Consider the following 60,948-nt stretch of genomic DNA (forward strand, 5'->3'; position numbering starts at 1 on the left):
CATCGTATCAATAAAAGAAAAGATAAAAGACCATGTGATCATATAAATAGATGCAGAGATAGCATTTGACAAGATCCAGCACCTGTTTATGATGAAAACTCTAAGCAAAATGGGAATTGAAGGAACTTTCCTCAATACAGTCAAAGCCATCTACCACAAGCCTATGGCAAGCGTTATCCTCAATGGGGAAAAACCACAACACCAGAGAATCCTTCGGGCCCCATACCGAGCCGATATCTCCGGGACGCCCCAGATGGAGCAGGTGCTGTCTCCTCACCTTCTCCAGATGGGATCCTGGCAACCATGGGCTTCTACAAGCATGGCTCTGGTATGTGACTATCAGGACTATTCCTCGGAAGCATGAGTGGCCGCGTGACCTTTCCTGATATACAAAGTGAGCAATGGAAAATAAATGATCTAGCTAGCATCTGCCCCTGCCCAAATCTAGAGAGAGAAGTGACATGTGGGGTCTCACGGAGGAGAGAGGGGAGTTGCTGCCCATGAACGGCTTCTGGCTCTGGAACGGCCATGATCCCAGAGGCACACAGACCAATCTTGGAACCCAGCAGTTTTGGGCAGAAATGCTTCTACACTGAACATTACACTACAGCGCCTTGCCACCCTGAGTGGGGAAAGGTGTTTGTCCCTTCCACATTTTCTCCCTGGCAGCGCAGTGGCCGCCACCTTTTAAGAGCCTATTGGACAGCCAGGTATGAGACTGCAGTGATGTGACACATGGGCCCTCACGGGATGGGGGATGGATCCGGTCCCTCTCCCCGTCCCGATGAGGCCCTGAATTGCCACCCACAAAGGACTCCTGGCTCCTGAATGGCTGTGATCCCAGAGGCACACAAACCAATTTTAGAACCCAGAAGCTTTTGACAGAAATCCCTCCAGACCTATTACTAAAATATCAGAAATCCAAAATCGCACGGCCACCTTGCAGCCACATGACATCATATGCTTTTTTTCATAAGCATTAGAAAACAAATTATCTAATGATGCCTTTTTGGCAAGTCTGATTGTTGGGGGATATTCCAAATAATAATGGTGGGTCTTTCATTGAAATATTGAATGTGATCAAAGTGGAGGGAGAATAGAGTGGAAGAGAATAGAGTGGAAATCATCTGCCACACAGGCAGTAGAGGGGTGGGATGGGAGGAGTATACTGGGGTTCTTAGTGGTGAAAAATGTGCACTAGTGAAGGGATGGGGTTTGATCATTGTATGACTGAGACTTAAACTGGAAAGCTTTGTAACTGTTCTCATGGTGATTCAAAATCTTTTTTAAAAATGTAAAAAAAAATTAATACCCAAAAGCCCATGGCTTTCCTATACACAAATAACATGAGAGAAGAAAGTGATATGAAAAAGCAATCCCATTCACTATCATCCCTCAGAAAATTAAGCACCTCGGAATCAGCTTAACTAAGGATGTAAAGGACTCGTACAAAGAAAACTAACAAAATGCTATTTCAAGAAATAAAAGAGGACACAAGGAAATGGAAATACATCCCCTGCTCATGGATCAGGAGAATTAACATTGTCAAAATGACAATACTCCCCAAAGCGTTATACAGACTCAATGTGATCCCTATAAGGGTACCTGTAAAAAACTACCTGGCAGGGGGCACGCCGGGGGAGAGCCCTGGCTGCTCTCCTCGTTGGCCACCCCCCGGATTCAGTGGGTCTGTTCCCGGCCGCTCGCCCAGCCAAGGTGGCCCGGGCTATGGGCCAGATGGAGGAGGAAACGAGGGCCAACCCGGTTGATTGATCAGCTGCCGTTTATTCCATTCTATCTACATGCCTGTTCCAGTCTCTCTGAGCCCCCCATTTTTCCTCTCTCCTCTCTCTCCCCCAACACTCTTCCTTCCTAGCTTCTCACTCCTCCATCCTGCTCTCTCAATCCTCTTCTCACTCAGGATTCTCTTCCTCTGTATTCTGCTGCTGGATTCTCCCCTTCACTCATCTCTCCCCCTACTTGTCTCTCCACCTTGCCCTCTAGGCTACACACAGTCAGATCACAATCACAATCATGATCACGAAATCCCGTTGATCGTCAATTTCTCGAGCGGGCTCAGTAACCTCTCCATTCGTCCTATCCCTGAGATCTTAGAAGCCTCTCTCCACTCGGCCTTCCCAACGATGCTGCATTGGAAGCTCTTTCAGGGTCAGGGGAATGAAATCCAGCTTGTTACTGGCTTCGGCATATGGATACACCATGGGAAGCTTGCGAGGCTGTCCCATGCAGGCAGGAAACTCTCAGTAGCTTGCTAGTTTCTCCCAGAGGGAGAAGTAGGTATAAGACATCGTGTGGCGGCAAAGCGGTCTAAGTGTCTGGATGTTGGCTGTTGATGGGATTATACACACCTGGGTTCCTCTGCCGGTACCTTCATGTGTGAGGCTTCTCCGAATGTGTGGAGAGGGGCCTTGAGCATGGCTGTAGCTAGGTTCCGGTGGTCTTTGGCCTCCGGGAGCTCTGCTTGGGGCAGGGAGAGAAGCTGGAGCCCATCCCCTCCAAGGGACCCCGGGGAAGACAGCCAGGTGTGCGGGCAAGAGACTCTACAGGTACCCATGACATTCTTCAAAGAAATTCATCAAACAATCCTGAAATTCATATGAAACAACAAGTCTCCACGAATATCTAAAGCAATTCTTAGGGAAAAAAAGATGGGAGGCTATAGGATAACATAGCCTCAGGTAGCTTAGGTTTATTGGGTTATTCCCATCACAGTGCTCCCATTCCTCTATCTTTATTTGTAACTTCTTTCTTGTGTTCTGTTGACTTGTAAATATTGTTTTTTCTCTTTTCCTTGAGTCCTTTACATAGTTTATTCAGAGCCATGTCCTTTTGTATGGGTACAGGAAGACTGTAGCAAATGCTATGCTTTTGTAACCTGGGAGTCATTTGACTCTACTTGTTATTTTCCTCCTGGGTGTCTGTTCTCTTGACCTAAGCCTCAGCTGCCCTTATTTCCTAGCACCCCCAAAAGCAGGGTCCCAGGATGGGACAGACCCAGGGCAAGTGGTGAGCTATGTGCTACCCTGGCATCGAGATGGGCCTGGCCAAAGTGCCTAATGTTTAACTATAAGTTAAGAGCTTGGTCATGGACAAATGCTGTCATGATCCAAACAGTGATAACTAGATTCGGACCCTGCTAGGGTTAGGAATGATTAATCTGGCCTGAGTGCTGCAGTCTGAGTCTGTGGCAAGATGTTGCCAGGAGAGCTGCCCTACAAGCTTCAATGTATTCCTCAATGTGTCCATACAAAAATAACTAGTATTAAGATGTTACTAAGTGTTTGGACTAAGGAAAGGAGAAAACCTTAAGAGGTATTTTGCCTGTTGGAAGTCAGGAAGGGCTTTGGAATGCCAGCCCTCAGGAAGGGCTTTCTTATGTTGATTGTGCTACCTCACTGTGTGTAGCCTAGAGGGCAAGGTGGAGAGAGACAAGTAGGGGGAGAGACTGAAGAAGGGGATTCCAGAGTGAGAAGAGATCTAGAACCTGGAGAGAAGCAGAGAGAGAGAGAGAGAGAGAGAGTCAGGAGTGAATGGAATAAATGGCAACTGATTCATCAACAGGCTTGGCCCTCGTTTTCACTCCTCTGCCCCATGGCCTGGGCCACTGGGGCTGGGTGAGTGGCCCGAGACTGACCCCCCTGAGAACCAGGGTTCGGCCGATGTTGGCTCTCCCCCATCGCCCCTGCCAGATGTTTTTTACAGGAGGCATCACCTTCCCCAACCTCAAACTGTAATACAAAGCGGTAGTAATTAAAACAGCATGGTATTGTGACAAAAGCAGATCCACAGACCAGAGGAATAGGGTTGAACATCTTTACACACACCCTTAAATATATGATCATCTAATCTTTGATGAGGGAGCAAGAAATATAAAGTGGAGCAAGGAAAATCTCTAACAAATGGTGCTTGCAAAACTGGACAGCTACGTGCAAAAAACTGAGCTCAGACCATGCACAAAAGTCAGATCAAAGTGGATCAAAGACCTCAACATCATAAGATACATTGAAAAGGTCAGAAAAACACTCTATGACATTGAAGCTAAAGCTATTGTCAAGGATGAAACGCCACTTACTAAGCAAGTGGAAACAGAGATAAATGAATGGGTCTACCTTAAACTAAGAAGTTTCTGCATCTCAAAAGAAACAGTGACCAGAATACAAAGACAGTCTACAGAATGGGAAAGTATATTCACCCAATGCCCCTCTGATAAGGAGTTATATCAAGGAAATACAAGGCACTGGTAAAACTACAAGAAAAAAAATCCAATCCCATCAGAAAATGAAACAATGAAATGAACAGAAACTTTCTCAAAGAAGAAATCTGAATGGCCAAAAGGCACATGAAAAAAATGCTCCTCATTACTTAGCACCTATATTGCAAACCATAACACCCAGAGGAGAGAGAGAGTAAGAGGGAATGTGCCTGCCACAGAGGCAAGTGGGGGAATAGTGTGGGGCTGGTGGGAAGGATACTGGAAATATTGGTGATGGAAAATGGGCACGGTTGGATGGATGGGTACTCAAATACTGTATGACCGAACTGTAATCATGCAAGTTTGTAAGTCTGTAACTGTGTCTCACGATGATTCACTAAAATTAAAAAAAAAATTTATGGGGATTCAATAAATAAAAAATAAAAATATAAAAAAATGGTTAGTTGACACTTAACATTATAATTAGTAGTGTGCTATTCAAATAATCCAGCAGTGAGTATTGAATCTATCCACGACCTCTGCTCTTTCTTTAACTTAACCTTGAGTCATAAACCTCAGGTTGGGCCATTTCCATGACCAGATGTCCTGGTGTCCTGGGGGGATAGTTATACATATTTAGATGTTGCTTAATTTAATCGTCTCCTTTTCCATAGTGAAATCCTGAGGAACATTTGAGCACGTTACCCTGCATTTTCTATTTACACTGGGTCCTGAAAACAATGCAGACTATCCTAGAAACAGATTATCAGATTAAAATTTCGTGGTATTTAAGGTCCCCATTGATATATGGGAAGTAAGGAGGGGAAAGCCCACAGCATGGGGAGAGCCCCACTGCACTGCAGGTTTTGGGTTTTTTTTTAAAACTACACCTTCGGGGGCTAGAGCGATAGCACAGTGGGGAGAGTGTTGACCTGGCACATGACCTGGCATATGTAGATCCCTGAGCACCGCCAAGAGTAATTCCTGAGTACAGAGCCAGGAGTATCCCTGAACATCACCGGGTGTGGCCCAAAAAACAGAAATAATTAAAAAATTAAAAATAAAGCTACACTGTCTGGACTGATAGCACAGCGGGTAGGGCATTTGCCTTGCACACAGCCGACCTGAGTTCGATTCCTCTGTCCCTCTTGGAGAGCCCGGCAAGCTACCAAGAGTATCTCACCCGCAGGGCAGAGCCTGGCCAGCTACCCGTGGCATATTCTATATGCAAAAAAACCAGTAAAAAGTCTCCCAATGGAGACGTTCCTGATGCCCGCTGGAGCAAAGCGATGAACAATGGGACAATTATTGTCCTACTCGCTGTGCGATCATTCCAGTCCCAATAAAAGCATTACTCAAAAAAACTAGAAATTGAGCATTTGTATGACCCAACAATACCATGTCTGGCAATACACTCTGGGGATCCAAAAACAGACACATTGTACAGTGCTACAATGCTCATATTATTTTTCAAGAAGAAGATAACAGTTTTGAGTAGAGGTTGAAGAAAACAAAGGGCAACAATAAGTTGTTAATGGGCCTCCAGATCTAACTGGAAGGTGTTGGAGTCTCAGCAGCTAGCCCGAGACTTTGACCAAATCCCCTGCCAGAGGGGAAGCAAGAGCCAGCCCTGTTTACAAAGACCCAGGGGCCCGCTCCAGCACTCCTCACATGTAGGCACTGTGGTTGAGGGTGAGGGATGTGACTGTGACCACCTACCCATACTGATAACCCGGCCCTAAGCAGGATATGCAAATCATTAGCTGATATCTGTACGAGCCGGACGGGATGAATGTGCCCTTCGTGCCTTGCGTGAGAATCCCACCTTGAATATGTGTATGAAAACCCTTGGGTAAAGACCAATAAACGGAGAACTGCTTGACCACCAGACTCCCCTCTCCCCCTGCCGCGTTCTTTCTTGATCCCATGGTGAGCAGAAGGCCAGGGCAGAGGTTTCTTCCCTATGCACGCCCACCCCTTTAGAGATTAAGTCCGGTGACTTCGTGGGGGTGTTCGTACTCCAGTTTGCTGGGGTCGACTGGCCAGGACCCCGACAGGGAGGGAGGAAAACACTTCATTTAGATAAGATAGTCATTCATTGCACTGAACTGGGTAGGAAATTTTAGACTAGACTAGACTTTTTCTTATCTTTGTATGAGACAATGAAAGCTGTGTGCATAATATTATGCCGGAAAGTTCAAGGTGCTGAGAAGTCTACAGAGAGAAAATAAATAAGGCAGCAAGAAAAAGAATATGCTTTATTTCCACTTGCACCTAATCAGATTCAATTTATTTAATAAACAAACAGAATTATGGTTCAACTATGAATTGTAATTATGCTCCGGAGACATAATCCAAACACTGTTATTTCAGCTCTCGTTTGTTTCTGTTTCTATAAAAAAAAAGTTTTTTTTGTTTTTTTTTTAAACATCTGTATGTGGAGACAGAGATATGAACCCAGATTCTGGGCAGAATACTTGAATATCTAGTACATGATAACTCTTGTCTTAACTGCCACAGGTGCTATGGGAGACTACTGTTTTGGCTTTGGAAACAGAAACGACAAGCTATTCCTCAACATGAAGTTGACTGTCTCTGCAGCTACTAGCTGGTGGGTCAAACTTAGAGAAAAAAAAAAAGTACTAGGAAGAAGAGGGTATAAAAGAAGACTTGAAGTCCATGAGGGCTTTACTAACATGAGGATAATTAAAGGACTTTGAGAGGCAAAGAATCATTTCAGAAAAAAGATCAAATGCTGTAAAAGATAATTTGATGAGAGTTCTATGAGGTACTCAGTTGGATAATGTGGTTTCTTACATTCACAATGTTTCTGCAGACATCCAAGCTACCAGATTCATGCTCTATGCAGTAGTTTATAGAGTAGGTCGTAATAAAGCACCCATGGTTGTGAAAGTTTAGTGAAAAGGTTAGTGAAAAGATTACAGTTTAGGGAATACGTAAGACTCAAGGCCTAAGAGTGAATTTATTTGTTTGGATCTAACATCTGCTAAGATTGACTGATGTAGTACATACACTACAAATGGTGTCGCATTTATATTTGCAATGCAGAACATGATGGGCATGGGTCTTGGGAGAAGGAAGGATTGGAGTTCTGGAAAGCTGCATTGAGAATATGTAGGCATGTGTCACCACCCCATGGCAACAATGCCCCCTGATGTGTTCAGGACTGATAGATTGTCCCTTGGCCAGTGGACAGAAGAACGGGTTACAAGCTAATGCTTTTATTGAAATCAGATGGGGCTTTTATAGAAAAAGAGAAATTATTCCCCGTAAAGGTGGGTGAGGGGGTGGGGGGACAATAAACCTGGGTTTGGTTGAACATAAGTATAAACAGATGTAAAGTGCTTCCTTCAGAGCAAAGTCTTCTAGGAGATCCGCCCAGGGGCGGCACTCCATCTCAGAAGCTCAGCATTCTAGAGTCTAGTCCCCAACAGACACGGAAAATTATATCTACTGTTCTCATCTTTTGTTTTGTCTGACATAGGAGCAAATCGATGAGCAACGGGATGACAGTGCTACAGTGCTACTGGACAAAGATTGTTTGACTTAGGAGATTGCATCCCATGTAGCAAAAACATCATTTCTTAGTTTCTGGTATCATTTGCTTGCCCCTGTTTACTTGTAGTATCCCTCTACTGTTCACACAGGTCCTTCCAGCATTACTGCCAATTGGTATTTGTGGTGGTCCAATACCTGTAAGTCCAACTAACATTGGACTCTGTGGAAGAAAAGTGCGTGGTACTTGGGATCCACCAGTATAGTGATAGCATCTGTTGGAATAAATATTAAAGAGGATCTAAATATCTCTCTTAGAAAGATGTGTCTTCAGGCAACACCAAACCAGAACCCAGTGGTTGGAATCTTGAGACTTCCTGGCAAATATTCCTCCACTAAGAGGTAAACTCCCTTTGGTTGAGATACTTACCTGTTCCTTTCCCTGGTATGTTCTTTAATGAATTGAATTTTGTGTTGTTTGCATTTTCACTTCTCTCCTTTTGTAACTAGAAGATAGTAAAAAGAACAGAACATCCTGACCCAGCACCAGGCTGTCTTCACTGGGGCACCTCGGAGCGGGGAGGGTTGAGTTTCTCTTCCCAACCCAGAACAACCCCAATAGCCAAAATCCTCCAGAACCCAAAAACACAGCCATGCTCAAAGTCCCTCTCCACAGACTCGGATGAGCCTTACCTTTGGGGGAACCTGAAGAAAAACCCAGGTATGCAGGACCCGTGACTGAGATCTCCAAACTCGCTTGGAAGGGAACTGGGCCTCCTCCCCTAAGCTCTCCAGTTTTCCAGTAGCTTGGAAGTCACACCCACAAATTGTCTCCAACACCACACAATCTCATCAATGGCCAAGATCCAGAGACTGTGAAATAAAGTTCTCCAAAGAGAGTGACAGAGAACGTTCTGAAGCGTGAGGTCTCTTATACTCTAGCCCATTGATGTTCCAAAAGTAGCATACATTTGTCTGGTTTAACATGTTTGTAATCTCTTATATAAGGGCTTTATTGACTCCAGGATGAAATACAGCAATCTTCTCACACTTTCCTCTTATGTTGGTGGGAAGATGCACGGTGGTGAGATTGGTGTTTGAATATTATCTTTAATGAACTACTATGAACAACTTTATAAAAATAAAATTAAATAAAAAATAAAAGATAGTTAAAGGACCATAAAAGCAGAAATTCTTGTTCATCTAAAGATTGCTGCTAGGTAAATGATATATGAATGCTTTCATATGGTTTGGGAGAAATCTAAATTATAGAAAAACAGTTTAACAATGTAAATCAGTTTAACAATAACTCATAGCACAGTGGGTAGGGCATTTGCCTTGCATGCCACTGACCCGGGTTCGATTCCTTCGTCCCTGGAAGAGCCTAGCAAGCTACCGAGAGTATCCCGTCCACACAGCAGAGCTTGGCAAGCTCCCTGTGGCGTATTCAATATGCCAAAAACAGTAACAACAAATCTCACAATGGAGATGTTACTGGTGCCTGCTCGAGCAAATCGATGGACAACGGGATGACAGTGATAGAAAAACAGAATATTTAGGTGGAAATTTTTGGACTTTGTTAAAGGATGAGGAACAAAAGCTGCAGAAACAGAAAGAGAACTGTTGAAACCACAAATAAATATTGTGGCGGAATAAAAGGTCAAGGCTAAATTACCTGACTTTTACTCAGTTCTCTTTACATATTAAGGGGGCCCACAAACTTATATCACAGAGTAAAGAATTCAGGAATTGAAAGCTTGAAACAGAGTTTTAGTCCCAGTTTTACTAACTTACATGGAAATGAGAGTAACCTACTTGTCAAATGGTTTTTAATATTCTAATCAGGGTAATATTTTCTCTTCTGTGCTTTTCTTACCATTATTCTGCTCCCCACTCTGGTGCTTCTTCTAAAGAGAAAATCATATGGATCTTTGGTATCTTTGGATCTGCAGTATCTTCGGTGCTGTTTCCATTTACCCTGTGGCTTTGGTTCTGTCACAAAGGAAGTTCCAGAAACAGAGGACTTGTAAGTTAAATTTAAGTAGTTCCAAGACTAGGAAGAATAGTACTTATTCCCATCTCTCACCCTCAAAACTGCATTGGCGGAGATTTGGACCTTTAGAGGTAGAAGTGCTAAATTCCAGTATAAACCACTAGCTATTTTTAACCTTCATTTGTTTATCAATAAAACAGGAAAATAAAATGCATACTTATTTTTTTCAGTGGCATCTGAGAATCTATGGAGTGCTCTTCAAAGGATTCCAGAACGTGTTAACATTAATATATAAATCCCATGACAACCTCAGCATCAGCCACAAGGAGATTTGTAGGAACCAAACTTCATTTGCACCCATTTACATGGCAAGGCTGAAAGCCTGTTAGAGCAAGGTCCCCGGATTTATAGACTCCTAGAGTTAGTATCCAATTGTGTGTAGGTCCGGAAAAGAGGAAGTGAGATTTTCTAAAAAGTTAACATTATCAGACCCGATCACTGATTATCTAAGTGTCTAATAAGAAGTCTTTTGTATTAAGAATTTCTTGAAGGTTTATTATGAGTATGAATCATTATCAGGTTATCAGATTAAGTAGCAAGTACCCTCACAGCCCTTTGTGTTTGTGCAGCTCAGAAAACAGAAAGGGAATCAGAAGTTCCATTAAGTCAGATAACACATTTCTTGGATCTTAGCCTTCAAGAAGATCAGCTGCCCCGTGTGTTAAGAAAGATGCTCCTGGATGACTCTTCCCCTATTCATGCCAGCCTGATTACCTAAGACAGAGATGCTGACTCTGTGAACTGTAAGAACAATCTTTTCAGTAACCATGACTGAGAACCAGGACTAAGCAGCATGACCCCAGTCTCTTCTCACTCTTCCTTCATCTATAGGGAGGAGCCTAAAGAAATCATACTCTATCTGGGAAAGCAAATATGACCATAGCTGGCCCAAAAAGATCAAGCTTTTTTTTTGGGGGGGGGGGTCACACCCAGAGATGCACAAGGGCATAGGGGTTACTCCTGGCTCTGCACTTAGGAATTACTCCTGGCAGTGCTTGGGGGATCATATGGAATTCTGAGAATCGAACTCGGGTCTGCCAAGTGCAAGGCAAATGCCCTACCCACTGTGCTAGGTAGGTTCAAGCCCAAAGATAAAGCATTTTCTGTAGCCAAAGTTAATGTTTCAGCTCAATGAAAGTTTATGAAGGTATTTATTAAATACAGGTATGGTAAAAGTTAACTACAAAGACTAAGGGAATTTTTATTCCTAATGGTTCTGAAATATTAGAGGCTTCTAATTAATGTCAAAAATTTTTTTAAAAATTAGCCACAACTTAAGTCCTGGCTTAGAACATCCTTTATGACATTCTGTTCACATTTCTGTGAACACTGAATGTTCACTCAGCATTCTGCACACATTTCATTGTATTTTTTGTACATTGGTCTTACCTTCTGAAGTAGATTTGATTCTCCCTTGTAGCAGTAATTTTGTTTTTCCAATTTCACTCTATCCTCAATGAACTTTCAACTCAATATGAACCTCAATAAATATTTGCGACTGAATTAATGACTTGTATAGCATGGAATATTCACAGTGTCTGGGTATCCTGATAAACAAAATTATCTGAATATCCCTTCATTTCATTTTGTGGTTTCCTAGAACCTCGGGAAGATGTTTTCTGTATAGATACAAAAAGGAGCAGCACCCATTTCTCTTCCCATTCCTTCTTATTTGACCCCATAGTTAGAATGCTGTAAACCTTTTGACTTAGTCAAGATTTTCTGGAATTTTCCTAAATTCAGAGAGGAGGAGTTCATTTTTCTAGTAAATTCTCACCTTTATAAAGCTTCACTTGTTCAGCTGCCTTAATTTATGTAAAGGGCAGTTTATAAAACTGAAAGATAGCTAAGAGGAAAAAGAGATGGCCAAGTGGAATTTTTTGTGAATTCTGCTCTATCACCTCTTTATCACATATGTCTTGGGGTAGTTTTACATCATACTTAGTCCCAACGTCTTTTCAAGCTGCTCTTTCATTTTGCCAGATCTGTGAAATAGTTGCCTGAATTCTATGTTTAGGCAGAAAATAACTTTTAAAAACGCTCAAGAAGGGAAGGAAATTCACATTATTCCCCTTGGCCCTGGACTTGTTAAGTTTATATCCCCCCATAAGCTGTCAACATCAATAGAGACCCTCCTCTTAGCTAATACTGAGCTAAGACACTGTCCCAAGAAAATTAAGAACATGAAGTTTTCATATTTTGAAAGAGACTATTATTTTGGACAAGCAGGAAAGTTGTATGCATTTAATCAAGTGGACTCAGAGAATTTTGGAGTTAGTAGATCCTTAAAAATAATCTATATCTAAGACCAAGAGGAAAAAAGAAGAAACTTCCAGTTAACTCAGTAAGTAATAATAAGGACTGTAAAAGGAACTCAACGTCGGTATGCCTTCTTCTTGTTACCTTTTTGTCTCAAGATTTTAAGACAAAACTAATTAAATTTTAATAACGTCATGCTCTTAGCTCCAAACTATATTTATGCACACTATCTCAATGAACTGCCGAAATACCAATAAGAGAACTTTAGGCTACATAACCAACGAGGAAGCAGAGTCTGAGGACTTAACTCTGGAATTTCACCCAGAGTGAGAAGTTCACTAGGATGGGTGGGCCAAGAACTCAGGCTATACAGATTATTCCATCTGACTAATGTTTGTCAGAAAATGCTCCAAAGAATATTAACAGGTTTTCTAAGGGTATAGGATTTCAGAGAGGCACAGAATTTCTTTTTAAAATTTTTTAATTTCTTAGTTGTGAGTTCAAAGTGTAGGTGTGTTCAGTGGCCAAGAACCAAACAGCAACAGACAAATGAGGGATGAGAAATGAAAGAATGGGGCCACAGGCTGGTTGCTAATCAGTGGCCATTTATTTTTTTCACAACATTCACTTGTATCACTTGTCATCTGTTATTCATTGATTTGCTCGAGCGGGCGCCAGTAATGTCTCCATTCATCCCTTTCACACTCTAGTACAGCCCAATGGCATCTGCTCGCTCCAGAAAAACGAAGAGCCTCAAACCATTTATTCAGGGTCTTGGTGAAGAAGTCTGACCATCTTGTAGGTGGGTGGCCACGTGGTCTTTTGACATCCTGTGGAATCCCGTTGGTAACAGCTCTAGTCCAGGGGTCGTCTCTGAAACTCATTATGTGTCCAGCCCATCTGATTTTCAACACCTTGGCAAATGAGTCAGCGTCCCTGATACTTGATCATCGATGGAGGTAGGAACTCCGAATTCCTTCTCTCACATGAGTGGAACGTGATACTCCAAGCATAGCTCTTTCAATTCCTCTTTGGGATACCTGAATAATGTTCTCGTCCTGTGTTCGTAGGTCCCGGGTCTCATTCATTCACAGTATTAGCAAATAGAAGTTGTGAAGGGTGGGGGTACACATAGGTGTGGTTGAACATTACAATAAACAGATGTAAAGCCCCTCCTTCAGGGGAAGTTCTTCTAGGAGATTAACTCAAGGACAAAATCTCATCTGGAGGTTCATTCAACACTAGATTATAGGATATCTGTTCAAAGGCGGAATTCCATCTAAGGGTGTATTGCTTTTCTCTTTTCCTTAGCTAGTAATCCATTTAAACAATCATATTAAATTTACTTATTATCAATATTTTTAGTCATTTTGTATGAACACAGTAAGAGATATATTAAGCTTAAAGAGTGACTCTTCCTGGGGACATCCCGCTATATATCCCAGACTACAGTTCTCAGACCCGGTTAATTTTTCCTAACCTCAGTAGGATCCTTACTCAGTTACTTCTTTTGGGGTCATATCAGAGTTTGTTCTATGACCATGTTCTTAACTTATTATACTTCTTATGGAGCATAGCCTGTCCCTTTTTTTTTTTTTTGGGTCACACCAGGCGATGCACAGGGGTTACTCTTGGCTCTGCACTCAGGAATTACTCCTGGAGGTGCTCAGGGGACCATATGGGATGCTGGGAATCGAACCCAGGTCGGCCATGTGCAAGGGAAATGTCCTACCCGCTGTCCTATTGATCCAGCCCCTAGCCTGCCCCTTTTTGATGCCAGAGTAGTTTACAGCTTGCCCTGGTTCCATCCAAGCCCCTCCTTTTGAGGGTGTTAGGAAGTAACAGCAATTGAGGTTTAAGTCAAGTAGATGTAATGGATGCCCAGGATTAAATATTATTCAGAGTCAATTAACTCCCATGTTACAAAAGCGTAGCATTAACTGCCTTCCTGTGTCTATGCAAAATAGACATTGCTAAACTATACAAAGGACATAGAGGAAAGAAAAAAGCAAGATAGGGTTGAGAGTGCCTGATGGAATTGAGTGTGGCTTAGGAGCACTGTGATGGGAGTAACCCAATAAACATAAGTTCCCTGAGATGATGTTATTCAACACATAGTAATATGGGGCCCAAGAGAAACTTGCACCAAATCTTAGTGTTGGAGGTACCTGGTAGTTTTGGTGTTCAGGTCCATTGATGCTCAGATTCAGGGAGCCACCAGGGTCATATCAAGTAGGGACACCAGAACTATCTCCAGTAATGTTGAAGGCCCATTTGTTGCCAGAGATTAAATGTGGGGTCTTGTACATACCATGCATATTCTTCAGGCCTTTAAACTCTTCCAAGCTCTATTTTTAATTCCCAGGAGTGAAAGCACAGAGGATAAGGCATTTCCCTTGCACGAGGCCAACCTGGGTTTGGTTCCTCCACCCCTTTCGGAGAGCCCAGAAAGCTACTGAGAGTATCTCTCCTGCATAACCTGGCAAGCTACCCATGGTGTATTTGATATGCCAAAAACAGTAACAACAAAGTTTCACAATGGAGACGTTACTGGTGCCCACTCGAGCAAATCGATGAACAACGGGATGACAGTGACTAGGTATAGATCCCAGACCTTACAAACTCAAGGCAGACACTCTACCACTAAACCACATCTCTCTCCCCACACAGGATTCCTAGAGCCTTTGATACACTAAGTACAATGTAAATAGCATTGGGGGTGAAGAACTTAAGCACATCTGCTGTGTTTTTGACTAATATATTTTGATAGGGCAATTTTACCAACTGGAGTTTGACAGAACACCAGGGATACTTTATGCACTAAATCATCAGGTAGCCAACCTTTTTTGTTTGTTGGTTAATCATTTGATATTTTGTTTGGGGGCTATGGTTGGTTGTGCTCAGGGAATCACTCCTGGTGGTGCTCAGGAGCCCATATGAAGTCCTGGGGTCAAACCTGGGTTGGCTTGATACAGAGCAAATGCCCTATGCTCTGTAATACCTCTCTGGCCCCGAGCAGGTAGCAAAACTTTTCCAAAAGGGCCAATGAGAATTTTTAGACTTTGCAGGCCATGTTAGTCTCAGTTGCAACTACTTTACTTTTGCATGGAAATATAAAAGTGATCAAGGTCAATACCTAAACAAATGACTAATGTGGCTGAGTAGAAACCTTATATACGGTCAGCAAGCTGGATCTGGTCATCCACCCTAATTTATCAGTCATTGCACTAAATCATAAAATCACACATAGCTTTCCTGTTCCCATTCTTAGGTGAAGATTCAGAATTTCCACTCTTAAAAACTTCTCTGGTTACTCCTCACCAGAACCTTTTCTCTCTCTTAACTCCTTTCACACTCTCTGGGATTCAACACTTCAGATGTTCTGCCTAATCAACCAATCTTGAGAAAAGGAGGATTAAGTCTGGCTAGTGGCAAGGTTATTGGTCATGTGACTGGAGTTATGGGAAGTTTCCAAAGTAAGAAAGTAAGAAAGTCTGCCAGTTCAGGGTTTTAAGGAAACCTGATGTCTACCAGCAGCAGGAACCAGTATAAGTTCAAAGGGTTGGAGTAATGCTGAGATCAGAGATCCAGGGTTCAGTTTGTATTTGGGTATAGATAAGATCTGAATGAAATCTTTGCCAAGAAGGAAGAGGGGAAGACCCAGTATTTATAGCTCTCCATTATAGGTGAATTGACGCCTAGAGGAGAGGTAGGGGCTCTTGACTTAAAGGGCCAGAAGTAAAAAAAAGAGCAGGACAAATTTTCCTGTTGATACCATCCATGATTTTCTTAATCATATGTGTCAAACTTGCAGGATACTCACATCACTGGGAAAAGGTCAAGAAAACATCCATGAGGTTAGTTACAGATACATGTCCATGTGGAGTTCAAATACAGAAAATCTAGATCCTATGACCAAGTAGATTCTTCTGGGTACAGCACAACTTTTCAGTTATCAACTCTGGTCATTAATGCTTCTTGCTAGGTATCTTTACACGGTAGTCACTTCCCTAGGTGATTTCATGTTCTATGTTCTAGGTTGCATATGTTGCAACTTTTCTACAAGGTAGGAAGAATCATTTCCATTTATGCACAAGAAACACATAAGTATTTCATACGTAAGAAAAGGACAAGATTGGAATTTTAAGCAAAGCAATTTCTTACTAGCTGCAATTCCTGATTAATAAGGTACAAGACCCTCTTCCATGCTTGAATTTATGACCTGTAAATCTGATGAGGCCCTTTTTTCTTTGCACACCTAAAGACTTCCTTGTTTTTCTGTTTTAGGCCCACATAAAGAAGTTTCGTAATCATGTCCAGTAATTTGTTTTCTTAAGCCACTTAGCTAGCTAAATATTATACTGGCTAAATGAAGTGTAAAAGTTCAGGAACTTGGAACGGACAGCTAAAGCTTCAGGAGCTGATTCTGAGGTGCTTCCTACATTTGTATAAATACAGCTCAGCTCTTCATTCCCTGTAGGAGTATCTCTCGGGCAACTCCACACACTTGCTAGACCCCAGCCAACTTCTCATTGTTCTCTATTGAGACTTTGGGAATTTCTTCCTCTAATAATTAAACCAGTCTGGAAATTAGAGTGTTTAATAACTCTTCAAACACAAAAGGAAGATATTTTCCAAGGAAAGAACAAGTACATATAAGTTATGTAATTATTTTCTTTTAAGAGATTTTTTTGTTTAATCACCATGAATTGCAGAGTTCCAAAGTTACTCATGCTTGAGTTTCAGGTATATATCATTCCAGCACCCTTCCCTTCAGAAGTGACCCCTTCCCTCCACCAATGTCTCCAGTTTCCCTCTTGACCCGCAGCCTGCCTCTTAGCAGACACTATTTTTTTTCCCGTTTTTCCTTTTTCCTTGTTTCCCTTATAGGCAATGTGGTTTACCACACTGTTACTGATATGTGCTTATTTTCTATTGGTGAATATAATATATATATGGTTAAGACTTTGACAAACATTGAATAAAGAATTCTACACAGAAAACACATTTGCTGTGGGTGATCTCACATGCAAGGAAGAAAAGTACCAAGTTTTCCATTTTGGTTTCTGTTTTATTGTTGTTGTTGTTCTATGTTACACACAGTGTTTTTCAGGGCCTACTCTCGGTTCTGTGCTAGGGATCACTCCCAGAAATACTCACGGGTACATGTAATGCTGAGGAGAAAGCCTGGGCCCTATCCCCGAGAGCATATTTTTATTCCTTTGTAACCATAAACTATATTTTAAAGATATTTAAATTTGGTAGCAGCATTATGATAGCAGTATTATAGAATTTCAGAGATTTAGAAATAGATATATATGTTTATTTATATGTACTCACCACTCCATTGCCAAAGTTCCACCATCATAAGGACCCTTCTATTCATTGCATCCACTCACTTTCCCCGTGGTATCCCTTCAGAGTTTTTTCCCAGTAGAGTATAGGTGAATATACAGTATCCCGCCCACACGGCAGAGCCTGGCAAGCTACCCATGGCGTATTCGATATGCCAAAAACAGTAACGATAAGTCTCATTCTCCTGACCCTGAAAGAGCCTCCAATCGTTGGGAAAGATGAGTAAGGAGAGTCTGCTAAAATCTCAGGGCTGAGTGTAATAGAGATGTTACTGGTGCCCACTTGAGTAAATCAATGAACAACTGGATGACAGTGATACAGTGATAGAGTATAGGTGAATTTTTTTGTTTGCTTTTACCAGTTATTTTGCTTCAGTTTCATTTTTTTCATTAAGTAAAATAGACTGAGATACAGGCACTGGGGCTTCCAGATAAACTTTCTCACTTCACTATTACTAATATAATAAACTTTAATTTCTCTCTCCTCTCTCCAAGGGGTCAACTGCAACAGAAATAGGCAAAGAGAAGTAACATTAGCAGGACAGATTTCTATGCCACACCACTAGAGGCATATATAAATCATAAGTGTGGAGGCAAGGATGCTTCTGGTTTTTATTTTGTTTGTTTCTGTTTTTTCTTTTTGGGTCACACCTGACAATGCAGAGGGGTTACTCCTGGCTCTGTACTCAGGAATCACCCCTGGCGGTATGGGATGCTGGGAATCGAACCTGGGTCGGGTCAGCCGCATGCAAGGCAAACGCCCTACCCGCTGTGCTATCCCTCCAGCCCCAAGGATGCTTCTGTTTATCTCTTGGTTTTGTTCTTCTGAGAAGATGCTTTACTGATTTGCACCTGGAATCTTCTCTTTTCTGTCTCTTCTAACCTGTGAGCATGTTCTTATTCCTGGACTATTTCTTTCCCTTATCTGGATTGGCCAGTTTTGTTCTGGGAACAAAGGATCAAATAAGTGTGGAGACTGGAGCGATAGCAGAGCGGGGAGGGTGTTTGCCTTGCACGTGGCCGACCCAGGTTCAATTGCTCTGTCCCTCTCGGAGAGCCCCACCAGCTCACGGCAGAGCCTGGCAAACTACCCGTGGCATATTCAATGTGCAAAAAACAGTAGCAAGTCTCACAATGGAGATGTTACTGGTGCCCGCTCGAGCAAATAGATGAACAATTGGACAACAGTGCTACAGTGCTACACTTTCCTTAAAGTTACAAATTCCTGCCTTCCCAAATTCTGAGTATTTTGAATAGGAATTAAAGAACCAATACTAACATAATTTGTCTAAGAATGCTTCATTTGAGTTTCCCTAAGACTTAGAATGGGACAGACACAGCAAAACTGTCTATTTTGCCAACATGATCCTCTATCTATATAGTGCATAAAATTAAAAATAAAAGTCATAAAGTACAGTGTGACCCATTGCACAGATGAAAATGATAGGACTTGGGGATGGAGAGATAGTACAGTGGATAGGGTGCTTGCCTTTGCATGTGGACAGCTTGGGTTCAACCCCAGACATCCTATATGTTCTCTTGAGCACCACTAGGAGTAATTTTTGACTGTAGAGCCATGAATAACCCCTGAACATTGCCAGGTATGACCCAAAAGAAAAAATAAAATTGTAGGGCTAAGTTAGGCAAAAGCTGAGGGTCAAGATCACAAAGCATATTTTTTAATGGCTACATGCCAAACACTGGGCTAGAGCCCAGGCTTGGGTCAGGAACAAGGAAAGAGGAAGTCTTTTAAGAAGGACCTCAATGGCTTTTGAGCAGAAATGTGTCCTGTCACCTGAATCTCCTCTTGTTGACTTTGGTTGTGACTCAAAAATTCATCCTCCTTCGTTTCTCTCAGGCAAGGTAAGGAAGAAGGAGGAGCAAGAGAGGTTTGATAACATCATCAAATGCTCATTTGTTCCCTGTGTCTCAGAGTCAGGGAAAGCTCACTGGGGACAGTATATTGCCCCAGTGGAAACTGAACAAAGTTTCAATTTTTGACTCTTTTATATTCAGCTTTACCTTTCCTCTTCCACGAGAACCTCGATAGGAAAAGACATAGCCAGCCACAGCAGGCTCCCACCATACTCTCTATCTTCATTCCTCCAGCAGGCAAAATGATAGCATACATATAACATCCCACAACCCCACTGTGGAAGAAACATTGCTTCACTATCTGATCGGGAATAAATGTAGGTAAGAAGACTTGTGTGACACTGAACAATGATATAAGAAAATAGTTTCTAAGGGAGATAGGGAAAACTCAGGGGGAAAAAAAAATTGAAAATCTCATGCATATACTTGGGTTATCTTCTGTAAAACTATATCACTGCTCTGTAAACAGAGCTTCTTTTTTTTTTTTTTTTGCTTTTTGGATGCACAGGGGTTACTCCTGGCTCTGCACTTAGGAATTACCCCTGGCGATGCTCAGGGGACCATATGGGAAGCTGGGAATTAAACCTGGGTTGGCCATGTGCAAGGAAAATGCCCTACCCGCTGTCCTATTGATCCAGCCCCTAAACAGAGCTTCTAACTTGATCAAAGCCCTTTTCACCTTCATCATACCCCCTCCCCACACTAACCATCAGATTGCCATCTTCTGACCCGGTCATAATGAAATGTTCCAGCTCCTTACAAAAGACCTTGGGAAGTCACTATGAAATCATCCAATATCAAAAAACTATGGCTAATTATCTTTGTTTCCCTACTTCCTCTCTATCAAGAATATTTACCTGGGAAAAGATTTAGAGCTGAGCTTAAGTCTGGGTTCAGAAATTCCCTAATCGCTTCTCCGCCTTTTGGCTAAGATCAAGTGCAGAAATTCCCTAAAAGCTATCTCAAGCCCAGCCAACTGGATTATTTAATTTCTCTCTCTCTCTCCCTCTCTCCCTCTCTCTCTCTCTCTCTCTCCCTCTCTCTCTCTCTCTCTCCCTATCCCTCTCTCTCTCCCTCTCTCCCTCTCCCTCTCCCTCTCTCTCTCTCTCTCTCTCTCCCTCTCCCTCTCTCTCCCTCTCTCTCCTCTCTCTCTCTCTCTCTCTCTCTCTCTCTCTCTCTCTCTCTCTCTCTCTCTCTCTCTCTCTCTCTCTCTCTCTCCCTCTGAATTTTAGGCCGTACCCAACTATGCTCACTGGCTCTTTGCACAGGAGCCACTCCTGACAAGGACCATGTGCAGTGCTAGAGATTCAAACTAGAGTCAATAGCACAAAGGCAATTGCCCTAACTCATGTGGTATCTCTCTGGCCCTGTTTGAGATATTTCGGTGGGATTAATTTGGATAAATGGGAGTGAGCCCTAATTGCCATTAAGGGTTCTTATAAGAGAAAGGCAGACACATATTCGGAATTCATGGAAGGCAATATGAACACGAGATCAAAGATTACAAATCCAGGCTCAAAAGTATCAAAGAACGCTAGGATCAATTAAAAAGAATCAAGAAACATATTTATCTCAGAGCCTCCAGAGCAAGTATGGCTCTTTTAGCATCTTAATTAAGACTCTACTTTGGTCTGAAAAACTGAGAAAAAATTAGTTTTATTTTTTTAAGACACAGATTGTGGTGATTTGTTTTGGTAGCCACAGGTATCCAGTATAGGGACTCAATCAAAAAACAGAACTGGAAAAACCTTGAAAATTATTTATCCCAGTCCTCCCATTTAATATATGAGAAGACAACTTATATAAGACAAATTAGTGAAGGTCTTCCAGTAATTAGAGGCAGAATCAAAATTAGGACACAGGTATTCTAAGCCCATTAGTGTTGTCTACGTTTCCCCACACTACCAGGAACCAAGTTTTTAAAGTCATATGAGAAGTGTTATATTCTTCTTGTGCCATTATTTTAAGTGGAGGTCTTTTTTATTTTTTTTATTAGTTTATTTTTAATTAGAGAGTCATCGTGAGGGTACAGTTACAGATCCATACATCTTTGTGCTCATGTTTCCCCCATACAAAGTTCAATAACCCATCCCTTCACCAGTGCCCATTCTCCACCACCAGTAAACCCAACATCCCTCCCCCCCTCCCCAGTCCCGTCTCCTCCCACCCCACCCTGCCACTATGGCAGGGAATTCCCTTTTGTTCGCTCTCTCTGATTAGGTGTTGTGGTTTGCAATAGAGGTGTTGAGTGGCCATTGTGTTCAGTCTCTAGTCTGTATTCGGCCGCATCACCCTTCCCCCACATGAAGTGAAGGTCTTTTTTAAGCAGATGAAATTGATGTCAGTGGGCCCCACGAATAGCTCATGTGAAGTGGGGAGGAGAAAGAAGGTCATTTCTGCCACCCACCCAGTAACCTGGGTTCTTGTCTCACCTTGCAGAAAGGAATTTCAGGAGTTGATGAGCAGTGAAGTTACATAGTTTTTATTTGGAGGTTTTGAAGGGAAGGAGGGAGAGAAAGTGGGAGAGAGTGGAGAGTAAGGTACTCAAGAGAGAGCCTGGGCTTCTCCAAAGGCGGACAGAGCCCCTATACACACCCCAGCATTAGATAGGAAAGCATGAAAGTACACGTCTCAAGAGGAGAGATGCGGGCGACACACGTGTTCAGGCACCGCATGTGCTCGGCCTTATGGGCACAAGCAGCACATGGGCTCAGGCAGCATATGTGCGCCCTTCCTTTGCTCAGAGAGTGATGCAGAGAGTCTCTTGCCCGCACGCCTGGCTGTCTTCCCCGGGGGCCCTCGGAGGGAGTGGGCTCCAGCTTCCCTCCCTACCCCGAGCAGACCTCCCGGCGGCCGAAGACCACCGGAACCTAGCTGCAGCCATGTTGGAGGCCCCTCTCCACACGTTCGGACAGGCCTCATGCATGAAGGTATCGGCAGAGGAACCCAGGTGTGTGTAATCCCATCAATGGCCAACATCCAGAAAGACTTAAAAGCAAACTCTCAGAAGCTCTCTTTAGCCTACTTCTCCCTTTGGGAGAAACTGGCAATCTTCTGCGAGTTTCCTGCCCCCATGGGACAGCCTTGCAAGCTTCCCATGGTGTATTCATATGCAAAATCCAGTAACAAGCTGGATCCCATTCCCCTGACCCTGAAGAGCCCTCAGTGCAACATCATTAGGAGGGCCGAGTCGAGATAGACTTCTAAGATCTCAGGGAAAGGACAAAATGAGATGTTACTGAGCCTGCCTGAGAAATTGATGATTAACGGGATATCGTGATTGTGATCGTGATCCTTTGCTCAAGGTGGCCTTTATAGGGTTTCTCCAACTCCCCCCCCCCCCCCCCCGTGGGGCTTCTACCTAAGTCAAAGTCTGTTGCTAAGACAGTTACCAGGGGGGTTGGGAGTAGCGATGGTCTTCTTTGAAATTCCATTCCTGACCTTTTGTTTCTGCAGGAGCTTCTCTGGGTCTGTGGCTGTAGATGGGTGAAGGTCTTATTGGGCCTTGGTTCCTGTTTTTTTCCTGTTTTCTTCTGAGGATCTTATCAGGCTCTCACAGCAACTTCACGACTGTTTCTTCCCAGGAAATCTTTGCCATTGCCTTGGGAAGGGGCCTTCCTTATCCTGCCTACATCAAAGGGATGTAATTTTGCAAGGTGTAAGAACCGCAGTTACCACTATTATTGAGTTGAGCAACTGGACTCCTTAAGCCCGACCTTCCTGCTCCAAGGAGGGGAGACAGGAGTGCTTTAAATCCAAAGAATAGTAGAGAGTTGTAAACAGGGATGTCACAGTGATAGGAGAAAGCTGAATGACTCCAAACACATCACAAATGCATGGCTGGGTCCAAAATAGAATTTAGGGTCTTGACTTCCTAGCTCTCCTTAAGTTCTGCTTCTCACTTCCCCTTTCCCTATGCTGGGGCAGGAACCACAAACTGGCAGCAGCAGGCAGTTCATTCCATTGTGCCGGCATCATCTCCATCTCCCCTAACATCTTCCCATTGGAACTCCTCTGCAGCCATGGAGGAGAAAGGTTTCTGGGGGTAGGGAGGTCAGTTAGCTACACACACAACTTTGTGCTCTCTCACTCACCGTCACGAGGTATAGGACCATCATTTTGAGAGATGGACAATGGAGAATTTGGAGATGTCAGAGAGAAGGAAGCCTATGTCTTACTTGTTCTTATAGAATTTGGGGGATTGGCAATATTTCCAATATCTATTTATGCTCCAGTTATATGAGAACAATGAAACCAAACAGCTTCAAAGAATATTATGAGAGAATGAACTCTGCTTCTCAGAATCTCCTATTGAACTCAGAAAAATGTCACTGTCACTGACAACTCTCCTCCCGTTGTTCATCAATTTGCTCCAGGGGGCATCAGTAATGTCTCCATTGTGAGACTTGTTGTTACTGTTTTTGGCATATCGAATACACCACGGGTAGCTTGCCAAGCTCTGCCATATGGGTGAGATATTCTCAGTAGCTTGCCACGAGATACTCTCAGTAGCTTGCCGGGCTCTCCAAGAGGGACGGAGAAATCGAACCCAGGCCGGCTGCGTGCAAGGCAAATGCCCTACCCGCTGTGCTATCGCTCCAGTCAGAAAAATGTAGATCAGAAAAATTTAAGGAACTGACAAGAAGAACAAAAATGGATTGATAAGGCCCAGAATTATAATTATAATTATAGTACATATAATTATAATATATAATATAATTATATTCTTATCAGAATTATAAGAAGAAGAAGTCTTATTTTAAGCAGGAATAAGAACAGAGAGGGACCAAACCAACACTCATATTGTTCTCTGAGCACCACCAGGACTAGTCCCTGGGTGCTACCAGGTGTGTCCTAAACTATGCACTGTAGCACTGTCGTCCTGTTGTTCAGACTTGTTGTTACTGTTTTTGGCATATTGAATACATTACAGGTAGCTTGCGAGGCTCTGCCGTGCAGGCGGGATACTCTGGGTAGCTTGCCAGGCTCTCCGAGAGGGGTGGAGGAATCAAATCCGGGTCAGCCACATGCAAGGCAAATGCCCTACCCTCTGTGCTATCGCTCCAGTCCATCAAGAAGATTAACACTGTCAAAATGACAATACTCCTCACGCATTATAACAATACAATGCAGTCCCAATAAGGATACCCATAACACGTTTTCAAGAAAATAAACACTTCTGAAATTCACATGTAACAATAAACCCCACAAATAGCTAAAAAAATCCTTTGTAAAAAGAAGACGAGAGGTATCATCTTCCCCAGCTTCAAAATGTGGTACAAAATGGTAACAATTAAAATAGCATGGGATTGGAATGAAGACAGACCCTCAGATCAATAGAATAGACTTTAATATCCTAAAATGCATCCTCAAAATATGATTATTTCATCTTTAATAAAGGAGCAAGAAATATAAAGTGAATCAAGGGAAGCTTCTTCAACAAGTGGTGCTGGGAGAACTGGGAGCTACATGAAAAGCTACTCTGACCTCTTTCTAACCCCATGCATAAAAGTCTGATAAAAATGCATTAAAGGCCTCAATATCAGACCTGAATCCATAAGGTACATAGAGAAAAACATAGGCAGAGCCCTCCATGACAATGAAGCTCAAGGCATCTTTAAAGATGAAACACCACTGACCAAACAAGTGGAAGCAAAGATAAACAAATGTGATGACATTAAACCGAGAAGCTTCTGCATCTAACCGACGACCAAAATACAAAACAGTCTACAGAATGTCAAAAATTACTTGCCCAACACCAAAGGTATACAAGGCACTGGTAAAACTTTAAAAGGAAAGAACATCCAACCACATAAAAAAATAATAATGGGGGGAGGGGATTCTGGGACTATGTGTTGGGTGCCCAAAAACATACAGCAAAAAAAACAGTGGGGTGAGAAGTAAAAAGGGACTTCCTCAAAGATGAAACAGAAATGGTCAAAATGCACATGAATAAATGTTCTGCACCATTAATCATCAAGAAGATATAAATCAAAACAACAATAAGATATCATCCCACACTACAGAGACTTGTCCACGTCACTAAAAAAAAAAAAAAAAAACAAGAACAACCAGTCCTGGAGTGGATACAAAGAGAAAGAAACTCTCATACATAGTTCTTGTCGGAAATGCCAATTTATCCAGCCATTTTGGAAAATAATGCAATATGGGCATTCCTCAAATAACTAGAAATTGAACTTCCATATAGCCTAGCAATACCACTCTTGGGAATATACCCTATGGGCCTAAAATCACAATGTAGAAAAGCTATCTGCATTTCTAAGATCATTGCAGCACTATTTGCAGTAACGGAATGTGAATAACGGAATGAAACAAACCTAGTGCCCAGCTGGATCAAGAAACTATGGTACATCTACACAGCTGCCAGGAACAATCAAGTTATGAAATTTGCCTATAAATGCATGGACATGTGTTGGATTCCCCCCTGGCACTGCTCCTAAGCAGCGATGTTGAGTATTCATTCGGGGATTCTCCTTGCAGTGAGAGAACTTTGGAAACATTGCCTTAGATGCAAAGGGCAGTGCCAAATGAGGAGCTGTCTCCCCATAATTTGTAATCATTAGGTGTTTGCTTGCACGCGGCCAACCTGGGTTCTATTCCTCCATCCCTCTCGGAGAGCCCAGCAAGCTACCAAGAGTATCTCGCCCGCACAGCAGAGCCTGGCAAGCTACCCGTGGTGTATTCAATATGCCAAAAACAGTAACAACAAGTCTCACAATGGAGACGTTACTGGTGCCCGCTCAAGCAAATGGATGAGCAAAGGGATGACAGTGACAGTGATAGTGACAGTGTTCCTCTATAACGTGTGTGTAAACTCCTTTCCCGGGTTGTGTTCACGGCTAAACGGGCTGTGTTTAGCTCTGGTGATGCTGGGAGTGATCACACATTAGTGGATGTTCACAAGCTCCCCGGTGGCTCTCTCTTACCACCCTCATTCAGTGCTCTCGAACCACTTCCCCACCTGGGACAGCTGTTGCCTTGGGCGGATGAAGGAGGAACGAGGGCTAAGCTGGTTGGTGATCAGTTGCCGTTTATTCCTTCTCTCATCTCTCCCAAACTCTCTCCACAACTCTTACAACTCTCTCCCCAACTCACCTCCAACTCTCCACAGCAACTTTCTCCAACTCTCGCTCGCTTGCTAACAACGTCTCTCTTCTCTCTCTCCTCTATGCTCTCTCTCACTCTCTCCCAGGCCTCTTGTCTCTCAGTAACCGTCTGTCTCCTCACCAACTCTGTCACTCTGCCTCTCTCTCTCCTCCACCCACGGCCACCACTTTAACCACCTCTTCTCTAACAATGCCTTCACCCCACCCCACCTCACCCCCAGTAAAATCAACATGTTTTTCAAGCCTTCCTGAACTCCTGCAGTCCACCAGGAAAAAACAGCACTTATGATGTGTTTCTCCTCTCCTTAGACCAGTAACTTAATTAACATCTTACTTCTACTTCCTAATATTTGTCATTCTGTATGGACACACTAATAGACACATTTAGGCTCGTAGGGTGGCTCTCCTGGGGACATATTGCCTCAGGTTCAGACTATAGTCCTCAGGCCAGATTAATCATTCATAACCCTAACAGGGTCCAAATCTAGTTATTACTTTTTGGATCATGACAGAATTTGTCCATGACCATGCTCTTAACTTATAGTTAAGTATTATGGTACTTTGGCCTGGCCCATTTCGATGCCAGGGTAGCTCAAAGCTTGCCCTGGATCCATCCAGTCTCTCGTCGGGACCCTGCTTTGGGGGATCTAGGAAGTAAGGGCAACTGAGGCTTAAGTTGAGAGAGCAGATGTCCAGGAGGTAATATTGTCTGGAGTCAATTAACTCCCAAGTTACAAACTTATCTTTTTAACTGTCTTCCTGTGTCCATATAAAAAGTAATTGCTCGGAAGTCACTAACCATGCAAAGGACACTAAGGAGAGGAGAAAAACAATATTTACAGGTCAGCAGAGTCTTATCAGAAGGCAAAGGTAATTGACCAGTTGGAGGAGCAATCAACAAACCCAAGCTCCCTGCGGCCAGGGAGGAAGGGCAAACCAATGTTCTCCTACAAATGTGCAGTTTGATTTGGCTCGATTGAGCTATTTGATCTATTCCTCTTCTTTGCTGGGAGGTTATGTTAACTGAGTTACCTGCCATACTTTTGCTTCACCCATTGCAGTGTTTCTGTAGCTCATCTGCTCCCTAGGGATACTCACAATTCCCCCGTGCCCGTGTTAAATTTCTTTGTGCTACATTTCCCCTCCATTGTTTCTCAGTCTATCACTGCCTCCCCACTCCCTAATGGTTCCTCTTCCCTATATCTAGTCTGTGGAATTGGAAATAAAGGTTGTTAATTATTATTTGGTGATCTGTCTGCACCCCCTTCCCTGTCTACCTGCTAGGGATCATCTATCATCCCAAATGCACTAGGGGAACCCCTGTCACTACATGACAGGGACTATGACAAACAGAGTATCATGCTGAGTGAAATAAGTCAGAGGGAGAGGGACAAACATAGACTGGTTGCACTTATACGTGGGATATATAAAAACACAGTATAAGGCCAATGCCCAAGGACAGTAGAAATGAGAGCCAGGAGGATTGGTCCATAGTTGGAAGGTTGCCACAAGTTGGGGTGAGAGTAGTTAGGACAGAGAAGGAACCACTGTGACTATAATAATTGGAAATGATCGCTCTGGGCAAGAACTGGGTGCTGAAAGGAGGTAAAGTGAAATATCTGATAACCTTTCAGTACCTGTAAGTATTGCAAACCATAGTGCCCAAAAGGGAAGAGAGAGAAAGAGAGACAGAGTGAAAGAGAGGAAAGTAGTCTGCCATAGAGGCAGGCTGGTGGGTGGCAGAAGGGAACAAGGGACAATGGTGACGGGAAATATACACTGGTGATGAGAAGGATGTTGGAACAGTATGTGAGTGAAACCCAAACATGAACAACATTGTAACTGTGTATCTCACAGTTATTCTATAAAAAAATTAATTTAATTTTAAAAAGACTCCAAGACTAGCTGTTTTCAAGGGGATCCTAGTAGTGGCCAATGTCTTTAATTTTACTAGTGTGTAAAAAGACAATTCACAGCCTTCGAGGTTCCTGAAATCCCTGTGACTGGAATAAAAAGTGCCTCTGCAGAATGTTACAAAGATTTGATCTAAAGCAAACTAAAAGTTCTAGGGAGTGGGGAAAAAAGTATTTCCAAGTAAGGTCAAAGGAGACAGTACTCATGCTATCCAATCCAATTTGTATACATATACTTCCTCAATTCACAGCAATTTTATGCCATGCACTAGACCAGATGCCTAGTAATTAATGCCTATGTTTTAGTCTTCACCTGTAAATTGGTATCTATATTTTTAGATAAAAGTAATGGGAAGCTGATTGACTAAGATCTTGCTTGAAGAAAACAGCAGAACAGTATCTTCTTGCCTTTTATTCTTTAATTTTTTTTTATTATATCGAATCACCGTGAGAGAGAGCATTACAAAGCTGTTTATGATTAGATTTCAGTCATACAATGTTCCAATATCCATCCCTCCACCCATGTAATGTCCCAGCACCAGTGTCTTGTTTCCTTCCACCCCCCCCTCCCCACAATACTACCCCTCATTCCAACTGCCTCTATAGCAGGTACCTCTCTTCTCTATCTTTTTCTCTTTCTTAATCTCCTCTTGTAGTTGCAGTTAATGTGAATTTCCAGGTTACAAGAGATCTCCCCAAGGTCAAGGGCAAAGTAAATAGAGCTAGTTAGAAAAACTAAAAGGAAAAAACAAAGGTTATCTGTGAGAATCACGTGCTCCTGGCTGGCCGTCATTGTAGCAGTGTGTCCCTTTAAAAACCCAGGTATGGGGCAAGTTCTGCACACAGTTTCAGTTTTGGTCGCAACCTCCAGTGCCTTGCTGACACTGAAGGCCGGGGTTGCGACTTCACTGCAAGCTGTGTCCTGAAAACAAATTCAACAGAAGAGACAGAAGTACCAAAAAGTAAGTGTGGCTATTCTGGAATTTTCCAGATGGAATTCCATCTGGAAAGGATCCTGGGATGGTGACTCAGACCTTTGGTACTAAGAGTGTGGTGAGAGTATAGAGATTTATAACCCAGTGGCACAGGTAAAGACTCACGTATACAGAAGCTTCACTTCAATTATACAAAAAGCTGTATGTAGAAGGATGGTTGTTAGCATGTGTAGCTTATCTCTAAACTGGTTCAGACTTATGTACTAATTGTTCTTTTATTTGAATATGTGATCAGGAGGTATGTGCAAGTCAAGTACCATCTGAGCATCAGTTTCTTTCTCTTCTCCCTCTCCCTCTCTCTCTCTTTCTCTCTCTCTCTCTCTCTTTCCCTCTCTCTCTTCTTCTCCTTCTCTCCCCCTCCCCCTCTCCCTCTCCTTTACTACGTATTGGTTCATGCCCTGAGTTTGCTCAGGGCTCACTCCTGGGTCTGCACTCAGGGATCACTTCTGATGGTGTTCAGGGGGACCTTATGTGGTGCCAGAGTTGAACCCAGGTCAGCTGTGTCAACGCAAGTGCCTTACCTGCTGTACTTAGAACAAGTTAAATGGGAAATATGTAAAATGGGAAAATAAATAACTTTCACTCATAGTTGAGGTGGGCCGGAGCGATAGCACAGCAGCAAAGTGTTTGCCTTGCACGCGGCCGACTTGGGTTCAATTCCTCCACCCCTCTCGGAGAGCCTGGCAAGCTACTGAGAGTATCTCGCCCCCATGGCAGAGCCTGGCAAGCTCCCCGTGGCATATTCGATATGCCAAAAACAGTAACAAGTCTCACGATGGAGACGTTACTGGTGCCTGCTTGAGCAAATCGATGAGCAATGGGATGACAGTGACAGTGACATGGTTGAGGTGAATTTGTGAAGCTAAAACTTACGAAACTGTACACTGTAACCTCTAAAGTAATGTTACTTATTCAGTACTTTCTGAGACTCAAACATATAAAGAAAGTGAAGGTAAGTGTCCAATACATACTCTTCAAGTCTTTCGAGCTCCCTACCTCTAGCGTGCTCTAAGATCTTTTCCAATTTCAATCCAGCTTTACTCCAGGTGAGACCTTCCAAGTAGTTCTCACAGGGCTGGGGTCACTCCTGACAGTTCTCAGCTGGCTGATCAATAAGCTGACTCTAGGGCCTGCGGATTCTGTGCTATTCCTGAGCAGCGAGGCACCAAAGATAACAAGGGTCACTAGAACTGTACACCAGGAGGTGCTTGGGGCAGCTTTCAGTACTGGTGATCAAAGCAATGGAGAGCCAGGGATTCAATTGCTATACTATCTTCCCAGTCCCACAGATTCTTAAAAGGTAATGTTATTTAAGATTATGCTAAGAGAAGGGGCAAACGAGATGATAAGGAGAATAAAACATATGCTTGCATGCATACAATCAAAATTTGATCTCAGACACCGTATGGTCTTTTATGAATTTATGGGTGCAGTCTCGGATCCCTAACTACTTCCCCCAAGCCCTAGGGTGTTGCCAAAGTGGGTACGGTGGTCCACACGATCTGAGCATCTATGTGTCATTCGGTTCTCACACTGAACCATCAGCCTGGTTGACGGAATCACCAGAAGGGATTATCAGGCCACTGAGAACCCCAATATAATAATAATAATAATAATAATAATAGTGATAATAATAATAAAGTAATAGTTATTGTAAAATAATAGTTAAATTAATAGTTATTGATTTTCTTCATATATCTTACCTTCTTGCTAAGTGAATGAGGGCATATTTCCTATAACACATTGACACAGTGTAATGAAGTAGAGAAATGGTTTAGAGGCAATATGTCTGGTTACAGGAAACAAATGTACCTTGCCATATATGTGGAAGGTCATAAATCTATGTCTTCCTCTTCAGAGAAACATTTCCTATGAAAACTACATGTATTGGGGTTGGAGAGAGATTGCAGTGAGTTGAACACTTTTCTTATACATGGCCGATGTGGGTTTGATCCCTGGACCCCTATATGTTTTCCTGAGCCCTGAAAGGAGTGATTCTTGAACACAGAGCCATGAATAATCCCTGAGCACGACTTTGTGTTCCACCACCCCCCAAAAAGAGAGGAAGAACTGGATTCACTTCTTCTGAGATTGAATTTCCTGTTCGCTCTTTGCTCAGCTGCCTTCCTTCAAAATACCATAATGCTATGATCTTATGTTCTTTCTTTATTTCCCTTATCCTTACTGTGGTGGTCGTGTTATTGGTGCAGAGTTGGGGTTGCAGTCTGCCGTGAGAGGGGCAGTACTGGAGATTCAATGTATGGCCTTGCACATGCTAGGCAAATGATCCACCACTGAGTCACATGCCTAAGCACAGAGTTTATGTTCTTTGGGATTATAAGTAGCTCCCAAGTGAGGGCAACGCCTGGTGATTTGCAGTGAACTAGACCAGCTGATTCAATACCATGGCCTGGGAATGCAGTGTTTTTCAGGCTCTCTGGTGCCAGGGATCATCAAGGACACACGCCAATGCTTGGATACCAATAGGAGCACAATCAATAGTTCTCTGAGATCTCTAGGGCTACGTTCAGCTGTGTTCCTAGGGATAAAACTCTCCTCAGGCATATTGGCATATTCAAGAAGAAGGCTCCTAAGCCCCTGTATTGTCTTTTCAACCAAGAGCTTATATTATTAATCTATAGTGCCTGAATTTGAACCCCATGTCATCACTTACAGGCTGTTTAATTTGAAGCAAATTTTTTTCTTAACGTTTCATATCACACCTAGGTCTGCTTAGGGTTTACTGCCTCTGCACTCAGATATTAATTCTTATGGTACTCGGAGGAAAATGTGGGGTGCTGGGGATTGAACCTGGGTTGATCACATATAAGACAAGTGCAGTCTACCCACCCTACCATCACTCTGGCCCTGAATTTCTCACTTCTTTATGACTCTGGATATCCCGCCTTATCTGGAAAATATATTTTTCCATGTAATTCTACCTCTTTGAATAGGAGAAAACATTGAATAAGTTAACACATACAAAGCATTTGAAGATAGCTCAGTATATGCTTGCTATAATTATTATGCCTCACTTCCAACTTAGTCTATAATTCATCTCTTCTTTCACAATGTACTGGTGAAATATGTCAATATGTCAATTGTTATACATATGTCAATATGAACATAACATACCCGGTACTCAAAGGATGCCACTATCCTCACTCTTAGACAGGAAAAGGACAAGACTCGTTGATGTTTTCATTTGTTTGTTTGGACCAAACCTAGCAGAAGTAATTTGTCCTCCCTCCCACCTGATCCTTCATTCCAGATCCCCCATGACCTGTATCCAACCATTTCAGTTATTCAAGAGAAGGAATACTTCCCAGAATTCTGACACTTGTTCTTCATTGAGACCCTCTCCATGCTGTCACATGTTCTCACTCAGGTTGTTTCTCAGTGCAAGTCCCCTGCGTTCATGCAGACTAGACCTGATGTCAACAAATGCTGACATTTGGTTAAGGTCTCAATATAGGAGTTAATCATTGACTTGGTTCGGTGCTATTAGCCAGAATCAAGAGAGACCCTATGACATTCATGTTTTTTTTTTCATCTGGCCTAGCTCTCTCCCATTACTCTTTCAAAGAACTTACAAAACAGAATAAAACAGAATACCTTACCTTGACAAGGAAGCAAAAAGTTTTCTTGCTGGGAAAGCCCCATGGAAAATAAATAACCAAGACAAATATTTTCATTTCCTTTGGCTCAGAGAGGAAAGAATCTTGTTTAGTTTTTTTTTTTTCACTGAATACCCGTGAGATACACATCTGCAAAACTTTTCATGATCCGGTTTCAGTCATACAATGTTCCAACACCCATCCCCCCACCAGTGTACACTTCCTTCTACTACTGTATGTTTTCTACCACCAATGTCCCATTTACCTCCCCCCAACCCTCCCTCCCCCCTCTAGCCTGTCTCTATTGCAGGCACTTTACTCCCCCCACCTCTTATTTTGGATATTATGGTTTGCTACACAGATATACAGATACTGAGAGGTTATCATGTTTATTTCTTTACATACTTTCAGCACGCAGTTCTTATCCAGAGTGATCATTTCCAACTATCTTTGTCATAGTGGTCCCTTCTGTATCCCCACTACCTTCTCCCCCAGCACTTAAAGTAGGCAAGAGTAAAGAGTCTTGAATTAATGCAGGGAACAAGACAGTAAAACAAGCCTAAGAAATAATTTTCTGGTTTACTTATGCTTAGAGCTTCATTTTCTTTATTGATGATCATTACTACCCAGCTATGATGTGGTTTTCAAATTTAATACTGTTGTTTTCAAGTCCATATATGTATGTGGTATATATATGATTATATATATAAATATAAATAATACTGCAACCATGAGATCTAATATTTAACCTTTAAGATTCCATTATTCCTATGAGTATAAGAATACCCATCCCATAAGGTTTATATAAAATTTAAATTAGATAATACACCCAGTTTAATTGACTCAGTGCCCAGAACATGGTGAGAAAGTGATAGCAGTTATTACCATCATTGTTATACTTACAATTTTAGTTCTTATGAGGCTTATGTAGGTCTCATATTACTTATGCTAACACATTTTAAAATATTCCAGATCCCTTCTACCTCCAAGGGATGTAGGGAGGTCATCCGATATAAACTACTGGTTGGTAGTAAGTCATCCAAAGAAACATTCATGAGATCTAGTGGAATTTTTGCCCATGAATGTGCACCCCAAATGGGGGAAGAGAAGAAATCATATCCATATTTCTATCCCCAAAGAATCTTACATAGGCTATAATGAAAAGAAGAACCATTCATTAATTCAAAGGATTTATATCATTCACTGAAGATAAAAAGTCAAACACATGTTATAGGAAATCTATTGTCAACTAATACTGAAACGGATAGAAGCTTAATTTTTTGTTTTTTTTTTTCTTTCAGGACTCTTTGCAGATTGGTCTGAAGAGCACAGTGTCCTGGGAGCTCCCAGCCATGATGCTCTTCGTCCTCTCTTGCCTGCTGGCTGTCTTCCCAGGTGGGATAGAATTTCCAGCCCATACCCTGATCCTTAAGGATAAATTAGGGTTACCCTTCAGGATACCTCTCCCCAAACTTTCACTCCCTCATGGAGGAGTTGAGCACAATATGTAGATTGGCAATAGAGCATCTTGGGTCAGGAACAGGAATGGTAACGTTTCATTTCAAGGCCAGGGGTCCAGTGAAGGATATACCTGAAAAGAGAAAATTTTGTAATCTAAAACAAGGACTATTATTAGATGTTTTCCATTCTATTTTCCTTAATGTGTTTAGAATCAATACATTACAATTACTTTTTAATACTGATTGATGATTCCGTCGAATTGTAGCAATTGCCAAGCTGTAGTAGTCAGTAATTGACAAAATGCGACAAGTTTTGGTGGAAAATTTTAACACCTCGGGGTGGGCTGCCTGAATCATTTTAGCAGGTTTTGTTTCCCGTGACCTCAGAAAGCAACTTTGTTTTGTCCAAACAGCGGTCTCCCTGAAGAGTCCCATATTTGGGCCCGAGGACATAAGCAGGGAGGAAGGCAGTTCAGCTTCCATCAAGTGCTTCTATCCAGCTACCTCTGTGAACAAACATAGCAGGAAGTACTGGTGCCGGCAGGGACCTACCGGCCCATGTGTAACCCTCCTCTCCTCACCGACCTACGTATCTAAGGACTATCAAGGCAGAGCCAAACTCACTGACTTCCCAGAGAGCAACGTCTTTGTGGTGGACATTTCCAATCTTTCTAAGGATGATTCTGGAAGCTACAAGTGCGGTGTGGGCACTAATAACCGAGGCCTGTCCTTTGATGTAAACCTGCAGGTCAGCCAAGGTAAGGAGCTAGGTCCCTTGAGTCTCTCCTGAAATGTGAGAAGGAATCATCTCTCTTCAGCAAGATATATCAAGAAAGAATTTTCTCAGAGGGAAGGCATGGGGTGGAGAATTCTGGTGTGTACTTCCCTCCAGAACCAAGACCGTTATGTAATAGTACATTTGAATGAGAAATTTAGGAATTATCTGAGAGAGGTAAGTAAAAGCCATTCTAGGTCCATAGGGTCTATTAATGTTTTAATATTTTGCCAAGCCTTTGCCGTAGCTTAGAAGAACTTTGGAAAGATGATTTCTCTCATTTTGTTTGTTGCATTTGGAACAGAGGAAGCTGAGGAAGGTAGAAAAGTCATGAGAGCACTGTAGGGAATCCTAAACATCTATCATTAAAACATCCTTTATATGAAGGTCTTGGGTCATCAAAACGGCTCTTTATAAATGCATTCATCTTTACCTGGTACTCATTAATAAATTTTATCAGCATAAATTCTGAACAAAAATGTTTTTGGGTTTTGTTCAAATATCAACATCCTAAAGAAATGGACCTCTGAATAAACCAGTTCCAATTGAGGAAAAGAGGAAATTAGAAATATTGTACAAGATTTAGCATAATGTATTTTAAGTAGTCAAAGGTAATTTAAAGAGAAAGATATTTTATGGAAAAAATAGAAATTTGGAGTTATTCCCAAAGATCTATTTTATTTGGGGGGGGTGATGTGTCTACTACTATTGATGAACTGAACTATTCGGTGAGGTGGTGGTAAAAACTTGTAAATTATTAAGCCAAGGAGCTGATTCTAGATAGAATGTCCAAAAGAATATCAGGGCTACTGAAGATGAGAGTTCTAGAGCCTTAAATTAAACACATATTTATTTATTTCTGCCAAGAATCATACCTAGGATGCTGTACATACAAGGTATGTTCTCTATCACCGAGCTATATCCCTAGTCACTCAGATTAAACACCTTAAATGAAAGAAATTTGCTATTTCAAATGACTCCCATTCCATATTTGAACTTTTGAAAATTTTACAAAGTTGTTTTGTGATACACTAAGGCATATACTTTCAGTTTTTGAGGAACATAATTAATTATTCACAAGACTATATGTGCAAATTGCTATAGATGTTACCATCGAGATAGCACAAAGAAGGTAGAGATTAGTATCAGCTTGTCAAGGGCTTCATAGCAGTATACATAGGTCTTCAAATACATGCTTCTGATGGTATTCCTCTGATCATTAAAACCCTCTTTGGGAACCTTGAGTAATCCTTTGTGGAAAGAAAGTGAAATCAACCTTATACTTTCTCCTCATCCTGCACCTTGTTTCTCGTTCTGTAGCTCTTCCAGATGACACTGATGTCTACAAAGCAGACCTGGATGAAACGGTGACAGCTGTCTGCCCTTTCACGAGAAGCAATTCTTTTAAAAAGAAGTCGGTGTGCAAAAAAACAGACCAGGAATGCATCCCAGTCATTGACAGTGAAAATTATAAAAACCCTGATTTTGGCAATAGAATAAGTCTTAGTTATCCTGGTGGTACCAGTGCAAAGCACTTCAACTTTGTCATCAACCAGCTTCAGCCCACAGATACTGGAATATATGTCTGCAAGACTGGGGACTCTTCTAATGTTGATATTAAAGATTTCTACTTACAAGTGCCCAAACCTAAACCTGAACCTGAACTGGCTTACGGAGATCTGAGGGGCTCAGTGACCATTAATTGTGATTTGGACCCCACAGTGGCAAATGAGGCCAAATTTCTATGCCGGAAGAACAATGAGAAAGCCTGTGATGTGGTCGTTAACACCATGGGGGTGCAGGATCAGGCCTTTGAGGGGAGGATCCTGCTCACTCCAAAAGACAAAGGCTCTTTCAGTGTGATGATCAATGGCCTGAAGAAGGAGGATGCAGGACACTACCTGTGTGGAGCCAGCTCTAATGGCGAGCCTCAGGAAGGAAAACCTACCCAGGCCTGGCAACTCTTCGTTAATGAAGGTGAGACACGAAGGGAAGAAAAAGATGGTGGGGGATTCTGATAGGTGAGAGAGAGCCTACTTCATTCCCTGTAAATCTATTCAATATTCATAAATTAACAACTTCATCTCACTAACAAACCCTGAACTACATGCCGTATGGGAAGCTGCACGGAAGACCTAGAAAATGCTTCTTCATGTTGTCTCTGGTTTTCTCATCTTTCTTATTAGAGAGAGGCCTTCTGAAGGCCACGCTGTGCTTAATAGAAAGAGAAAAGTGAAACTCCTGAAACGAGACTTCTAAATTTCAAGAAATCCTGAACACGGAGTTCCAGCCAGTCTCTCTGTTCTTCCTAAATAATATAACTCCTCGCCTCTACATTTAGATGGGAGACAGATTGACTTACACTGGTCTCAAAACTTTCCCTAAGAAAGCAATTTCCGTTCTCTAAATGTTCCTCTCAAGCATGCCTTAGGGCTATTAGTTATTCAGTATGATCTTCCCAACTAAATCTCCCTTAGTGAGTTATCTATGTCAAAAAACAAAACAACAACAACAACAAAAAAAAACCCTACTCTTTCTCACCCTGAAGCACATTCATTAGAAAGAATTACCCTCATGAAATCTTACTGCAAACTAATTTTCCGTTCAAAGTAACTGTGCTGGCACTTTTTTTTTAATGTAATGATTCTAGTGTCTTGTGCATTGCTTCTACATCCAGCTCTCAAACCTAACCATCTCCCTCAGCTTCCCTCTGAATAGGATGTCTCATTAAACCACAGGTTTAGCTTCCTGAGGAATAGCCAACACTTTTTTTATTTTTTTTTTATTTTTTTTTATTATTATTTTTTTATTAGTTTATTTTTAATTAGAGAGTCATCGTGAGGGTACAGTTACAGATCCATACATCTTTGTGCTCATGCTTCCCCCATACAAAGTTCGATAACCCATCCCTTCACCAGTGCCCATTCTCCACCACCCGTAAACCCAACATCCCTCCCCCCCTCCCCAGACCCGTCTCCCCCCACCCCACCCTGCCACTGTGGCAGGGAATTCCCTTTTGTTCTCTCTCTCTGATTAGGTGTTGGCCAACACTTTTTTTAGATACTTCTCAGAGTCAATGGTTAAACTCATATGTGTAACATAGTTTATATATGAAGTTTGACTGGAAGTTTTGTGTTATATACCTGGCAATGTTCAGGGGTTACTCCTGACTCAGGAATCATCACTCCTAGTGGTGCTTGGGGACCATAGGAGATGCTCAATATTGAAACCAGGCTGGCTGTGTGCAAGGCAAGCATCCTACTCACTGAATTAGCTCTGAGCCCAAATTCCACCATTCTTTACTGAGAATAGGTTGGGCAGATATATATCTACATCTATCTATATCTATATCTATATCTATCCATATATAGAGAGAGAGAGGGAGAGAGAGAGAGGGGAGGCCTTAACTAGTAAGGATGATCATGATCACTGGAATTTGATTGGGTGATTCTAGCTACTGACTCCATGATAGTCAGCATGGCTCTTTTTCCTTTTTCTTTACTTTCTATTATGTTATTTTAAATTTATATTTTATTTCCTCTTCTCCTTCTTGCTATTTTTGGGAGGCATGAACACCCAGCAGTGCACAGGGGATACTCTTGGCTCTGTGCTTAGGGGGGTCACTCCTGACAGTGCTCAGAGGATTATGTTGTTGCAGTGATCAAATCAGGGATGGCTGGTTACATGCAGGGCAAGTGCCTTAACCCATGTTCTCTGTGTCTTGAGTTATTATTTTTTATTTTCAATCAAGGTAAAATGATTAGTCTAAACCAACATACTCACCCTTGCTGAAACTATAAGGGAAAGTTTGTCATCAGTTCATGTTGTTGTTTCATCCCATCTCCATTTGTCCTTTTAGAGACTACAGTGCGCCTTGGTTCCCCTGTGATAAAAGGTGTGGAAGGAGGCTCTGTAGCTTTGCGATGCCCTTACAATCCTAAGGAAAGAGATAGTGTGAAGTACTTGTGTCGCTGGGAAGATGGTAACAATTGCCCAGTGTTGGTGCGGAGTAACGGGTTGCCCCAGGAACAAATCAAGGCTTATGGTGGAAGGATTGCTCTGAATGAAGAACCAGGAAGTGGTTTCTACACAGTCATACTCAACAAACTGACCACTAAAGATGCTGGATTCTACTGGTGTCGGATCAATGGTGATAAGCGTTTGACGTCAGTGGTGGAACTCAAGGTTGTAGAAGGTAAGATTTGAACTGGGCAAGAGGTAAAGAAGGTATAGCCAGTGTCCCTCAGAAAACAATAGCTATTTTACACATAATCCATCCACCATTTTTCTTCTCTCTCCCATCTCTATGTTCACAGAAGGTTGGCTGGAGCCTGGGTCCTGGGTAGGCAGAGCCTTGCAACCTTTGTAGGTCCATTTGCATCAGTATTTTTCATAGGAGTAAAATTTGCAGGGTACGTGTCAGGGAAGACCTCAGGAGAACCAACCTCTCAAGAAATTACATTTCATATCTGTAACAATTGCCCTTCCCTACAGACAATCCACACTCTTTGAATTACCATACATAGTTCTTCCTATTGTTGAGAACATGGCCTTATTTAGATTTAGCAGAACATTAGTTGTGTGCAGATCTCTGTCTAGAGGAGAAGAGATGAGTAAGGAAAGCTAACTAAAGTGAAGACATACATTTCAATGATATAAGGTAAAGAGAGCTGATTCATATTGTTCACCAATCGTAAGTATTATATAGTAACATAGCTACATTTCTTATGTACTCACGCATTACATAATTAATTTTTAATTCTGTACAATGGTCACCAAGAGTCGCTCTTTAGCATCATCAGTCAAATTTTTGTTTCCTTTTATGACTTCTTGAGGAAAACCAACTCTTAAGGTACCTGAAACTGTTACTGCTTTTGAGGGAAACACCACAAAAATTCCCTGCCATGTACCCTGCAAATTTTATTCCTATGAAAAATACTGGTGCAAATGGACCAACAAAGGTTGCAAGGCCCTGCCTACCCAAGACCCGGGCTTCAGCCAACCTTCTGTGAACTGCAATCTGGAAAGTTAGTTCATGGAGTTGATTTTAAGCCCAGTAATAGAACAGGATGAGGGTTGGTACTGGTGTGGAGTAAAGAACGGTCTCCGATATGAAGAGACTATGGCAGTCTGTGTGGAAGTCAAGAAGTGGGTAAAGGGTGAGTCTCCAGAGGTCTGTGATCCCAGGGAAAGGATTCTTCACAATAGTTTCTTATCAGAGTTGGCCCCTAGGTTTGAGTAAAAGAGCCTATACGAAACTGGGAGCAGGGAGATATTTACCTGCACGTTTAGACCTCCAAAAAGATATACTCCTAAGTAATATTCCTAAGTAAATATATAACTAAGAAAATGTTTTAAGCTTAGCTTGAGAATAAGTACTATTTGTGTTCTTCAGGAGACTTTGGACACTCACAGATTGCCTAAGTTTCTTTCTAGAAGTAGTTTCTTCTCTGTTTAGAAACCTCAGAGTCACTGGAGCCAGACAGATAGTACATGGGTAGGCCCTTTGCCTTGCACATGGCTGACCCAGGTTTGATCCCTGGCATCCCACATGACCCCCAAGCCCCAGATCAGAAGTGACCTCCAAATACAGAGTCAGGAAAAAATCCTGTGCATCCCCAGGTGTAGCCCAAAAAGTCATAGTCCCAAATATATTTACTATTGAATGCAATATTCCAAAACCTGTTCTCCAAAGAGTCAGGTACCTTATGTACATCATCTGCAAAAGAAAATTAAGGCTACCTCCTCTAGTAAGTTTATTCATTTTGGTTTTAAAAAGATGAGTGCAATGTCTTATCTCTAATGAGAATATGCTTAATACCTCTATAAATTCTACTGAGTCTGGGTTCATTACGTACAGCATACCAATGGAAAGAATCATAAGCCATCCACCAAAGGTCAGCATTATCCCACTATGAGTCTGTAGCCATTGTTAAGTATTGCAAAACTGAAGTCTTTTTCTCAAACAATGGGTCAGTTTTTATGCATATTGGACCTATGCTACAGAAAATTATATATGGAAACCAACTCAGTATTACGCCAATTTGGACATCTCCTGTGACAACCCAGGAAAGGCCAATATTCTGTCTGTATATCTACTGCTATCATGTGCCTTCTCTAGCAGCCTTTTATTGTAACTCTGACCCAATAATTCCTAATGAAGTCTCACTCCTCATACTCCCTGACCTCAAGAAGTGTTAACAAAGGGAATGAACTAAACCCATTTCCACTCTTCTCTCTTCAGCGCCCCAAGATATTAGTCAAATGAATGCTCTTCCTGAAGAGAAGGTGATAGAGTCAGATGTCAGGGAGACTGAGAACAAAGCCATCCAGGATGCCAGCCTTGTTGTGGAAGACAGAGCAATGGAAGGAATGAAAAATCCAGTTGATGCTAGCAGTTCATCCACAGATACTGGAAGGTGAGAAAGGATTAAGGGCTCACTCTGGCAGCTCATCCCAACAGGGGAGGACATGAAGATGGGGCGCCAGCTCCAAGAACAGACCATTTGCCTCTCAAATAGTGAAGGCAACTCTCACTGCCTCTGCTCATATTCAGAGGTCTAGTATTCCTCTCTACACTTCATCCATTCCAGGCTGTGTTCACTGCCCAGTTCAATCTGCTAAGTCTGTGATGCAGAATATGTCCATGAATATGTTCTTTGTCCCTCTGGGAATGTGTCTGATAGTGATGGATCTGGGGGTTGTATGTGGAGAATGAAGCTGATTAACGTGAGAAGAATAACTTATTAGAGTCAAGCTTAATGTCAAGGCTCTCCAGGTTTTTCTTTCACTAATAAACTAATTTAATCATTTTGTAGCTCTGCGGGACAAGGCGGAAGCACCACTGTGCTGGTCTCCACCCTGGTGCCCCTGGCCCTGGTGTTGGCGTTGGGGGGCGTGGCACTGGGAGTGGCCAGAGCCAGGCATAGAAGAAACGTTGGTAAGTCCCGGGATTATCCTGTCCCCAAGTTCCACATTCTTGCTTAGAAGTCCTCGGGGTCACTTCTATATTCATTTATTTTTCATAGACTCAAAGGAAGGGCTCTTGGGCGAGGAAAGGTCAACTCATATATATCCAAGTACTAACATTTAGCATGGTTTCTGGAAGACTATCTCCTATTGACGGTCAAAGTTTAGACAAGATATGAAAAAAAAAGAGAGACTTCTAGCTGAAAGACCTTCTGGCATAGTTTGATAACTTATTGGATATGTAAACTTGGTATGATCCCATTTCATGTCTCAGTGTCCTCAAAGCTTGTAGAATTGATCATAATAATCAAGCTAAGTATTGATGTGAGGAAAAAACATGGTATGGTGCACTTAAAAGTAACAGAATGACAGAATCTTCATTATTTTAAAAAAGAGACTGAAGATTATGACATGGTGAACCAGAAACTGTGCTGTCCCTTCTACTGACTATGGGGCTATAGCAAATGATTATAGAGAGAAAAACACCTTCTTACATAATCCAGACCGTATCCCTGTAACAACTCTTTCTCTCAAACAGACCGGATTTCAATTAAAAGCTATAAGACAGACATTAGCATGTCAGACTTTGATAACCCCAGAGAATTTGGAGCCAATGACAACCCAGGAGCTTCTCCATTCAGTCAAGAGACACCTGTTGATGGAAACAATGGTACGCCCCTCCCCCAAGAAAATGCTCATCCTCTAAAGATAGCATGAATTAGTCCTAACTCTGTATCTGAGGTTGTGAGAATTAATTCATTTCCCTGTATTGACACAGAGTTCGTCATCACCACAGAGGCCGCCATGGAGACCAAGGAAACCAAGGAGTCAAAAAGGGTAATGGAAGAGTGACAAAAAGGGAAGAAGGCCATACATATGTGAAAACTTAAATACAGCCTGAGAGACATCAGGAAAAATTGCCTCAACATTGGGGCTGATATGAGACTAGGGAAAGGGGTATAAATTACAGTCAGGAGAATTTTTTGAGGGAGAGACAAAATTACTGAAAGAGGCAGAAGGTGAGCTAATTTACAGGTAAATGCGGAAGTGAGGGAGATCAAGGTAAGAAGAAGGCAAGTGTATAGAACATTTAGCCTCAGATGGGAAAATCAAACGTAGATCACTGGAATTAAGTATTCTTGAGCCGTGTCAACTATGGACTTCAGGTCTATTCCCCAAACCTACTGCCCCCACCCCGATATACACACACCTTTGAGAGTTTTTTTCAGGACCAGACTTTTTCTGAGCCTGGAAGTCATGTGTAGATGGCAAACAATTTGAAGGAATTAGTTGACCATCTCACCCTAAATGCAATATGACTTGAAAATCTACCAGGGGAAAGTCTTAATTTGGGGTCACTCCTACTTTGGATATTATCCTCCCCTGATGCCAACCTAATCCCAAAATGTGGATAACTATTATTATATATATATATATATATATATTTCCTCCATAGTTAAATAAAATAATGTTTGGAAAAAAGTAGGAAAATAAGTCACAGACCTAGTCTTTCCCTCTAGATTTTGCTGACATATCTCTGAGAAAGAAAATGTAAATGGCCTTAGATTACACCATTCTAACTCACACCTTTTCCACAAACTTTATTGAAAAAATTTCAGGGGACAGGTTCAGAAAACATGATTGTATAACTGAATGTGTCAAAAAGAGCTAGTTAAGAAGAGGGAGCTGCTTTTTTTGATACTCCCATGATCTTATTCCTTAAAATTAGTTCCTCTTGGTAGTTGGGGGGGAGGGGCATTGGAATAGAATGTTTGGTTTAGTTTTTTAACCACAATTATTAATTGAGATAGGTGTTGTCCCTCATTCTGACCCCAACCTTCTAAGCCATAAACACTAACTTTTCTCTTCTTGTCTTCTTAGTCATCCAAGGAGGAGGCTGAGATGGCCTACACCAACTTCGTTCTGCAGTCAAACAACATTGCTGCCAATGTCCAAGATAGACCCAGTGAAGTCTAGATGGAGAGCCAGCTGCCCTCTTCCTTCACCCATCACAATCTTATTCAGAATCACATTGATCCTTACAGTCCTCAGCCCTAGGGGACTGCACTGTCTCATTCACATCCCTTTTAGACTTTTCCTATGTAGCCCAGTCTTCTAAGTTCCCTCCTTAGTGAAATCCAAACCTTTCCTGGGCTACTTGTTCCTGTTGGGATGCTACTTCTTCCTGTTCTCACATCATCTAACAATGATAGATGTCATAACTGAGATCCTGAGATCCTGAAAAGTAAATAAACTGTTCAACAGTACTAAATATACTGCTGTCAAAACTGGATTTTGTGTTCTCTGTTTGTTGGTCAGGAGCATACAAGGAGGCTCAGAAATATCTACAAGGTCTTTTATATGAAACACGTCATGGAAATGGCCCTTGCCCTTTCTATCACTTTCATGAACTTTAGAAATCCTAGTAGTCAAGTACTCATTATTCCTATATCCAAGGAGTTTAATATAGTAAAGTAAGAAGAGTGTTTGAGACTATTAATTATCGGATTATTTCCAAAGAGCCTAACCATTTTCTCCTCTGAGCTTTTTATTTCAACTAGCATCTACATGATGGCCGTTGTTTAAAAAATGAATTGCTTAATAATTAAATAACATGATTACCAGTAAGGAGGTTCAGATCGTATTTGTTCCCCAGATCTTATGTTTTCTTTTTTCTTTTTAATTTTTTGGTGTGTGAGGGCACAAATGGCATTGTGCAAAACTTACTCCTGGCTCTGTTCTCAGGTATCATTCCTGGTGGTGCTCAGGGGATCATATGTGGTGCCAAAGATCAAACATAGGTTGGCAGTATACAAGGCAGGCATTTAAACCTGTTTATTATTCTAAATCTTCCTTTTATCAAGTGTTTATTGAGGCACTGTGATTTATAATACTGTTAATGCGACATTTTCATATGTACAATGCTCTAACGTCTTACCCATCACCAGAGAGTCTGTTCACATTCATCAATGTTCCAAAGTCCCCTCCCATTAAAGCCCTCATGCCTCCTCCTTGTTACGCTCAGTTCTATCAAACGACTCTCAGATTCTCTTGCCTTTGCCAATTTTATGCTATAAAATATATTACTATATTTTTATCCTTTGTATGAGAAATATCCATCTATATCTGCCTCTGTCTTTTTGATTGTCTTCAATCAGCATGATATCCTCTAATTGCAGCCACACAATAGCAAATGACACAACTTTGTCTTTCCTTATATTCCGTTGTGTATACATACACCACATTTCTTTATCCAGTCATCCACTCTTGGACATTTGGGTTGCTTCCAGATATTACCTACTATGCACAGTGCTTTAGTGAACACATGAGTACAAATGTCTTTTCAAAATAGTGATTTTTCTTCCAAACATTTAAAGAGGACCTAGTGCCAGTCCTTCTCAAGCTTTTCCAGGAAATTGAAGAAACAGAAACCCTCCCAAACAGTTTCTATGAGGCTCATATCTCCCTAATACCAAAAGCAAACAAAGACACCACAAAAAAGGAAAACTATAGGCCAATATCCCTGATGAACACAGATGCGAAGATTCTCAACAAAATATTAGCAAATAGAATTCAACAACTCATCAAAAAGATCATACACCATGACCAAGTGGGATTCATCCTGGGAATGCAAGTATGGTTTAACATCCGGAAATCAATCAACATAATCCATCATATCAACAAAAGAAAAGATAAAAATCATATAATCATACCAATAGATGCAGAGAAAGCATTTGACAAGATCCAGCACCGTTTATGATGAAAACGCTCACCAAAATGGGTATAGAAGGGACCTTCCTCAATATAGTCAAAGCCATTTATCACAAGCCTACGGCAAGCATCGTCCTCAATGGGGAAAAACTAAGAGCCTTCTCTCTGAGAACAGGGATGAGACAATGATGCCCACTCTCTCCATTACTGTTCAATATAGTACTGGAAGTACTTTTCAATAGCGATTTGGCAAGAAAAAGATATTAAGGGCATTCAGGTAGGAAAGGAAGAAATCAAGCTCTCACTATTCGCAGATGATATGATACTATACCTAGAGAACCCTAAAACCTCTACCAAGAAACTCCTAGAAACAATAGACTCATATAGTAAAGTTGCAGGCTATAGAATCAATACCCAAAAGTCCATGGCTTTCCTATATGCAAATAATGAGAGAGAAGAAAGTGACATGAGTAAAGCAATCCCGTTCACAATTGCGCCTCAAAAAATCAAGTACCTCGGAATCAGCTTAACAAAGGAGGTAAAGGACTTGTATAATGAGAACTATAAAACGCTACTTCAGGAAATAAAAGAGGACACGAGGAAATGGAAAGACATTCCCTGCTCATGGATTGGAAGAATTAATATTGTCAAAATGGCAATACTCCCCAAAGCATTGTACAAATTCAATGTGATCCCTATAGGGATACCCTTGACATTCTTCAAAGAAATGGAGCAAACGCTCCTGAAATTCATATGGAGCAATAAGCCCCCACGAATAGCTAAAGCAATTCTTGGGAAAAAGAAAATGGGAGGAATCAACCTCCCCAACTTCCAACTCTACTACAAAGCAGTAGTCATTAAAACAGCATGGTATTGTAACAAAGGCAGATCTGCAGACCAATGGAACAGGGTTGAATACTCTGACACACACCCCCAAATATATGATCATCTAATCTTTGAAAAGGGAGCAAGAAATGTGAAGTGGAGCAAGTAAAGCATGTTTAACAAATTGTGCTGGCAAAACTGGACAGCTACATGCAAAAATATGGGCTTAGACCTCCACCTATCACCCTGTACAAAAGTCAGATCAAAACAGATTAAAGATCTCAACATTAGACCAGAATCCCTAAGGTACATTGAAGACAAGGTCGGCAAAACCCTCCACAACATTGAAGCCAACGGTATCTTCAAAGCTGACACGCCACTGTCCAAGCAAGTGAAAACAGAGATAAATAAATGGGACTATCTCAAACTAAGAAGCTCCTGCACCTCAAAAGAAACAGTGACCAAAATACAAAGACAATCTACAGAATGGGAAAGGATATTTACACAGTACCCGTCCAATAAAGGGTTGATAACAAGGATATACAATGCACTGGTTGAACTCCACAAGAAGAAAACTGCCAACCCGATCAAAATATGGGGTGATGAAATGAACAGAAACTTTCCCAAAGAAGAAATCTGAATGGCTGAGAGGCAGATGAGAAAATGTTCAACATCACTAATCATCAGGGAAATGCAGATCAAAACAACAATGAGATATCATCTCACACCACAGAGACTGGCCCACAGTCCAAAAAACAAAAGCAACCGGTGTTGGCGTGGATGTGGGGAGAAAGGGACTTTCCTTCACTGCTGGTGGGAATGCCGACTGGTTCAGCCCTTTTGGAAAACAATATGGACAATTCTCAAAAAGTTAGAAATTGAGCTCCCATTTGACCCAGCAATACCACTCCTGGGAATATATCCCGGAGAGGCAAAAAGGTGTAGGAGAGATGACATCTGCATTTCCATGTTCATTGCCGCACTGTTTACAATAGCCACAATATGGAAAAAACCAGAGTGCCCGAAAACAGATGATTGGCTAAAGAAACCCTGGTATATCTACACAATGGAATACTACGTAGCTGTCAGAAAAGATGAAGTCATGAACTTTGCATATAAGTGGATCAACATGGAAAGTATTATGCTGAGTGAAATGAGTCAGAAAGAAAGAGACAGGTATAGAAAGATTGCACTCATATGTGGAATATAATGTAGCTGAGAGGTACAAGCTTACAATGTGCGATTTCTGGCAGATATTTCTCTGGACTTAGTTACTAAAATACTAAAATAAAGAAATCCAAACCCGTGCGGCTGTGTGGCCTCTCGACCTCATATCTCTTCATTCTCAGCAATGGAAAACAAATTATCAAATGCTTTCTTTTCAATAGGTCGACTTTAGAGGGGAGAAACTCCAAATCAATAATACTGAGTTTTTTGTTTAAATATTGAATGTAATTAAAGTAAAGTGAAAGTAAAGTGAAATTTACCAGTTACACATGCGGGGTGGGGGACTGGGGAGGTGGGGGGAGGGGTAGGTATGCTGTGATTCTTGGTGGTGTAATATGTGCACTGGTGAAGGGATGGGTGTTCGAGCGTTGTATAACTGAGACTTAAACCTGAAAGTTTTGTAAATTTCCACATGGTGATTCAATTAAAGAATAAATTTTAAGAAATAGTGGTTTGGGGTTCTTCTGGTAGATGACAGAAGTCGAATTGCTGTGGCATATGGTAGTCAAGTTCTTACTATTTTTTAGAAAGAAGTGTCCAGACTGTTTCATTAGGCTGACCCAGTTGCCGTTCCCTTGAACAAGTGGACAAAGGTTCCCTTTTTCCCACATCTGTGTCAGCACATTTTTAATGTGTGTCAATGTAATGAAATCACATTGCTGTTTTTTAATTTTTATATGATTAGCATGAGTGCCAAGATCTACAACAAATGTTAGCAATGTGAATTAAATAATCAATCACAATCACAATATCCCGTTAATCACCAATTTCTTGGGCAGGCTCAGTAACATCTCATTTCGTCCTTTCCCTGAGATCTTAGAAGTCTATTTTGACTTGGCCCTCCCAACGATGTTGCACTGGGGGCTCTTCAGGGTCAGGGGAATGAGATACAGCTTGTTACTGGATTTTTGCATATGAATATACCATGGGGAGCTTGCAAGGCTGTCCCATAGGGGCAGGAAACTCTCAGAAGACTGCCAGTTTCTCCTAGAGGGAGAGGTAGGCTAAAGATATCGCGAGGCCGCTTGCGGACGCGCGCTTCTGAGAGCTTGCTTTTAAGTCTCTGGATGTTGACCGTTGATGGGATTACACACACCTGGGTTCCTCTGCCGGTACCTTCATGCATGAGGCCTGTCCAAACGTGTAGAGAGGAGCCTCCAGCATGGCTGCAGCTAGGTTCCGGTGATCTTCGGCCGCCGGGAGGTCTGCTCGGGGTAGGGAGGGAAGCTGGAGCCCACCCCCTCCGAGGGCCCCCGGGGAAGACAGCCAGGCATGTGGGCAAGAGACTCTCAGAGAGTCAGAATTAAATAATACATCAAAATAATCAATTATGATGTGCAAGGAGGATTTATCCAAAGATGTAAGAGATGTAAGAATGGTATAACACAAGCAATTCAGTTAACAACAATACAAAGTCAACCACATCAATACAAAGAAAGATAAAATTGTAGAATTATATGAATAATACTGGAAAAGGCATTTGGCAAGATCTAACATCCATTCATTATTTTACTCTTAAGAAATGATAGGGGCCTTTGGGCTGGAGTGATAGCACAGCGGGTAGGACGTTTGCCTTACACGCAGCTGATGCAGGTTCGAATCCCAGCATCCTATATGGTCCCCCGAGCACCTCCAGGAATAATTCCTGAGTGCAGAGCCAGGAGTAACCCCTGTGCATCACCGGGTGTGACCCAAAAAGAAAACAAAACAAAACAAGAAATGATAGGGGCCAGAATGATAGTGCAGCGGTAAGGCGTTTGCCTTGCATACAGCCAAGCTGGTTTCAATTCCCGGCATCCCATATGGTCCCCTGATCACTGCCAGGAGCAATTCCTGAGTCAGGAGTGACCCCTATATTTTCTAGATTAGAAAAGTAGTCAAACTATCAGTATTTGTAGATGCTATATCTAGCAAACTCTAAAGACTTTACAATATTCTCCTTAAAAACAAAAAGCAAAGAACAAAAAAAGAAAAAACCAACAAAGTTAAGTATCTGGCTATAAAATAAGCATGCAGTAATTCATATTATTTCTTTTTTAAAATTTGTTAGAGGCTATAATATGCAAAGTTATGGATGATAGAGTTTCAGGCACATTTTGTCAATTCCAATCCTTTTACTAGTGTCCACATCCCTCCCTCACGGGTACCCCGGCCCCCCCGTTCCCTCACAGTTCCCAACCTAAATAATTGATAGATACTTTTTAAAGAGTTTAATTATTGCAACTTGTCTCCATGCTTACAGTACTATTAGGTACAATGGTTTTGATATATATTCACTGACACTTACCCCTACGTTACTTAAAGACCTCCCCTTTTTTACTTCCCCACCCTGTATTTCTTTTTCTCTGGCATATTTTTATGTAATCTAAAGTCAATATTTTGCCCCCCTTTGATATCTTCCATTCCCTAGACATGTTATTCTATATACCCACAGATTAGCGATAATATATGGTGTTTTTCCTTTTCTTTATTACTCATTTCACTTAACATGATATCCTCAAGAGCCATTCAAGTTGAAGCAAGTTGAAAGATTTCATCACTTTTATGGCTGTATATAATTATATATTGTGTGTATATACCACATTATTCACTATTCTATCATTTGACATTGGAGTTGTTTCTATGCCCTGGATATTTTACTAAGTGATGCAATGAACATAGGTGTGGATACATCTTTTCTAATGAATATTTCTGTGGCTTGAGGATATATACCAAGAAGCAGGATCTCTGAATCATATTACAGCCTGATTCTTAGTTTTTTGAGAAATCTCCATATTGTTTTGCATAGGGACTTAACCAGACAATATTCCCATAGCAATGTAATAGAGTCCCTCTTCAGCATATCCCACCAACATGGGTTGCTTCAAGTCTTTTAGACAGATAGATAGATAGATAGATAGATAGATAGATAGATAGATAGATAGATAGATGTGGTCATTCTCATTGGTCCAAGGTGCTATCTTATTGAAACTTCACTAGGATTTCCCAGATTATAGGTGTCAATTAACACCTTTTCATATGTCTAATGGACATCCAACTGTCTTCTTCAGAAAGTGCTTATGATTTCCACTCCCCACTTTATGGGATTATTGCATTATATTTTTAAGTATAAAATTTTAATTTTTAAAAGATTTTTTTATTGAATCACTGTGAGGTAGACTCTGACAAAGCTGATCATGATAAGGTTTCAGTCATCCTATGTTCCAAAACCCATATTCTACCAGTGTACATTTCCCAGCACCAGTGTCCCCAGTTTCCCTCCCATCATCCCCCACCACACACTCCCAGCCTGCCTCTATGGCAGGCATTTTTCTTCTCTCACTATCTTTCTCTCTTTCTTGGCATTGTGGTTTGTAATATAGATGCTGAAAGGTTATTTTCCAGATATGAAAGTTGTATATCCCTTTGAAAAAGGTAGTGCAGGAAGAATGGTCAGACTTCTTTGTCAAAACCCTGAATGAATGATTTGAGGCTCTTCCTGTTCCTGGAGTGAGCAGATGTCATTGGACTACACTAGCACGCGGCAGGAGCAAATGGATATGTTACTGGCACCCGCTCGAGCAAATCGAAGATCAATGGGATGACAAGTGATACAAGGGACAAGTGATATCCCTTTACCTACTTTTGGCACTCAGTTTTTATCCAGCATGATCATTTCCAGCTATTATTATCATAGTGGCCCCTTCTATAACTTACCTACCTTCTGCCACACACACACTTGGAGTTGATTCCAACCATTGACCTAGACCTTGTTTTCCCTGGTTCTGGATATTAGTAATATATATATATATATATGGCTATATATGCATATATATATTAATGCAGTCATTCTATATCCATACCTCTCTCCTCTGACCCATTTCATTTAGCATGATGCTATCATGTACATGCAGTTGTAGGCAAATTTCATGACTTCATTTTTCCTAACAGCTGCATGTATTCCACTGTGTAGATGTGTCATAGTTTCTTTATCCATTCGTCTGTTCTCAGGCACTCAGCTTGTTTCCAGATTCTGGCTATTGTGAATAGTGCTTCAATGAACATAGGAGTGCAGATGGTGTTTTGGCTGTGTGTTTTGGAGCCCCCAGGTTATATTCCAGAAGAGATATTGCTGGGTCAAATAGGAGCTTAATTTCTAGTTTTTGAGGAATGTCTGAATTTTTTTCCAAAAAGACTGGACCAGTTGGCATTACCACCAACAATGAAGGAGAGTCCCTTTCTCCCCACATCCGAGTCAGCACTGATTGCTCTTGTTCTTTTGGATGTGTGCCGGTCTCTGTGGTGTGAGATGATATCTCATTGTTGTTTTCCTTTGCATCTACCTGATGAATAGTGATGAAGAGCATTTTTACATGTGTTTTTTAGCCACTCAAATTTCTTCCTTAAGAAAGTTTCTGTTTATTTATTCTCCCCATTTTTGATGGGCTTGGATTTTTTTTCTTGCGAAGTTCCACCAGTGCCTTGTATATCTTTGATTTTAGCCCCTTATCAGAAGGATATTGGATGAATTACCTTTCCTATTCTGCAGGCTATCATTGTGTCTTGTTCACTAATTTTATTTTGCGGTGCAGAAGCTTCTTAGTTTAATGTAGTCCCATTTGTTTATATTTGCTTCTACTTGCTTGGACAGGCGTTTCATCCTTGAAGATAGCTTTAGCTTCAATATCGTGGAGGGCTTTGCCTACATTTTCTTCCACGTACCTTATGGATTCAGGTCTGATGTTCAGGTCTTTAATCCATTTTGATCTGACTAATGTGCATGGCATTAGATAGAGGTCTGAGTCCTTTTTATTTTATTTTATTGCATGTGGCTGTCCTATTCTGCCAACATCTCTTGTTAAAGAGGACTTTCTTGTTCTACTTCATATTTCCTGCTCCCTTACCAAAGATTAAATGATCATATATATATAAGGGTGAGTGTCAGGATATTTAACCCTACCCCACTGGTCTGTGGGTATGTCTTTATTCCAGTACCATGCTGCTTTAATCACTACCACTTTGTAGTACAGTTTGAAGTTGAGGAAGGTGATGCCTCCCATCTTCTTTTTTCCAAGGATTTTTTTTTTAGCTATTCATGAGGGTTTATTGTTCCATATGAATTTCAGGAGTGTTTGGTCAATTTCTTTGAAAAAATGTCATGGATATCCTTATAGGGCCTACACGGAATCTGTATAATGCTCTGGGAAGTATTGCCACTTGACAATGTTGATTCTCCCAATCCATGAGCACTAATGTGTCTCCATTTCCCTATGATCTCTTTTATTTCTTGAATTAGCATTTTGTAGTTTTCTTTGTATAGGTTCTTTATCTCCTTAGTTAAACTGATTCTGAGGTATTTGACTTTCTGGGGCACAATTGTGAATGGGGTTGTTTTTATAATATCACCTTCTTCTCTTTCATTATTTGCAGCTTCTTCCTAGCCATAAGAACTCCCTTCCTTCCTCTAACAGCTTTTTACTAGTGCATATAGGCACATTCTTTAAACTTCTATTTAATCATTTTCTCTTCTAATAAACTTTGTTATATGACAACAAGTCTATGGCTGGTGTGGGTGGCTTTGTCCTGGTCTTGCTTGCACATGAGTCTATTGAGCATCTGTTGTCCTACATTTGAAGAGCTACCTCCACATTTCCAGTATCTCAGTAGTTGGAGGACAGATTCAGGAACCTCGAATGGCTGAGAGTTTAATGTGGAGGTCCCACATAAATGTGGCGAGTGCGGTAAAAAATGGAATAAAATTAGTGCAGAGTTAGATTCTTTATTAATAAATCATCATTCCCAGACGATGGAACTTAAGAAACTGAAGTAGGGCAAAGAATAAGAAATAATGTATTTAAGCACTGAAATGGTGCAAGAAAATAGGAAACCCTGGAGAGTACCTCCCATAGCTGCCTGGTGGCTACAAAATGGGCCTTAGATCAGGAGCCCCTGGAAGGGGTCTTCAATAGCCATGGAACAGCTATAAAGGTATGGTAGAGGAGGGGGAAATTTAGAATGAAACTGAAACTTAGGTAGACAGGGAAGGCCCTCGGCAACGAAACTTAGGTCAACAAATTTCTGGGAAGGAAAATTCCATGGTTGATCCACCCTGTGGATACAGAGAACAAGACCTGACACGACCTTCAGCAGACCCTGAGGAGACTGGACCCCCTCCCCATGAAGTTCCTCAAAAACCCTCCGATCTCTCCCTTAATCTTATTAATGACTCATCCCAGAGAAGACTCCAGAATGTTCCCAATCAAGACAACCCCAGAAGAGCCTATAAAAGCCAGGCCGAAAGCCCATTCAAGGCTCTCTCCACTCTTGGAGAAGCCTGTGTTCTCTCTTGAGCGCATTATTCTTTCTCCCTCCCTCCATTTCTCCCTCTCTCTCTGTCTCTCTGCCTCTGTCTCTTCTGTCTCTCTCTCTTTCTCTGTCTCTGTGTCTCTCTGTCTTTCTCTGTCTCTCTATCTCTCTCTGTCTCTGTGTCTGTGTCTCTTGTGTCTCTGTCTCTGTCTCTCTGTCTCTGTCTGTCTGTCTCTCTCTCTCTTTCTCTCTCTCTCCACACCTTCAAAAACTCTCCAAATAAAATCTGTTTTCCTCCACTGTTTGTCTACTCCTGAAATTCTTTTCTGTGATTTAGACAAGAACCCTGAGAACCTTGGATCAGGCCTGGGACTGGTTTCTCCTTTTCTGCAAAGAGCAAATCTTCACTCCAGCCTGAGTCAGTGGCTCCCCGAGAAATCGGGTGGTGGGGATCTCAACTCCCGTGCCGTGCCTGGTTGACCAAGTGGACTTCAGGTGTGGCCTGACGGCCAGCTTATGGGGCTAATGGGGCTCAGGCCCATGCTGAGCAGGGAGTCATCGCAGATTTTACCAGTCCTAGTCTCCAGCAGGTCCCAGGTGGCAGAGTTAGAGTGGGAGAAGGTGACTGTCTTTCTCTCCTCCCAACTCATGTGAGCCACCCGTGGGGTCCACCAACATCAAAACCTCCCTGCCTGAAAATGACCTAGACCAGGAAACCCTGGAGATGCCTTAAAAAAATGCAAAAGATTTTAATTACATCTAGTTCTTTTGTAATTACATTACAAAAGAATTTAACTACATCTCGTTCTCAGGCTAGAAGATCTGCCCATAATGAGCTCATGGTTTGAAAAAAAAGATTAATTCTCTAACTTAGAAGTAGAATTGAAAATGATAATGTCTCACTATATTTGCTTACAATGACTTGGTTATAATTTTACTTTCAGGCTTAATATCAGAAGAGCTCTTTGTCTGCTACTCTGAGAAAAAGATTAGGAACAGAGCAAGAAAAAAAAAAAACACTGAAGATAGTCTCAATCAGCTTGCTATAGAGATGCCCTGTCTTTCTCGACCCATCTCACCTCAGCTACCCTGTCACAGGGATTCAGAGTAACAGCAAACTGATTCTCTGGAGCATGTGTGCATGTGTGTATATGTGAAAGTCCAGATGCCTTGGGGCCATGCTATGCCATGATGTAGGCTGAGAAGCCTCTAAACTGAGTGTTGAACGCAAAGAAAATTTGTGTAATTGGAGCCAAAAAATAGCAGTAAGATGAGAGCTCTGTGAGACAGTGCAGAGCTTTACCATAAAAGCCTTAGCAAAATTTAATGAAAAATTCTTCTTTTTTGCAAATAACAAAGGTGAAGTAGAAATTAAAACTAAATTAATGTTTACTCGTGTTTTTCTGGACATTGGCAGTTCAAACATTTTCTTATGCTGGCATCTAAGAGTTTGATAAAATACAAGGTTTCTTTCTGTGTCTGGAAGCATATGTTTGCTTTGTTTCTGTCACTGTCACTGTTATCCTGTTGCTCATTAATTTGCTCGAGCGGACACCAGTAATGTCTAATGTCTCCACCGTGAGATGAGTTGATACTGTTTTTTTTTTTTGGCTTTTTTTTTGCGGGGAGGGGGGGAGGGTCACACCTGGCTCTGCACTCAGGAATTACCCCTGGCGGTGCTCAGGGGACCATATGGGATGCTGGGAATCGAACCCAGGTCGGCCGCATGCAAGGCAAACGCCCTACCCGCTGTGCTATCTCTCCAGCCCCAATACTGTTTTTGACATATCGAATACACCACGGGTATCTTGCCAGGCTCTGCTGTGTGGGCCAGATACTCTCGGAAGCTTGCTGGGCTCTCCAAGAGGGGCGGAGGAACTGAACCCAGGTTGGCTGTGTGCAAGGCAAACGCCTTATCTGCTGTGTTATCACTATATATGAAATTGTTAGACTAACCTAGGAAACTTATGATTTGAAGTAATTGTGGTAAAATATAAATAATGATTCAAAAAGCAGCAATTTAGATCAATTTAGTTCAAGACATAAATTTTAAGGTTATAAAATTGGATATTGAATGTTTTTCTATCAATGTAAGAGAACAGAATTAATTCCAGGTACTTGAATAGTAACTTGATCTAGTCTATCAAGATTCTTTTTATTTATTTATTTATTTATTGCTTTTTGGGTCACACTCAGCGATGCTCGGGAATTACTCCTGGCTCTGCACTCAGGAATCATTCCTGGTGGTGCTCAGGGGACCATATGGGATGTTGGGAATCTAACCCGGGCTGGCCACGTGCAAGGCAAACGCCCTACCCGCTGTGCTATTGCTCCAGCCCCTAGTCATTCAAGATTCTTGATTAATGCAAAGATAAAATAAAGTTACTTGTTTTAATTATTTCCAAGTATGGTTAACCATGTTGGAAGGCAACATGGATAAACAAAAGTTTAACACGTCTAGGGAAAATTGACCACTGAAACTTTTTATAACTAAAGTTTTTGAGTTATTTAGAAAAAGGTATGTTTGCAGTTGCAATAATTAGTAGCTTCAAAGAACAAAGCTCTATTTGTAACTCCCCTAGGAGTGCTCAGTCTCAGAAGGTTTATTGTTTGCTAGTTAGGGAGATAATTTCTGATATTAGAACTGAAGAGAAAAAAGAGACTATTTTAAAACAGCCAGCTGCAAAAAAGTCGCTTCAACTTTAGTGGTTTATAATAATAGAGAATTGGCAATATATGTGATAAATTAAAAAATATGCATGTTATTATTAGGATGTTTCTGATAATATATATTTTAACCTTATAATGTCTCTGCGATTCTCTAGAGACCAATATTTTTAAATAAATATGTCCTGGTTAAATAGTAATGAGAAGCAAATTTTCTTATCAAGTATGGTAAATGTTATAAGATCTTTAATTCTAAAGCCTTTTGGACATCTATAGAACACATGCAGTGCTTTAATTCAGAAAGATCTATAGCTTTCCAGAACCTGTAGCTCCTGACCTGCAACCTGTGAGTCTATTGCAGCCTGCAACAACAGGTACCGTGGCTTTAGATATTCCTTACTCTTGGAATATTATTAATCGCTGCTGCTCAGTGCCCTTATAAATTTAGATTAGTAGTAAAAGAGCCCATTTCTGCCAGCATGGTTGTGCTTATCTTGTGAGAAAGCAGCTTAACTTTAAAAGGTATCACAGTTCATATTGAAGTTATAATTTCTGACTATACAAGAGAACTTGCTTTGTGGCCGCGCGACATTTTATAGTCCCGTTCTCTCTCTGGGAGAACCTGGCAAGCTACCGAGAGTTTCCTGCCCACATGGGAGAGCCTTGCAAACTCCCCATGGTGTATTCATAAGCCAAAACCAGTAACAATACTGGGTCTCATTCCCCTGACCCTGAAAGAGCCTCCAATGTGGCACCATTGGAAAGGACGAGTAAAGAGAGACTTGTAAAATCTCAGGGCTAGGACAAATGGAGATGCTACTGAGACCGCTCAAGAAATTTGATGATCAACGGGATGATGATGATGATGATGGTGATGATGATGATGATGATGATGATGATACAAGAGAACTGACTATTGTAATTACAGTTCCTACAGTTTGGACTTTTTAAAAAAGGAGAATTAAGCATTGCTTAATTACTGCTTCTACTCTAGACCATCCATGTGGGTGATTTACCCACACCAGAACAGAAGGATTTGGCTACACTAATCCATTAGTTGCCTTTGTTGGCCTAGTTTATCTTGGCAACTGCCTCACTATGACTTTGGAAATTGATGGGGAAAAAACTTAAAGGGTTTCTTGACTTCAGGACAGATCTATCCATTATAGTTCACAAATAATGGCCAAAATTCTGGCTTGTTCAAGAGGTGTTGTTTAATTTAAAAGGGATTGATAAAGGTATGGATTCCTCTTCTGTTATGCAGAGTTCAAAGAGACTTCAGTGCAAGGGGCTAGAGAGACGCTTTGGCACAGTTCAGTGTTTAGTAGCTGTTATCCCCATGAACTTGTTGGGGAGAAGATCTTTTACGGCTCTGGCAGGCTGAATTGTATAGCCCACCCCCCACAAACATAGTTATTGATTTATAAGATTGTTTTTCTTCTATCGCTATTCATCCTGATGATGGTAAATGCTTCACTCTTCCTGTCCCCTCTCTTATTAATCGCTCCCCAGTGCATCACTATCATTGGACAGTACTGCCTCAAAGCATTCTCCAACTATATGTCAGTATTTTGTCAATTTGATTTTGCATCCGGTCCAGCAGGACTTTCCTAAGGCTTACTTGTTCATTACATAGATGATATGTTGTTGACTTGTGTGTTGGAAGCTGACCTTCAGAGGCTTTATGAGAGAGTTGTGCTTTATCTGCTGCCAGCTTACTATTGGCTTTGGAAAAGGTTCAAATGTGGTTTCCTTATAAAAAATTTTGTATATCTTTTTGAATGCACTACAGTGAGACCCCAAATTAACTCTTCGTCATTTAACTCAAGGCTCAAGCAATACTCATACCTTGTCTCTGCTTTAAAGTTTCAAGAACAGTGCTCTGAGAGCTTCTTCCTAGCCACAACCCCCTTCCTTCTTCCAATGTCTGTTCACTAGTGCACATAGGCACATTCCTTCAGCCTCTATTTAACCATTGCCTCTCCTAATAAACTTTGTCATATGACTGCACACGTGAGTCTTTGAGCATCTGTTGCTCTAGATTCAAAGGATTTTCTCCATGTTCCCAGTGTCTCGGCAGCTGCAGGATAGCTATCCTGAATCCATACATACATAGAGGAAAACATAGGCAGAACTCTCCATGACATCAAAGCTAAAGGCATCTTCAAGGACCAAACAAGTGGAAACAAAGGTAAACAAATGGGATTACATTAAACTAAGAAGCTTCTACACTTCAAAGAAAATGGTGACCAAAATACAAATACAGCCCATGGAATGGGAAATATATTCACCCAACACTCATCTGATAAGGGATTATTATCCAATATTTATAAGTCACTGGTAGCAATTTACAAGAAAAAACATGCAACCTCAGAAAAAATGGGGAAAGAGATAGCGGAAACTTTTTCAAAGAATAAATACAAATAGTCAAAAGGCACATGAAAAACGTGCTCTACATAAACTAATTATCAGAGAGATGCAAATCAACACAACAATGTTATATCATCTCCTGCCAAAGAGACTTGTTATCAAAAAGGATAACAAGTGCTGGCATGCATGCAGGGGAAGGGACTCTCATCCATTGTTGGTGGAAATGCTGATTGGTTCAGTCTTTCTGGAGAACCATATGAATATTCTCAAGAAGCTAGAAATTGAGCTTCCATACAACTACAACTCAGCAATACTACTTCTGGGAATATCCCTTGTGACCAAAAAAACCCACAATGCAGAAAAGCCATCTGCAACTCCTATGTTCATTTCAGCACTATTCACAGTAGAGAGAATCTCAAAACAGTACAAGTGCCTGATAGCCAATGAGTGTATGAAGAAATTATGGATTATCTACAGAATGGAACACTATGCAGCTGTTAGGAAAAATAAAGTCATGAAATTTGCTTGTACGTGGATGGACATGGAGAATATCATACTGAGTGAAATGAGTCAGAGGGTGAGGGACAAACAGGGTGTTTGCACTCATTTGCAGGATATAAAAAGAACAAAAAAAGCATAGTATGAGAATACTATCTAAGGAGATTAGAAACAAGGGCGATGGTGGAAATCTTGCCACAAATGGGGAGAGGGAGTGCAGTTCGAATAGAGAAAGAGACCACTGTGACAATGATAGTTGGAAATGATTACTTTGGACAAAAAAATAAGTGCTGAAAGGAGGTAAAGTGATACACAAGATACCCTTTCAGTAACAGTATTGCAAACCACAGTGCCTAAAATGAAAATAAGATATATATTTATAAAGAAGAGCCTAAAAGGAAAATAAAAACTTATATATAAAGAAATAAATGTCTGCCATAGGGGCAGGCTATGGCAGCAGGGCTGGAGAGTGGGCGGGTGGGAGACAGGAGACTTTGGTGGTAGGAAATGTGCACTGGTGAAAGGATGGGTGTTAGAACATTGTATGACTGAAACAATCATGAACAATGTTGTAACTATATCACCCAGTGATTCAATTAAAAAAAAGTATTTTAATTCCTGAACAAAACAAAAAACAATGAGTGTTGGCAAGGATGTGGGAAAAAGCGGATCCTCATTCACTGTTGGTGGAAGTGTCAACTGGTTCAACCTTTCTGGAAAACAATATGGACACTTCTCAAGAAACTAGTACTGTGAACCAGCAATTGTATATCTGGGCATCCATCACAAGGGTCCAAAAACTCAACTCAGAAAGAACGTCTTCATTCCTCTATTCACTGCAGAACTATTCACTCACAATAGTCAAAATCTGGAAGCAACCCGCTTGTTCAATATCAGATTATTAGATAAATAAATTGTGACGCATAGGGGCTGGAGCAATAGTACAGCGGGTAGGGCGTTTGCCTTGCACGCGGCCGACCCAGCTGATTCCCAGCATCCCATATGGTCCTCTGAGCACTGCCAGAGGTGATTCCTGAGTGCAGTGCCAGGAGTAACCCCTGCGCATTGCCAGGTGTGACCCCAAAAGAAAAAAATTGTGATGCATATATATATATGCACATACAATGAGATATTACTCAGCTATAAGAAAAAATGAAATCTTGAATTTGCTGCTATGTGAATGGAGCTGGAGAGTATCAAGCTGAGTGAAGCAAGTCAGAAGGAGAAGGATACGTGAAT

General features: G+C 41.5%; 1 protein-coding gene across 1 annotated transcript; it reads left to right on the forward strand.

The window, feature by feature from the left end:
• The first annotated feature begins 29,150 nt into the window (after positions 1-29,150).
• Positions 29,151-44,419, forward strand: PIGR (polymeric immunoglobulin receptor). The gene is made up of 10 exons (XM_055144564.1): positions 29,151-29,272; positions 34,224-34,317; positions 34,796-35,140; positions 36,478-37,134; positions 39,017-39,352; positions 41,402-41,576; positions 41,976-42,097; positions 42,665-42,796; positions 42,905-42,963; positions 44,008-44,419. The coding sequence occupies exons 2-10, from the start codon at positions 34,275-34,277 to the stop codon at positions 44,101-44,103; spliced, it is 1,965 nt and encodes a 654-aa protein (XP_055000539.1). The 5' UTR covers positions 29,151-29,272; positions 34,224-34,274; the 3' UTR covers positions 44,104-44,419.
• Positions 44,420-60,948: the final 16,529 nt, after the last annotated feature.

The sequence above is a fragment of the Sorex araneus genome, chromosome 7, assembly GCF_027595985.1.
Source record: "Sorex araneus isolate mSorAra2 chromosome 7, mSorAra2.pri, whole genome shotgun sequence".
NCBI classification, from domain to species: Eukaryota; Metazoa; Chordata; class Mammalia; order Eulipotyphla; family Soricidae; genus Sorex; species Sorex araneus.

What these genes read in the sequence shown, in the direction of transcription:
- PIGR (XM_055144564.1), top strand. Translation starts at nt 34,275, where the DNA reads ATGATGCTCTTCGTCCTCTCTTGCCTGCTGGCTGTCTTCCCAG. An exon ending in CCTGCTGGCTGTCTTCCCAG is followed by an intron (nt 34,318 to 34,795) that starts GTGGGATAGAAT and finishes TTGTCCAAACAG; the next exon opens with CGGTCTCCCTGAAGAGTCCC. An exon ending in GCAACTCTTCGTTAATGAAG is followed by an intron (nt 37,135 to 39,016) that starts GTGAGACACGAA and finishes TTGTCCTTTTAG; the next exon opens with AGACTACAGTGCGCCTTGGT.